Source organism: Salvia splendens, chromosome 16 (genome assembly GCF_004379255.2).
Source record: "Salvia splendens isolate huo1 chromosome 16, SspV2, whole genome shotgun sequence".
Classification (NCBI taxonomy): domain Eukaryota; kingdom Viridiplantae; phylum Streptophyta; class Magnoliopsida; order Lamiales; family Lamiaceae; genus Salvia; species Salvia splendens.
In genome coordinates this window covers 13,552,005-13,622,776 of record NC_056047.1, presented here as the reverse complement: position 1 = coordinate 13,622,776, position 70,772 = coordinate 13,552,005, and the positions used below count along the sequence as shown (strand labels likewise).

The following is a 70,772-nucleotide window of genomic DNA, read 5'->3' as shown; positions in this document are numbered from 1 at the left end:
GCGATTGAATCTCGATTTGGGCTAGGGTTTCCGTCTGTAGGGCTACAGTCGGGCAGTTGAAAATTTTGCAATTCTTGGATGAAGTTTACAGTTGGGAAGATGGAATTATGATTTTAATTTTTGTGCCATGGGCCATGTTTCGACGATATTGCATTTCTGATTTGAAATTTTGTATTGTTGAATTGAATTCAGGGCGTGTTGAAATGTCTTCTTCTTCTACTGAATCCTTCGGTTCCAGCTTCAATTGGGATTGGCCTCGTCCTGAAATAGTGAGTTGTAATCACGATCTTCAGGCAGAGCTTGTGACTTCAAGGACGGCTGCTAACCCCGGTAGACGTTACTATCGCTGCCCAATATGGAAGGTTAAACTCAAGTTTTTTTGGTCGTTTTCCCATTAATTCTATTGGCAAAATTTATGAGAAAGTATTATGCAGGAAGATGATTGTAAGTTTTTTCGATGGTTTGATGCGAGTCTATCCCCAAGTCAAGACAGTTACTTTCAGAGAGTCAAACTTGAGCGTGACTGATTAGAATCTGAACTTCGAGCGAAATCGATACTTGAGGGTGTTCTTCAAGAGAAATTGCACATGAAAACTGTGGAGTTTGAAGGCTTGAAGTTACAACTGGGTAGGAAAACTGAAGAATGTGAAGCATTGAAGCTAACAATTGCTAAAACGGCAACAACTTTCCGAAAGTTAAAAATCACAATCTTGTTTTTAATCATTGTAATCTTGCTACTTTTGTTATAACAAAGCTATGTTATGTCGTGTTCACTCCTCCGTTATATTCGGATGTTGATAGATTACATTACGATTTGTTTTCATTCATTCATCATTTGTTAAGGCAGGAATGAAGACGTTTTTAAATATGCCATAAATCACGAATGAAGTTACTAAACTATGACTGAAACCACAACCGTTGTATTGTACACAAACTATGAGTGAAATCACGAATGAAGTTACTAAACTATGACTGAAATCACGAATTAAGTTACTCATCAGCAACTGGATCAGATGCCACTCATGAGATATAGCCACCACAAATACTAGTCATCTTTTACAAACCAGTTTGTAACAACACTTCGTTAACATACAAATCATATCATGTTTTCCACAAAATATAACCAAAATATTAACCAAACACGGATATTGTAACATACAAAGGGTTCACCCATCAGAAACCAGCACCAATTTTTTAAGAGTATGTAAGGCCAGTCAATCTTGATCACCGCGGCGGGCAAATCTCTGAGGTTGAGTCCTGGTTCGTTTGCTAGGTCCCTGATCCGAAACATTAGGCTGCAACAATTAATGATATAGTAAGTATATACGAGAGAGAAAGCACTGCGTACGAGTAGAAAATATAGTGATAGATGCTTATTGAATACTACCGCAGGCAAAGTACTCTCTTCACGCTGACGCGACTCGTTCTGTTGCGAAGTCTCCTGAACCTGAGAACGAGCATCTGTCCGAGGATCATTGCTGCATGTCCTCCTATTATGATCTTCTTGACCGCACCGGCGACATTTCATCACGAATGTTCGGCGCAATGTCTCACTTCCATCAGCATGAAGATGAATCTGTGGCTCCTCACGCCTCAATTTCTTCAGCCTACCACGCTGTCGCTTTGACCTCGGGGGCGCCAGTTCCAACACACCATCAGAAGTATGCTTGGGCCAATTGTCCACCCCATTGATTGGGTAAAGGACATTCTCGTACAGCATCATCATTGTTGTCTTTAAATAATATAGGGAGACGTGTCGCGTCACATCATCACCCATCTTGTTGATTGTGGCGATAGCATGTGTGCACGGGATTCCGGTTAGCTGCCACTATCTGCATGAGCATGTAAAATCGCACATGTTGACAACATATTGGCCAGTCGGCCCTGATACTTGGTACGAAGACTGTCCGTTCCATGTAGCCCTCCACGACGAAGCCGGCGCGTACCACTTATCCACAAGCTCCTTGATAACCGGAGGGACTGCGTGATCGTAGCTTTTGATCCACTGGCCTCTGATCTGTATCCTTTCCATTTGACTTATTCGAATGTCCTCCAATATGCTGATAATTGACTTTTCTCACGCCAATGCAATCTTCGAATTGAATGTCTCACAAATGTTGTTGATGAGCACATCACAACAAGTATGTGGAGAGAAAAATGCCTTTACCTACTTTTCTTTGGGAGCAACTCCAGAAAGCCACTGATGTGCTTGGGGGGTACTCGGTCTGCAGAGCATCCATCTTATCCATAAAATGTTCGATGGTGGTAGTCGCGGCAATCTCCCATAACCGTTCTTTGAAATTTTCGCCAAAAATTCTCTTCTTGAAATTGTTATATATGTACTGAACACAGAAGCGATGCTCGCTCTGTGGGAATTCCTCAACTATCAACTTTGCAAGGCCCTGTTGTAACACAACAAAACAAAAAGTTTCACAAAATCACAATTCCAGTACGTAATGTATGGATCAAAACACAAATGAAAAGTAATCACATAATAAGTACATTAAGTAATATTGAAATCACGCCAGCCATATACCTTTTGTTGGTCAGACATAAACACGTATCTTGGGCCATTTGCATGCAAGTTAAGGTCATCAGACAAGTACTCCAAGGACCACTTCCACTGGGCATAACTCTCGGCCTCAGTCACAGCCCACACAATCGGCCACCAGCCATTGTTGGGATCAATTCCGATTGCTGACATGAGCTGTCCTTTATACATTCCTCGCAAGAAACAAGAGTCCAAGAAGATAATGGGCTACAGAACTACATCCATCCCTTCTTCAATGGGCCTAGACAGCAGTAGAACCGGAGGAATCTCGGACCCACTGCACCAGAATCCCTCGTATTCTCGTAATGTATATGTATGGAGGAATCAGGGTGCGTCCTCTCCAATTCGGCTTTGTAGCTGAACAAGATCATGTATTGGGTTGCTGCAGAGCCGAATATGCCGTCCAGTGCGTGCTCTCTGGCCCGATATGCCTTCATCCGGCCTATCTTCAGCCCAAAATCTTCATCGACACACTGCCGGATAGTGGTCAGTGGTATGTGAGGGTTGGCTTTGATCTTCTCTATGTAACGCTCACCTAACCACTTTGCCGTCAGCCACTTCGAATCCAACACCTGAGAACATGTGTGCGCGTGATCACGCTGCATATTCATCACCACATAATCATGTCCGTTGTGTACTTCGAACTTCCTTAAGTACACATACCACTCACAACCTTGCCCTTTACAAATCACACAAAGTTTGTCCCGATCATTTCTCCTCACGTGCACCTGCCTCCTGGTCATTATAGCATACTGCCTCAACACGTCATAGAAGAAATCTCTATGCTTAAAACATCACCAGGCTTCCACAACGGTAGCACATTAGGGATGAGCTTAAACGGGGTAAACTTTAACCCACTCTTCTTCAAACCCTCCAAATCTTCAAGGTCATCATTATCGTGTAGCTCGTCCTCAAAATCTTTCTCAAGTAGTGGGTTATCTGTCATGTCCGGCTTTTCCACATAAGGCGAATACCTCCTCCGCCGTTTATCCCCTGACCCCCCTGACCCCGGCTCGGCTTTGCCGTCACCCGGCTCGGCTTCGCCCTCACCCGGCTGGTCTACATTCTCTGGGTCCTGATTCGCAGGTTGTTGCTGGAAAATGGATTCGTAATATGAAGTAAATAACTGCTCATCTCGGCACATGTGCGCCAACGAGATAAAATGGTCCATCGCCACATCTTCATCATCAATCGACGGTCCCTCGTTATGGAGCTGGCAGCCGTCCAGAACGTACTCAACCGACGGAATGTATACCTCCTCTTGAGGCTCCACCTCCGGCCCATCACCAACTTCGGGTCCACCCTGTACTTCCGGTACAGCCTGCACTCCAGGGCCAACTTGTACTTCAGGTCCAGTCTCCTCGATAATGGGAACATCCGACTGCAGTTGACATTGATTGACTTCTGAAAAATCCATGGCCGGGTTGTACACATTGCCTTCAACATGTTGACAGTCTTGGCTATGAATTGATTGCCCCTTCTGATTTCAACATAAAATCACAACTGAACGCCTTACATACAAACATAAATCACAAATGTTGTACAAGGGTGTGCACTAACCTCTGCAACGCTAGCAGGTTCTACAAGTGCCTCTTCTTCATGCTGTAAATCTTGGTCAGAGTGATTTAATTGTCCAATCTGACAAAAAGGATTAATCACATATGCATACCAAACATAAAACTAAAACCCAAACAAAATCCAAAATGATGTACTAACCTCTGCATGGTCGACTAAGGATTCGCATGCATGGACCTCTCCTTGTCCAACAACTCCAAGTGCATCATTCTGTTCAACCTCAACCTCAACCTCTTCATCAACCACAGCAGGTGCAGATTGTGCTCCATCTATACTACAAGATGCAAATGCGTCCAACAGATTCTTACGTGCTGCCTCCTCTTCCCTCTTCCATTCCCTACGTTTGTCTTCTAAACTTTTGGTCAAATACTCTTCAAACTCGACATCCCTAGGGTACCACTCAAGCATCAATAATGGTGGTGCCGATGGGTTCCACTGTTTCTTCGTTTTAGGTTTACGCTTCGGCACAACTGTTTCTCCTTCGTCTATTTCTTCAATGACCACCTTGCTTTTTTACAAGAACTGACAAACTCTAGTAACTCATGTGCTTCTTCCTGTCGCTTCTTCAGTAGGGCAGCCGCTGCCGTTAACTCCACCACATAAATGTGAACTAGCTTTGTGCTAGTAGCCGCGACTTCCAGAAAAGGCTCCGGGTGCTCATCGTCAGTAATGGGCAGCAATGGCCCTCCTATGTCCACGCCGGTACAGTCATGACTGTACTTTGGATGAACGTAATAGAACTCACAAACGGTTTTCCTATGATACCTCAACCGCACCACCATACTGGACAGATTTAAGAGCTCAAATTGGAGAATATTGCAAAAGTCAAAGAATGTCACTTGCCCCCCAACATACTTCTTCTGCCCATTGATTTCGAAGAGTGACCCTCCGTGATGAAAAGCAACAGAAAACATCCCGAATTTGTCCTCTGTTAGGGTTTATTTAGAGTTAAAAATATTCCAAATTTAAACCAACAAACCAATTTCACACAAATCAATTTCACACAATCACACTCGCCATCACACTCAAAAGACACAAGCATTTTTAAATTTCAACTTACTATATTCATCCTCCGGGACAAAGAAATCCAACAGAGGATCGCGGATGTCCCATGTTTCTGGGTCTACATCGACTATCTCCGGTCCGCGACCGTGTCTAGGTGATGCCGGAGGTGATGGTGATGATGCCTTAGCCGGTGGCGCTGGCGTCTTCTTTTTGTTCCGTGAAGACCTACGGGAGGTGGACGCACCGGAGGAGGAAGCTCCAGCGGTGCCTCGCTTCCGTTTTGGCGGCATTGATGAAAAATGGAGCGTGAGATAAGTGATGGGAGGGAAAATGACGAAGTGAATGAAATTGAAATGGAGGGAAATGGGAAGAGAAGACAAAAATTAAAATATCATTGCAGGCCAATTCCTCTAAGGCACAAAAACTAAAATTTCAAACGAAAACAAAAATTTCAAATTAAGGCGTCCCTTGGGAAGAGAAGAGAGAGGACAATTGAAATGATGTTCAAGGTCACATCACACAGAGGCGGCGTCATCCACAGTGCATGCAGCAGTTGTAATACGCAAAAGGTCGCATTTGCCCTTTTAGCCCTTGAGGGTACTATGGTCCGAAAAAACCTCATTCGTGATTATATATTTTGTTAGATACCTGTATTGTGATTTTTAGATGTTATGAGTGTCTGCTGTTACACATCAAAAAGTTAGGGGTATTTTGTGCAGTTTACTCATATATAGTAGTATAGATATTAATCTACAATTTTACATACAACATGAATATAATTGTAAAAATGGGAAGAGAAGGAATATCCATGAGAGCCTAATCAGTCGGTAAAAGAGATTTCAAGTTAGACTTGAAAAGAAATTCCCCAAATCGCTGCAGATTATAACAGATAACAAGATACACAAATTGATCAAACAAAAATAGTTTTAATTTGTTTATTTAAAAATGGTTTTATTTAGCTGTTAAAGAACTTCTGTATTAATGGATGCAATATGTTCCTACTGTGTTGCCTACCTTATCAAACAACTATTTATTGACATCGAATTTCTGTAGTATTATTGATGTTTCTCACCGACTTTATATCCATAGACAACTCATTCCCAACGTTATTATCTCAATGAAACAAAAACTAGGATTATTTTAATTACCTAATTAATTACTGTTAAACTCACCTATTTTTAAATTATGTCAAAACCTACTTCATTTGTGTTCCCTTATTTGATTCGAGGAAATTATGTACACACGACAAAAATCTTAAGGCAATCTACTTTTTTCCTCGAAAAGTCAAGTCATTAGCTGTTTATTACTGATAAAAATATCTATCCACATGTACTATTAAGTAAATTAAATAATGTTAACATTTGCATATATTTAACTATAGGTCCTATATCTAAAATACTGACAGTTAAAATTTTCTGAATGGCTGATATAAAAAAAATATACGTATACTATAGTATGTTAAAATCAAAATTATGTAGATATAGTTGCTATCTTAACAATATAGTCTATTTCAATCATAGATCAATTTAATTTCGTACATCAGTTTTTCATATGGTTTTTGTTTTAAAGTAGTACAGTATATTATATAAATTGGTACGTACGTATACATTTGAACTGTGTATAATACTTAGTTATTGGTAAATTTAGATCAATGTCATTTTGCCTAGAAAAGTTATATCACTATATAGTGTTATTAAATTTAAATTTGCGGATATATCATTGTATTTCTCAAGTTATCTTCAAACTATACATTTTCTAGCTATGTTACTACAAACTCCCTCCCTATATCTAAATGTCCAAGTAAATTTCTTTTTTTGTTTGTGTGCCATTAAATATTCTACTTCACTTATTCTATTTTTGATAAATGTACTACGCATATTCAATTAAATCATTTCACTCATATTTTACTATAAAACTGATACTCCTACTATATATTTCATTATAGAACCCACATACCATTAACTTTTTCTATCCACTTACTTTTATAAAGTCGACAAACAAAACCCGGTCGCATGCTCAGGTGCAAGTGAGTTCATCCTTCTAATACAAACATTATCGGACGGCGACCGATGTGCATTTTACGAGGAGTGGGAATTATGGGAGCATATCATCTCATGTTGCAAGTTCTCTGGTGTCTCTAGTACTATTTCTACCAGTGTTGGAATCTTGACATTTGTCTATCTAAATATCTTGCATCCTCTCTGGGACGGGTGACCCATTCTGAAACCTTGAAAAGAATATTTGGATGTCCCTCTTTTATGTCATGATGTGGTCCATTAGAGATATTAGTAACAAGACTATGTTTTAAGATCTTGAGAGTAATAGGATGGGGAAAAAACTTGTTCTCATGCCTCATATCTTCAATTATAGGTCAGAGTCCAAATTTCCTATTCTCCCTAGACGAGGCACACTATATATGAATTGAGTAACATCAATGTGTGGAAACAATTGATAAAAATACAAAGAGATGTATATGAAGAGGAAGTCAACCTAGATATCTAAGTTTGGTGATACTTATTTTATGTAAATAGGGGAGAACATAATACTGAGAAATTATACCATAATAAGTACTCTATCATATGGAGTAGTATAATTTTTCAAGATTGATTAGTTTATTTTGAGGAAATAATATTTTTATTACATAATAAGTGATGAATTAGCTTGAATTATTTTTCATCAATTAATTTATCCTTCAAAATATACATCTACTTATTATTAACATTATCTTTGAAGTGATGAGTATTGAGAAACGGTTTGATTCTCTTCATCGATTTTTTTTTTTACTTTTTTGAATAATTTAATCACGATGAAACTTTAACTTATTTAAGAGCATCTACATCGGTGCTCTTAGCTAAGAGCAGGCGCCGTGCCACGGCACGGCGAGACCCCTGTTCGTCGCTGTGCTCTTGCCGACGGCACGACCCTGCTCTTAGCTAAGAGCACCGCCGTGCCGAAGAGCACGCCTACGTGGCGCCTCCTGATTGGGCTCGTTTTTATTCCGTTATTTTTTTAAAAAAATTCATAGAAAATCGAAAATAATCCGGAAAAAAGAAAAAAAAATATTTTCGAATACCCAAAAATATATTCGTTTTATACTGTTTTTTTCAATTTTTTTAAAAAAAATTATAAATTTTTTAATCCCAAAATCATCTATAAATACCCACATTCATCATCCATTCTTCACATCAAATTATCTCTCATGCATACTTCAATTTTTTTTATTATGAATTTAATTATGTAATTTTTAATTTTTAGGATTTTAATTATGTATTTTTTATTTTTAGTAATTTGTAATAGTATTTCGGGTATTTTTAATGCATTTTAATATTGTGGAAATGCTTTTAGTAATTGAAGTATTTAAATTGAATAATAGAATGGTTGGACCCTTAAGCATGCTCTTGCGAAAGAGCATGAATGTGGATGTTGTACTCTTACAGAAGAGTAGGAAGTCAAAAATGAATAAAAGTGGGTTCGAGCCCACATCCATGCTCTTGGATGTGGATGCTCTAAGGCATCTTAGATTCCAGAACTTTGTTTCAATTGACGAGTTTAAAGATATTGTTTATTTGTTCCTGATGTTTTGTGTATTAGTAATTTATAGTAAATGGCTTAATTTAAAACTTGCACAAAATTTATACTCCTACAAGTATAATTTTTAAAATTTTAAAATTTAAATTACGAATATGATTTATTAAATTAATAATAAATTTTATTTTTATAACAAATACTAAAATGAATAAATAATTTAGATGTCCAACATGGGAATGAAATTATAATATCAGGACTCTGATGTTCATTCAATTTGCCAGTCCACGTGGAAAATATCTGATTTTATAATTCGTGAAACACAATGCAGGTCTTCTTTTACATTGTACATTTGTACGGATACAGGATCTTCCAATTTTTTTAAAATTTTATAGCTTTTTTTTCTATTAGTTCTTTTACAGATATTATTATGGCTATAAAATTATAGTAGTACTCGTGAGGGACAAATACTGATAGAAAATTAGGTATTTGATGATTTATTCTCTGGTGCAACAGTTCAATCATATCCGTTGGTGGTTGATAGCTTGTGCTAGTACCTTTCTAGCATCACTCGATCTTTAATTTATTCTGAATTTTATGTCTTTTTCTAGAATATTCATATATCACGTGTTTTATTTTGTAGTTTTATAAGTATATTAGGGAAATAGTTATAAACAATCAAATTAATACTACTTGGGCGATTAGTAGCTCAATATTAAATTGTCACGAGATTATCATATATAGTTGAGTTGACTCGAGATTATCCTAAATTTAGATTGGCATAGGGGAAAGTCGAGACTCATAAGTTAATACAAGATGAATTTTATGTGTCAATGTTTCGAAGTTAAGTATCTGAGCATATCTGTAGAACAAAATACTAATATACTTCTATAACTCAATCTTGTGTAAACAATCCATTAAATCGAACACTACTATTTAATATTCCATGTAAAGAGGAAATATTTGGGTATATCCGTTCTAAATTTCTAATTAAATACTCCTATTCATTTTGATTAGTAAATAAATAAATTTTAAATGAGGATGGTGAATAAGCACAAGGATTTTACTAATATGAAAAGGCTTGATTTTACAACATTCGATTATACATATATTTACGTTAAATGAGAAGTTCGATGCACATAAAATTCTGCCATATAGATAAATTTCACTTTATATGTCCCTATATAAATCTTGTGTGACATATTCGGCTACTTATGAATTTAGAGTATATACTACTATCATTCAAGTAGGAGAAAATCAACTTTATTAGCGAGAATAGTACATGCAAAAAAAGGCCCTACCAATTCTCATATTTTTTTGTTGACTTGTAAACAGTAACATTAATTCCTTGTGGCTCAACCGAGCTCCCTTGTCCCTCTCCACCATAGAGATAAAGGGAAAATAATAGGACAAAAAAACTTATTATAAAACATTTTAAATCTAGCCTATATTTACCACTAAAATACATTTTTAATAAAATTTTGATTACAGTCTCTTCAGGTCCAAATCCAATCAAACATGTCATTTCTAGACCTACATAATATGTGCATTGCATTTTCTTGAACATTGAATTACTACAAGAGATGAAAAATCAAATGAAATGATGAAATACATTTTAAGAATATGAGGAGTAGGCTTTTTAGTTCTTTTCTGTCATATTTTTACCACTTTCCCCAGAGACCACTACAAATTCTTTGGGGTACGAAATAATTTGGGCAACATTTCATTAAAATTATCATGAAAGGAGTATAATTATGATATCATATCATCTTCACCAGAAAGAAAACAATATAAATATTGTGGAAATTTTTCCAAAAAAAAAGAACTCCTTGGAATATTATTGTGGAGTACTAGTAAAAAAGCTTTAAATTCTGGGATAAGGAGAAAAAACAAAAAAAAAACGTTAATAGTGTCGTTCATCAGAGGAGATTGAGTGTCTAATTCTTTGTATTGGTATAGGTATTTCACCGTTTCACCTTTAAATTAATTATTTTAATAATAGTATTGTAAAAATAAAGTTATAATGATACAATAGATCGTAATTAGCACTTATATGAGAAAAAAAATTATACTCGTATTTTTTATTTTATCGACCATGTAACTATGTTTTGTTCAATATGAGGCAATAATTTCATAAAAACAATTATATAATCTATTTGGTGCAGTAAACTCTTGATAATAAGTAGTACTATACTACTAAATTCAACTAATTAAAGTGAATCACTTAATTTCATCCACTCTCTCCCACTCTCTAAAAATATAGCCACAATTAGAGGAATAGTGGAATTTTTGACTGGTTTTAATCCAATGATATTGGATATACCATGAATTGAAATTGAGTAAATTGATATGTAGAGTGTGACAACACCAGTGTTCCAAAATGCTGAGCAATCTGGATTTTGTCACTCCCATTATGTTTTCATCCTTAAATCTCAGCCCTCCATTCCTCTCTCCCACCTCTATATATACCCTACCTGTTTCTTGCATCCATATATTCTCAATTCCTTCTTCAACAATATTCATACATACAACTCTCCCCATCAACTTAACTCACACAACTTCACTACACAATCCCTCATCTTCTCCTTCAAATGGGATCCTTAGAATTATCCAAGGTGTTTAATCATTACCTCTCTCATTAAACAATATGCATCACATTCTAAAGCATGCATAATAACTTGATTTATCTTATTTTTAGGCTCACAAATTGAAGGAAGAAGAATACACATGTGATGGAAGTGTTGATTTTCATGGACAACTTGCAATTCGAGACCGAACTGGAAAATGGTCTGCTGGGACCATCATATTATGTAAGTCTACCTCTTCTATCACATATATTTGCATAAGTTTATATATGTAATGTCTCAAAAATAAAGGGTGAATTCAATTTTGGTCTACTTTCACATCAAAGGACTAAAGAGAGTGTCTTTTTGCATATGCACTAAACATTCTATAAGTTCAAATGGATTAAAATTGACATTCTTGAAATTGACAATTTGGGTTGTGGTGGAAATTAATGCTGAAAGAGAGATTGCAATTTGCAAGTGTCCAAGTGTAGTGGCATGCAAAACCTATCACAACCACATCAAAATTATGCATATAAATAGCCAATTCTGGTCCACTAAAATTTTACTCAACGTTTTAAGTTGAGTGACATTCTTGCTAATAAATTTTATTCAAAAGAGATGAGGCAAAAATGTATAAAAGAAACAGACTTAGATGACACGTAATCCAAGACTAATTGTTTGCATGAAGAGGGAAGGTGCCACTTGTTCTTCTCTATTCGATAAGGCTTAAATTGGATTTATGGAGGAGTTCATTTGAATAGGAAGACACTATTTTGGCTCATTCATTAACTTGCTTATGCATCTCTCCCTCTCTCTCAAGGGATAAATCTATATATTGCTTTTCTTGTTTTTTTTTCGCAACCACTAGAAATGGAAAATGATCGACAATAAACAGAACATATATCGCATGTAGAAATTAATTTTTTAATATAATTAGAGGGAGTATAATATATCACTGCTTTTTTGCAAAATATGATATGAGTGCATTGATGACAGCACTAAGCATTATTTGCGAATCACATGAGCTTTGCTATTTTCTCCAAATTAATTAGTCTCCTTTCAAAAGGGTGACTAAATTAGTTTAAATAAATGCGATCTTATCACTTTTACCGAACTCAAGACTTCATCACTCTTGAAAAATTTCATTAATTTTTTTTTATTGATATTACCACAATTGGGTTTTAAAAAGGTTGTATCTTTACAATGCCTCCACTAAAGATAAAATTTTCCCAAACTACATATTTTGAAGTAAAATGTGTTCCTTTTTTATAAAAAGTTGGATCTTTGTCAATTTCATCAATTAGCTATACCGCACTTCCAAATGCATATCTCTGTTTAATTATCTTAATATTTAGATGTCAATTTGGAGAGCCTCTAAATCATAGTCGTTTTTTGTTAGGTTCTTTTCCCCTCCATCATCTCTCTCTCTCTCTCTCCCCTACCATGTTCAATTCTACCATCCTTAATTAATTTCTTGAAAGAAATTGAAACATTATAATATTGGTATTTTCTAGAGTGGGTGATGATCCATGATGGAAAGCCAAGGGATGGAACCTTTCAAGAGTCAGTTGTAATGCTTGTATGTTTTGGGAAAGACTAAGCAAAGGTTTCACGTCTAATTTTTTGCAGGAAGTGGAAATTAAGCAAAGTATTTTCTCTACACGAATCTAGGCAGTATGTTCTATAAAGAACATTGATAAAATTGCACGTGAATATTAAATAATCATTCCACCTTCATTACCTAAATCTGTCTAGCAAATAGAATAACTCTTGACAATGTCCAAATCAACATAAGATATGTTGCTTTGTGAGTATTAGCAAACAATGGATGTGTTCCTGAAATTACTATTACTATAATAATAATGATGAAAGAAAACGGGAGTAAATGAATTAGTTTGACGAAGAATTTGATGTATATATGCAGTGAATCAAGGTCTAGCAACGCTAGCATTTTTCGGGGTGGGAGTGAATCTGGTGTTGTTCCTAACTCGCGTGCTGCAGCAGGACAACGCGGAAGCAGCTAACAGCGTGAGCAAATGGACCGGGACTGTCTACATATTCTCTCTTGTTGGTGCTTTCCTTAGTGACTCTTATTGGGGAAGATACAAAACATGTGCCATATTTCAGTCCATCTTTGTCATTGTAAGCATCTCTCTCTCTCTAGAGACATCACATGATCATAAACTTTGCTTACCATTTTCTCCAAACAGGGTCTAGTGCTCTTGTCACTATCAACTCAGGTGTTCTTGCTCAAACCCGGGGGGTGTGGAGACGAGAACATGAAATGCAACACGCATTCAAGTTGGGAGTTGGGGCTTTTCTACATCTCTATATACATGGTTGCTCTTGGCAATGGCGGCTACCAGCCCAACATAGCTACATTTGGTGCTGATCAATTCGATGTAGAGGATCCGATTGAGGGCTATTCGAAAGTGGCCTTCTTCAGCTACTTCTACCTTGCATTAAACCTTGGCTCGCTCTTCTCCAACACTATATTGGGATACTTTGAGGACGAAGGCCTGTGGGCGCTCGGCTTCTGGGCCTCCACGGCCTCTGCCACCCTCGCGCTCCTCCTCTTCCTCGGAGGCACCAAGCGTTACCGCCATTTCAAGCCCAGTGGCAACCCCCTCTCCCGCATTTCCCAGGTCTTGGTCTCTGCCACCAAGAAGTGCAGCTTGAGGATCCCACTGGGTGAGGATGCCAACTTGTACGAGACCGAGGGGTCCAAGAACGGTGGCCGGAAGATGCTCCACACGCAGGGGATCAAGTAAGCTGTGATACACTTCAACACAAGTGAAATTTACTACATAAAGTTAGGTATCATCTATTGACATGAGTTTTTGTTGCAGATTCTTGGACAGGGCAGCATTTGTGACACCACAAGATCTCGACGATCTGAAGCAGAACGAGTCCAACAACCCGTGGCGCCTCTGTCCCATCTCCCAAGTGGAGGAGGTGAAGTGCATACTGAGGCTGCTCCCCATCTGGCTCTGCACCATAATCTACTCCGTCGTCTTCACGCAGATGGCCTCCCTATTCGTCGAGCAGGGCGACGCCATGAACACGCAGATCTCCAACTTCCGGATCCCCGCTGCAAGCATGTCCAGCTTCGACATCCTCAGCGTGGCCCTCTTCATATTCCTGTACAGGAGGGTGGTCGACCCCATCGTGCGCAGGGTGAGGAAGGACTCCAATGGGCTCACCGAGCTCCAGAGGATGGGGATTGGCCTCGTGATCGCGGTGATGGCAATGGTCTCGGCCGGGATAGTTGAGTGCTACAGACTGAAATACGCGAGAAAGGACTGCAAACACTGCCAAGGGTCGAGCTCCTTGAGCATATTCTGGCAGGTACCACAGTACGCCCTGATAGGGGCATCGGAGGTGTTCATGTACGTCGGGCAGCTGGAGTTCTTCAACGCTCAGGCGCCCGATGGACTGAAGAGCTTCGGGAGCGCGCTGTGCATGACGTCCATCTCACTGGGGAACTACGTGAGCAGCCTGCTGGTGTCGATAGTGATGAAGATATCAACAGTGGACAACATGCCCGGGTGGATACCAGGGAACCTCAACAAGGGGCATCTGGAGAGGTTCTACTTCCTCCTCGCGGGGTTAACGGTCATTGATCTCATTATATACATAGCGTGTGCATCGTGGTACAAGAGCATGAAGTTCACAGGCAAGGGCGAAGGGGAGGATGATGAGGATTATGAGGTGTAATACATCATCTAACTTGTGTTGCAACTCTGCCTCACTCAATGTGGGGATGATTTTATCCAAGTCACGCTTTGTTTGTACTCAAGAATTGGAGGAGAAGAGACGAGATTCGTCGTCTGCGACTCGTGTGCCTACAGCTTGAAATCAAGAGCAACTTGTGACAAGGCTCTTTAATTTGGTTCCACAATTGATGTGCTGCTCTCATGAAAATAATTATGCAACTTCTTTAACAAATGTCCTGTGTATTTTGATGCTAACTCAGCTTCCTTCATCATATTTATCTCATCTTCGCAAAGTGATTCCTAAAGGAGAAAAATGCACCTAACAACATTCACCAATCACCCTTCTATACATACTATTTCTACTTCTCTGTTGATAGATCCTCAATCCCAATCTATCACATTTGGTCCTGAATTTCACTATAGCACCTTAAATTTGAGCACTACTTGCAAGCAATAACACCAATCACCCTTCTATAAATGCTAATATCATAACTTGCAAGCAATAACATTAACGTTGTAAAACAAATTGACAATGTAATTTTATTACTGCAATAGAGTAAATTTTAAACATATTTACCCCGATTTTAGCTCAACTTAAGATTTATTATCCAGCGATATCTCTGCACAGCAGAAGCTTTATTTCCCTCTTATTCGTGCATCAGCTCTGCACTTTGCGTACTTGAATATGATGTGTGGATTCTCGTCGCCAAATTGGTTGTGCTCCACTTTGGACCAGAGTTACATACTGCCCTTTAGCCACAAGACCCTTTTTCTGTAGATAAAATACAAAAAACATGTAACTTGCAATGTACATCCGTAACAAACCAAGAAGCAAGCTAAAGAAGTCATAAAAATATCATTTTGTCACCAATAGAAGCTTCAGAGCTTGAGAGAAGGTCTCCTCAATATCATCTGTAAACTCCATATATATGGGCATTGCACCATGATAAAGGGACAGGCGCTGCTTCACCCTTCCACTGCAAGAAAATCAGGCTCAGTTACCAACAAATAAATATCTATAGACACATTAGCAGAAAATCAGGCCCAGTCATTCTGAATGCATTAATTCATCTATGACTGAGCATAGGCATAAATTGAAAATAGTCCACCTCTACCTATTGTCTACATAATCATGAACACAGCCTGGGTATATTATCAGATATGTATTTTCATGTTTTTTTAATCCACGAGTTTCTCCTCTCAGTTTCCATACTAGTGGATTCTCATACCAAAACAACAGCTATTGCCCCCATAATTAGTAAAGTTATGGTCTGCAGTTTATTGTATCATTACTCAGAAAGGACAAAGGTGGCAGCATAAATACAACTGCACTTTAAATTATGGAACTGGTGTTGGCAATGGTAACATTCGATCAGAGAAGTTTCAAAGTTGGGCGTAAGACAAAATTGTCCTAAAACAAAAGGAAACTAGCAATAACGCATCATAAGGAAGACAATTCAGAGCATGAACCAAGAGATGCTTCTAGAGAGGTAGACACATGGCGTCGAGGATATGGTTGTGTCAAATTATAGCTGTTAAGAATCACAAAAATTAAACTTAATAAAATTCATGCATGTTATTAGGGAATGCTGATACTATAAAAACTTACACATTTGTAAAAGCAAATATTGTCGAAGATGGTCGATAATGACTCAAAGCTATTGCCATAGAACCTGTTCTTGTGAAAACTATGATTGGTGTACCCAGAGAGTTGGCCATTTCGGTGGCATGAAGGGCAAACCTATCACTCATATGGATCTGCCATATCAAACAGAAATAACTCAAACTCAAACAGTAAGAAAAATTAACTCAAGAAAGTCCAAGTCAAAACCTAACCACTTAAACATTGTAAATTATAAGTTAAATTATGTTCACAACAAAAATCGGAGAGGATGTAAATAAAAGTGTGGGAGGAGGAACAAGAAGCTAACAGATGAGGAAAATCAAAGAGAAAGGCAAGAAGAGGGATAGGAATAGGAAGAGGAAAAATAAGTTATCTGGCTATTGGCCAAGGTTGTGACTTTGACCAGCCTTATGGACTGAAAATGATCTCCTTGTAACATCCCGTTAGAAATCAAGGAAACTTAGAGATATGGTCACCAAAAACACGTAAACTATGATCTCATTTACAAATATTTACCATTAATTCTGATATCGATTACTAGGAATGGAAATGATGGTGATTGGATCCAAGTGATTGCTGATTTCTAGAACTATTGCATTATCTTTGATTTAGTTTTAAATTAAGAAAGTTAGGATTTCATGGGATTTGAATAAATTAGGGATTGATTGAATAATTGAATTAATTAGAGCAAATTTAGTGGGATTATTGTCTACTGCACTCCTATATATTCCATAGGGGAGCTTGAAGAATGTATCCAGAGAGATCAAAGCTATTAGGCGGTGAAAACCGAGGCCTCGGTGAGAGGATTATTATCTATTTTATTTCCAAGTTCTGTTGGTTCTTGTTTACAAAAGCTTGAGAGTAATTTTCTGTTCTTTATCTTTGAGTTGTTTATCTATTGGTTCTTACTGCCTTATCACTCCATAACAAATTCTGCTAGAGAAATCCTGACAATAAGAACTACACGCACCTTATAAGCAGCAGCTCCACTTAGTAAGCTGCTGGTAAACGGTAAGCTAGATTCGGTCCTCAGGGCCACAGTATGCATCACCTTAACTGCCTTCAATGGAAATCTAATGTGGAAATACAAAATAGTGTAAGGAAGAATGCATCTAATTTAAAGCATTAGTAAACTAATTTTTTCATCAGTTCAAACAGAAACAAATAGCATAATCATGTATTAAATTACCTTGCTAAGGTGCTAGCTAATTCAAGGTTCATTGATTGAAATAAGAAATTTGAAGTTGTTCTTAAGATTATGGTTTGGTTGTAAGGAAAGTAAAATTTAAGAAAATAGAAGCTAGATCATATTCAAATATCCAGCTAAGAAGTATCAGTTCCAGTAAACACAACCATTTTAAGTTGGAATAAACTGATAACCCAAGCAAGCCTAAACTATCAGTTTCATCTGCAGTTTAGAAAATGGCGACAAAATAACAACTGGAAATCGAACGAAGAACTTGAGCGGCAACTTTCAAGCATGTGTCTCCTGAGATCAAGATAACTCACTTCCCATGAGCTGTTTCTCCTGAAAGCATTATCGCATCAGCACCTTCTCGTACTGCAATCGCAATGTCAGAAACCTCAGCTCTTGTTGGTGTTGGGTGATCAATCATACTCTCTAGCATATTTGTAGCTACTATAACTGGTTTTTGCATGTTTCTACACCTTCTTATGATTTCCTCCTGTATATAAATGGGGAATCATTCACCTGATTAAATGAACTATCACCCCAAATAAGGTCAGCAGAGTTGAAAGCTCTGCAAACAGCCTAAGACGTGGAGATAATCCAGAAAAACATAAGCCTTAGCATTGAAAATGCTTACTAATGCTTTTAACCCTAACCAGACCCATGCAAAACACATAAAGCCTGTAACGTAATCAAAGCAACAATAATAATTTAAGAATTGATCAATAAAAATAACTAAGACTGGTGTGCCTCTTTCACTCAAGCCTCTGCCTTGAATACACCTTCAGTCCTATTGACGCAGTCTTATCAGTTTCTCCAAATAAATTATCAGAAAATGAAGGCAATATTTAGCTCATGCCAAAATTAACTCTACTTATTTTGATATGCATTAAGTATACCTATATTCTTGACAAGCCTGATTACAGTACTGAGACCAGCAAAGAGTACAGTTGTATACTACAGAAGAACAGAAAGATTAAAAATGAACAACAGGAGGAGAGGAAACTACTACATGCAATGAAGAGAAAGAAAGGAGCATAAGTGAACTATAATCATGCAAGATAAACTGCTCTTCTAATTTTTAATTACCATCAATTGCTCTTCTAAAATTTTGATTCTAAATGATATAAAACCATGTCATATTTTGCCTTTCTTACTCCCATCTGAATTTTGGAGATCTATATCCTTTGAGAAAGTTCATTGTAATTCAAAATACAGCAAGCAAGAAATGTATAAAGAGCAATACTGAATTCCATCTTTTAGCATTAAGTACCTGTAACAAGGGAACTTCCTCAATCGGGAGTTCAGCTCCAAGATCACCACGAGCTACCATTGCCTATCACCATCATTATTGAAGAATTAATAAACCCACAGTTAAGACAATATATGAACATTTTATGATGAGGTCACAGATAAACTAAGAGAAAAAATATTAAGAATTTAACTTTTAAAAGAATCCAAGTAATCTCAAGAGTTGTTGGGTGGTGGGCTAGGGTTGCGGATATGGCAATGTACTATAAATTAGGTCAGTGTTATACATTAAGTGATGGGTTAAGCAGCTGTTATAATCTTACAGAGTACTGACTCACACATCTCAGCTCCACAGATTTGTAGTGTTTAGAAAAACTCTGAATGGTTAAGAGCAGGATCTATTATTTTCTGGGTTGACTCCACTGTTTCAAAAGAATTAAGCCAATTTAAATAATACCTTATTCTGACTTTCCAAAAATCTTTTCCAAACTTACATACACTCTCACATTTAACAAATATCTTACAGATGTAATTCTTAACATTAATTCACCTACAAGATACTTTAAGAAATTATTCATACTTTGTGTATTTATTAGATTTAGTTCCTTAATCTACTCAATCAACCCATTTATCGTCAGTAAATAGAATTCTTGTAAAGTAGAGAAAACTCTTCTTAGTCTCCAGTTCTTGTAACGTAACAACTTCCTCTAGCACATGGGCTACACTAACCCCATCAGATGCAGAAATGATAGAATGAAGATTTGGTATGGAATCAGCACTTTCAATCTTTACTATTGCACTAATATCTGCACTGCAACCTGCAGAATGCAGAAAAGGTCTTTTAAGTCCAGTTAAGCATGCAATCAAAACATCAAAGAAGGCCTACTTTTTAGGATAAGATGGTCAGAGGACTCACGTTTGAGATAATCTTTTAGTTCAAGGACAACCTTGGCATCTTTGACAAAAGAAACAGCATAGAAATCAACTTGGTTATCCACACCGAACTTAATGTCTTCCCAGTCCTTTTCTGTGACGATTGCAAATGCCACACAATTGAAGAGTTACCATTCTGGTAAGAATAATTAGAAAAACAGAAAATGATACTTACAAATTAGAGCATTGGAAAAACTCAACCAACCTGTTATTGAAGGGAGTGTCGCACTTTTCCCGCGCACATTCAGATGACGCCTTGACTTCAGTTCTCCACCATCAACTACTTCACATTTTACCAAATTTTCTGTCTTTGATTTCACAGTAAAAGACATCATTCCACCTGTAAGAGATAGTCACCCGTAGTAAGTTTACTTAGTAACAAAGCTAACCAATAAATACTGCAATGGAACTATCTGCAGAATAAGCATCATATTTACCCCATACATCCAGTTGTGATGCAATTAACTTGCATGCACAATCTGTTGCACTTATACATTCAACCAACCTCAACTCCCATGAATACTATACAAAAGTCACACCCATTCTACAAATGCATAAAAAAGCTAAAAGGCAATAAACATTCCTCTTTATATCATTCTCACATTTAAATTGCTCTTGTGACATATAAATATATAATTAGTTAATTGCTAGAAGTGAAGCAAAAGAACATTCCAATTATAAAAGATACCTAATGCATCCTATTGTTGGCATGTAAGGAGGATGATTCACATGGTTCGAGTGCAATTGATAACTGTAACTTTCAGAAGGTAGACAGAAATCAATATAAAAAGCGTAAAAGCTTGTGTCTAACAGTCTGATGGGTCAAGATCCATGAGGCGGTGCCCATAAACTCATATATAAAGACCTATTTGTAGTTATTCGCTCTTTCATTTTTCTTTGTTTTTGATTTTTTGCTAGTGACTGGATCAAGATCTTGACCCGTCAGACAATGTTATACAAAACCCATCCTATAAGAAGTAAAAACACCATCTGTGCTACCTAAGAATAAAACATGGGCAAATGACTGAAAAAAGTACACTTCTGATTTCACTATATAACAGATAGTACTCACCATCAACCAGTATAATATCTCCAACAGCAACATCATTTATGAAGTCATCATAATTAACACTAACTGTGTCAGCTGTACTAACTCCTCTTTTGATTGTAAAATTGAACTCTTGTCCCTCCTTGAGAAGGATCGGCTGTGGAACATCTCCACTTCTAACCTCAGGGCCCTAAATGAAGATCATTAAGGTTTATATAGAGTTCATCATGATGTTTTGTTTTATAGGTGATTTACATTTTGAGTCCAAAAGAACAGTTTTATGTTGTTTATGGTATTATAGGAAAGTACAAAGAAAAAGCAAAAGAGGAAAAAATTAAGTAGACAACTCAAGACGAGATTATGACAATCACATGCATAAAAGAATCATATTATCATGCTTAACAAAGATAAAAAAAATTGGGTCCATTTTTAAGTTGTCTTGTAAAAATATCACGAGAACAGAATTTAGGATTATCCTCTATTATGTGCCAGTAACTATGTAGGATTCTGCATAAGTGGATAGTTCAGATGTAACACGTTGAGACATGCAGACGTTACCTTGGTATCTAACATTATGGCAACAACTCTATCCTCAAATTGTGCATTGTATTCTTTGACCAGATCTATAGTTTTTTGGTGTGATGCATGATCACCATGAGACATATTTAAACGAGCCACATTCATTCCAGCTTCAGCCAGTTTCCAGATCATATCGCGCGAGCTACTTGAAGGGCCAATAGTACAGATGATCTTCGTTTTCCTTTGAGAATTTAAATTAACCCGAGTCAGCCTCCAATTGTTATCAATAGACTGAAACGCAGAACAATTCAAGTTACCTTTTAGGATAAATACATAGTATGTTGGAAAAAAAATTAAAGAGATGCCAGTAATTCAATGGAAACATGCCATCATTCAAACATTTAGCACAGCATGAACTGACTTTCTATGGTATTGAATCAAGGAAGTAAATGAAGGAGCAGGCAACTTAGGCAATCCTGATTTGCAGTAGGTCATAGTCAATAGAGAGTTTATACATTAAGCTATGCATCCATGAACGAGATACAATGTAATGTTATATATGCAATAAGTACCTCTGCATGATGAGTAATCGACATCGACTTAGGTAAATTTGGTTCACAATCAGATAAGACCGTCCAAATTTCATCAATTAAACATGTTTTTCCCCGTTATAGACCTAAATCATCAACAAATAATCAATCACATGCATTAATTCCTCCAATATCGAAAATAAACCGATTTTTCTCTTCAAATCATGCAATATCCCAAATTCCAAATGAATACACAGGTGAGAAATTGAATACGTACGGGGAATGCAAAACCGTTGGGCGGAAAAGCAGTAACGATGGAATCAGAGTCCGTAGCGTTGTCGTCATAGCTGCAGCGGGTACTGGTAGAAGAGAGACGAAGGCGGAGTGGTGGTCTAGGTAATTGGCGGTGGAATAAAATATCGGTGACCGTGCTGCAGGAAGACGTGAGGCAATCAGGTGTTGAAGACATGAAAGCTGAAGAAGGAGGCAGGTTTACGGTTGCCGTCGCCATTGCCGTCGTCGCCATCGAAAAATAGAGCAAATATAAAATGGTTATGAATTTGAGCGAGGTAAAAAAAACGGTTATATATTATGAGCGACGTATAAAAAAGAGTAATAATGGCGGCAATCACACAGGCGCAGAGTCAGGAAGATGAAGATTCTCCGTCGACTCCTCTTTGGTTTACAATTTAGTTGGGACCATCTTCACACACACATTTTGTTTGTACTGAATTTCATTATTTTTTGCAGTGTTTTCAATTTTAATTTTGTTTATTAACTGAATTTTTTCCATTTAATCAAAGTATATAAACACTTTTATTAGTATTTAATTTCATTTTTAATAATAAATGATTTACCATTACAGTTAATAAATTTGAAATTATATCATTTCATGTCTTGAAAAATAAAAGTATGAGTATATTTTATAAGAGGGTTTTAATTTTATAAATCATACCGTAATAAATAAGTACTCCATAATACTAATGAAAACGATGACAAAAAAAACGAGTGGGACACTAATTCTCACAGTTGTCCTATGCATATAAATAAGGTTTATTCTTCATCTTTTTTTTTTGGTGTTTTTTTTTACTAAATGCATTAGCATTGGGCAACGGAGGCCCAAAATAGGGTGGACGACAGCAAATTTTGTAGTGCAATTCGACCCTCGCGAGGAGGGGCGAGGGTGAGCCAGCGGGTCCTAGATTGTGTTTGCTTAGCGATTCGATATGGGGTAGTAGTTGCGTTACAGCACAACAAGATGGCAATAATTATGTTAAATACATGGGTTCGAATTTGGGTATTTTGATGAGTTGCAACACCGAGATGGATAATACTGTCTTATCTTGTAACGGGTCCAACAAGAACCCCTATCATTTGTCGAAGATCAATATCGATGCCTCTGACATGGAACCATTATGACCTTCGGCTAAAGAAAAGGGGGAAGAATTCGGCTTCCACTATAGGTGGCGGCAAGATATACTCTATTGATGAGTCAAAGATGTTTACGCGCATTTTCTTTGATGTATTGAAAGACCTGATCCTTAAAAACTACCAAAGGATTTTTTTAAAGATAAAGTTGTCTTAAGGCCATCCGCAATGGCGCCTAGCGCACCGCCTAGCCGAGCGTCGGCGCTAGGCGGTCCATTGCAACCGCCCAGCCATTTTCAGAATTAAAAACCGCCTAGCGCTTGGCGATTTCGTGGCGCTAGGCGATGCACTGGGCGATCCTCTCGGCGCTATTGCAGCGTCCGGATCGCCTAGACGATTTTTTTTTTCGAAACACTATATATACGCGCTTTGCACGTCATTTTCATTCGCACCACTTGTTTTAACGAGTACTCTCTCTATCTTAATTTCTGTACAAGATCAACACCGAGAAATGGAGAACACCAACGAAGGTACTTCAGTGGCAAGCGGGTCTCAAACTCCCCCGGTACCCGTGGGAGGTGGATGGGGTCCGATGCCAGGGTACTATAACATGTACCCGTGGCAGGGGATGATGCCCGGGATAGCACCTGGGGGGAGTACGCCGGCGTGGCAGGGGGTACCGGGGATGCAGCCTGGTGTGCAGATGATGTCAGGGTGGGCACTTGGGATGCAGATGATGCCTAGGGGGGATGCCGATGCAGCCCCCCGACAGGGGGTACCGACGACGCAGGGGACGCCGGGGAAGGAAAACGTCTATCGCCCCAGTTTTGATTTTTCGACTGCTTCTTCGCACACATCGACCCCAGCGGATTCGCAGTTTACGCAATTTGAGTCTTTCTCCTTAGAGGAGTTGGGGTTCGATATGCTCGGGGTTCCGGAAACTCCCGATCAAATGGGGGGAGCAGTGCGGGGTCGGGGAGACCCAAAGAAGAAGGGCAATGCGAAGAAGAAGGGCGAGTCGTCGCAGTCGGGTGTGGATAGCCAGGTCCGGAGGAGGTGGACGGACGCGGAGAACATCGCGTTGTCCAAGGCGTGGGTGAGTGTTTGCGACGATCCTCTTGTTTCGAACAACCAGAGAATCGTCGACTTGTGGGGCAAGATAGCAGCAGCCTACTAGACATTTTGCCCGGAGGGGAGGCCACGCAACATGGAGGATTGCAGGAAGGGGTGAGACCGAATCAGGGTTGTCGTCTCCCGATTTTCAGGTTTGTACGCCAACGCCCTCCGCATGCAGAGCAGTGGCCAAACGGAGGAAGACTGTAGGAGGATAGCGGAGAAAGCCTTCCCCCAGCCCGGGTTATATAAGGAGTTCACCTACTGGAACTGCTATCTTGTGCTGAACGACTCTGAGAAGTTCCGAGTAGGTGTCGACGCTGGCTGGCCGAAGAAGCAATGACTGAACTATACCGGTGATTTCAGCGGCAGCGGTGGTGGTTCCCACGACCTCCCCGAGACGGCCCAGGAGGTCTCGACCCCTCGTTCGTTCTCTCGCCGAACTCGCCCGATTGGGCACAAGCGGGCTCAACGGGAGGCTAGGGGGGGTCGTTGGGGGTTCCCAGGAGGTCCAGTCGGCATCCCCCATTGGCTAATCCACAACGGATCTCAAATTCTTCGTGCGTCAACAAACGCGCGCTCAGATGGTCAATACGCTGGCTGAATGGCGGGCGGCGGTGGACCTCGTGGAGAAGAGACCGGCGGTCAAACATTGCTCATGAGCATGCAGGACGAGTTGGAGGCGGCACGGAGGGAGACCGGCGAGAGTGGAGGCGGCGGCGACGATGGTGGCGACGGAGGCGGAGGCGAGGGTGGCGACAGCGGCGGAGAAGAAGACGACGGAGACGAGAAGTGAATTATTGTACTTTTTTTAATTATTGTAATTTTTTAAAATTATTGTACTTTTTAAAATTTTAATAGTATTATTAATGTTTCTCATATATGTCTCGTAAATTAAATTCCGTATATTATGTGATTGTTAATTATTTCATTTTTATATAATTGTTATTAGTGATGTGGCTAGGCTATGGCTGGGCTATGACTGAGCTATTTGCTTGTTTTGATGATGTGACAGGAGTATTTTTAGTGCTGATGATGTGGCAGAAGGAGTTTGTGGCTAGGCTATGGCTAGGCTATTGCTGGGCTATTCCTATTGTGGATGGCATAATGTACAACAAGATTTAAGCCAGCATGGACACAAAGATATGATCGTGATTAAATGTCAAAAGATGTGGCTTAGCAGCATAGTTGGGACGATATTCATCTAAAATCGAAGGATACTGTTTTCGGCGACGAAGGAAAGGTGTTCAAGTACAGGGATGTTTGGGCAATTCTTCGGGTCAAACACAAAGTTTGCACAAGAAAGGGATCTGAGCACTGGAGTCGATGAAGACTCTAAGGCCATCCACAACACTGTCTCTTATCCGTTTCTTAACCGTCTCATCTCTTCATTATTCATGGCCCCACTATACTTTTCATCCCATCTCTTAACTAAGAGACATCATCCACAACCCTCCAACTCTTAACCATCACATCCCTTAACTATCATTCAATTTCATTTTTTATTTTTATTTCCAACCAATTCAATTAATAAAAACACACTTCATTAAATAAAATAAAATTACAACTTAAAATTCAAAAAAATAAAAAACCACATAATTAAAATCCTAAAAAAATAAAAATTACCTAATTTAAAATACAATTTTATAGAAATTGAGTAGATCTACTCTGCAAGAGAATCATCCCCCGAAGGAGGTGGCGGTGCACTCAAGCTACCTGGAGGCGGAATACCGATTTGTCTTGTCATATACTCAATTCCAGCAAGATGGGCTTGATATTGGGGAGGCGTCATGTGGGAAGTGTCTCCATCGTGGCGGTCAAGTACATGGACAATAGGGTGTTTGAGCCCGAGACCGAGCCCGCCTGGCTTGATTCGCCTCGGCCCCTCCTCCCTCTAGCCGCCTTCGCCGCCTTGGTCCCTTGCGGCCGACGGCGCCCACGGGAGGACCCCCTGCATCGGTGGCCATGCCCTCAACCTCCTATGAGACAAACTCTTGTGCGGCGCTGCCTGAACCGCCCTTACTAGAAGAGTATTGGCCACCCGTCGTGTGCTTCGTGCATTTCGAGGTCGAGCCTGTGCTAGACTGGACACCGCCAGCCCACCTTTCCTCGTCTCTGACCACCTCCCAACCATCAACATGTTTGAATTCTTTGCTGTTGTCGTCAAAAAAGACTCGCAAAGCCACTCTCAGAATGTCGGCTCCACTGGCCCCGCTTTGATAATTCGCCGCTTCATTCTTGTAGATCCCGAAAAAAAAAATCACTTCTTTGTCGACTCGGTCAAAATGACTGCGGGGCATCTTCAATGTGCGGCGGCGGGACCCCTTTGGCTTAATCTCGTTGTAGGCGTCAGGACCTTTTCCCAAAAATACTTCCGGGTTTGTTGATTCCCGACGATGGGATCGTACGAGACGCTGACCCAGGCATTGTACAGAGCCATCGTGTCCTTGCGGCTTTATGGATGACGGCCTACATCCTCCTCCTTCTCTTCCTCCATGGCGTCGAATGTGCGAGCCCTGGAGCTTCCACCGCCTCGTCCTCCTTTCGGATTAGGTTCATCCGGATAATCCTCCATAATTTGGCATAATCCCTGCGAATACCTCGGGGTGGAGGGACGAGCGTATGCATCCACATCAAAATGGGGTGGTTGGTACGCCGCCGGCGTCGACGAGCCTTGGGTGCCCGGCGTCGACGAACTGGAACCGGAACCACCCAAGACATTGTACATGCCCCAGTCGCCAAACGTGTTTATGTCAAAGCCGCCGGAGCCACAGAGTTTCCGTCGCCGGACATTTTTTGATGAAAATTGGAGAGAAAATGGAGATGATTTGAGAAGAATATATGTGTGTTTGTGTGTATAATGAGATGAAAGAAGAGTATTTATAGAATAAGAAAAAGAAAAAATAAATAAAAAATAACCGTTGAACGGTCATATGACCTTTTTTAATTATTAATTAATTTATTTTTTATTAAAATCAAATTTTAAAAAAATGATTTATTGCGTCAGCGTGACGACGCCCACTCGCGGGCCGTCGAGTGGGCGTCACGCCTAGCGCCAGCGCGCACCAACCGTCTCACTGGGATGAGACGCTCGCCGAGACCGGGACGAGACGCGGGGCTGCAACGCCGTCTCGATACCGTCTCGTCTCGCCGAGACGAGATAGAGATGGCAACGAGATGCGTTGCGGATGGCCTAAAATCGTGAAGTAATCCGATAGATTGGACAACATTGAGGAGTACTCCACTATGCTTACAAGATAAAATTATGCATCAATAGTTGTTTGTTTTACTTAGAAACAAAATAATTAGAAAGAATTTGTTGTTTTGAATTTTAATTTAGTAGTTTAAATTATGTAATTTTGGAAATTTTTATTAAGTTGTTTTTTATGGAGTACTCTACATTTCTTAATAAGAGTTATTTCCATTGGAAATCAGATAATTTAGCTGCTTTTCCCAAAAAATAATAGCCTCACAAAATCAAAACCCAAGAGAGAAAAAAGCAAGAAAAAGCAGACTAGAAAGTTAGTTGTCATCCAAGAAAAGATGAAGATTTCACTCAAGCTTGATGAAAACCACCACGACCGCCACCACAAGCCGCCATCGCCGACGCTCCTCCTCCGTGCCAAAATTCCCTTAACAATCTTCAACCTCCCATTCATTTCCCACTTCTCCACCACCACCACCCACCCCTCCGACCTCTCCCTTTCTCTATCCACCAATTTCCCCTCTTTCCCCTCTCTCAAACTCTCCCACGCCACCACCACCGCCGCCGCCCCACCCCTCACTCTCACCCTCAAATCCGGCACGGGCCTCTTCGGCTCCCCCAAAAACTCCCCTTTCGTCATCTCCGCTCACTTCTCCTTCGACCCTTCCAACTCCGCCCACCCTAACCCTACATTCTCTCTCTTCCTCAAACCCCAGCTCGGATCTTTCTCTCTCCGGAAATCCACCGTCTCCCACCCTCCACCCACCATCGCCGCTGAATCGATCAATTCGGACGCGGTGTGCGATTCCAGCTCCTTCGCGTTCGTGCCGCTGGAGACGCCCGCGCCAGTGAAGGAGGAGCTCCCGCCGCAGAAAATTTCTAGGGCTTCGATTTTGAAGGGGACACAGCTGGCGGCGGCGACGCAGATGCCGCTGGCGAAGAGGCTGGCGCTGAGCTTCAGATGGCGGGTGAATTTCGCGGAGGATCAATTGCCGATTTTGAGAATCAACAAGATCGGAATTAAACGAATTGACGATGCGGTCAGGGCTGATGAGAAGAGTGAGAAGAATGAGGCGAAATCGGGCGAATTGGAGGTGATGAAGAGCATGCTATTCTGGATGAAGAGGGAGGTGGATGATCTAACAAGAGCTAATCAACAAATGAAGAGTGAGTTTGAGGAATTGAGACGGCGGAGCAGGGGCGGCGATGTTATCAGAGAGGGGGTTAGGCGAAGCAGCAGCGGCGGCGGCGTTGGTAGTGGAAATGGGAGTGTTAAGGAGGGCGTGAGGAAGAAGGCGGTGGCGCCGATGAAGCAGTGGAAAGTGGAAGAGAGTGGCAATGGCGGTGAGAAACGGGAAGAAAAGAAGAATGGGAATGTGGGCATTGATGTGGAGAGTGAGTTGCAGAGAGCTATAATGGCTGCTTCTGCTGCTTCTACGTGAGGCTTTTTTCTTTTCTTTTCTTCTGAGTTTGTATATAAGATGTAGAATGTGCTTTTGTTTCTCATTTGGATTGGAATTGTATGAGACGATCGAGCTTTATGAGCAAATTTACAAATGATAATGTGCTTTTGGAGAGCTTAGTTAATCTTCAAGTGTGATGCTTGTCTCATTTATTTTCAATTAATATTACAAAGATGTATTGTAGTACTAGTATTATTCATTGCAATTAAGCAATCTTTTTGGTGAAACTAGGTATACAAAGATATAGAACTTGCCACAACCTAAAAATAATGAAAAACAATGCACAGAGAGAGCTGTTATAGTTTGTGAATGCTTCTCGTGGTGTGTTGCTATGTAATGCATTGAATTGAATGTCTACCGTCTGCCTATTTTTAGGCTAAGCTCGGATTTAGGGAGCGGCTGAAGTCAACAATATTCTAATTTGTCATAATTGCATGAGTGTAATCTCCGGGGTTACTAGTGATTACAGAAGCTGGATGAACGAGCAGGTTTCGGTCAGGTGTCGTTAAAGCGAAGGTATATCCTACTGATCAGTATGGAATCTCTGGCTAAGCCTGAACCTGGTATCAATAAATCCCCAACCCTCTTCTACTGGGTAGTATAGTGAATGTAGGGGTCGAATCCCACAGAGATGGTGACGATTTGGAGTGATTGTGGTGATATTCTGGAAGGGTTGGTTAGCTACCACGCTTGGGTTGAGTTCCTACCTAGACAGGAAATTAAGATGGTACTCTACTGACTAGGAAGGGTGAAGGGTGGTCGACATGTGGTTGTGTACGTGGAAATTGGTTTATGGGGTGTAACAGAAAAATATGCGGAAAGTACTGGGTTTCTATAAAAGACTAAACGGAAAATCAGAGAATAAATGGTAGTTGTGGTGACTGGGCTGACAGGTCTGTAAGGTACAAGCTAAAAAGCATAAAGTGACCCAAAAAGTAAAAGTGGTCCCAAAACTAGGATGTGGACATCATTTTCTCTAAACAACATGATCGAAAATCAAACAACAATCCAGACTGTATGAACAACTTCAGATTCAACAAATCACAACTCAGATCCACCGATTTAAACATCAAATCCAAAGATTACACTAGTGAAACAGTAAATCATGCTTACTGGTTGACATGCAAGGTGGCGAAACTCTCGTAAACTAGATTTCCACACTTAACCATTTCAGAACCAAAATCTAAAAGTTATCTAGACTTATAAACTCAGATCTACCAATCGGGAATGAAAACATGCTTGTAACACTTGAAAATTACTAATGCAGCTGAATCTAAGTTATCTAGGCAGGAGGAAAGGAAATCAAATGCAAGAAAACATCAAAAGCAAATTCATAGCAATTAAACGTTTGGATTACAACCAAAATACTTCAAGTCAGAAAATAGAGAAAATTTCACAGATCCAACGTAAGAAAAGCAAGTGAAAATAAACTACGAAAGCGATTAAAGATTGTTTGCCACTCCAGGCGATGAAACAGCTAAACTACGATCACACTGGCTGAAATGAGAACAATTGGAACTCCGGCGAACTTCTGGAACTCAGGTAATCATGGCTGTGGTGAGGAATGAGAATCTGGACTGGGCTGAAGAACCGAACTACCGAGAGATTTCTACCTAAGAGTGATGATGGTGTCTAGATCCCCCTTTATCTCTCCAAGTGGCTTCCTTTTATAGGGAGACTTGCCCTTGATTTTAGGGTAAAACCTCATTGCGAAATGACTTCTCTGCCCTTAATTGCGGTTGACCAGTCCCAGCTATCCTTCTTCTCCATCTCGAACCTTTATTTGCATGCATCCTGACCAGTATTGCACCCTCCTAGCGCCCTTTTCGCCTGAAGTATCCGAAGCTTTGCCTACTGGCTAGAACACTCAACATGCACACTTAAGCAACTGTTTTGCAGATATAATTTAATTATGCACATCATACTGATCAGTAATCAAGGCCTATGATACGACTTATCACTGGAGAATATGAATCAATAAATTTGAAACAAAGAAATTATATTTAGGAATAATTTGATGGGATAGATAACACATCCATTTTATAATTGGAATTATATGACCAAATATGACCTAAAATATAGTACTCCTATGTTTTACTATTTATTAGTCACTGTGTACACAGAATACTTGACCTACCTTAATTAATGATAAAATAAACTCATTTTGATTGAATAAAAATGAAATCTAACTGACAAAATTATTACATAAATGAAGAAAAATGTCAAATTCATGCTTTTAAGTTTTAGCAAAGGAAATGAACTTCTCAAATATTATAGCCGGTTGAAAACATAATTTTAAGAAATGTGATTGAAAAAATTAATAAAATAAATTGATTTAGTGTAAATGCTACTCAGCATCATTCGGCGATAGAAGTCCATTTCTTAAAAGAAGTGTAACTCATTGGCGAATGAAATCTAATCTAAATGGTAGTAGTAAAATCGACTATAAACAAATGGAGTATAATTATCGTTACAAACAAAAGTGATGTTGTTTCGTGAACAAGTATCAAACCAAAGTAAACTGGCAATGCACCTAAAATATGAAGAAAGCAAAATGTTAAAACATGATAGGAGTAATTTGTTTTGGGTAGATCAAATTAGTACCCCAGAAAGGGGAGAAAATAAAAGGGTAAATTGCTTCAAAAGTCAATAACTTTGCCAAAAGTGTGGTTTTTCTCATCAACTTTAAAAGTTGCATGAAAAGTCATGAACTTTATCGGGTGTTGCAAATTTCCCATCCAACCCGACCCGGTAAATTTCCGGCGTAAACTAATCCTACATGGCTTGCCGGAGGCGTGATATGGCATATTTTCCGTTGGCGACGTCACAGATCGGGAATTGCAAACGGGAATGGGAATCGCGAGCCCTAAATCGTGTGGTTGTTTAATTCAATCGAGCCCTAAATCTCGAAATTTGGTTTAATTTAATTAAATCGGTATAAAATGACGTCGTTTTTAACAGTGCAAAACAACGCTGTTTTATGTACCGCCGGAAAAATATGCCATGCCACACCTCCGGCAAGCCATGTAGGATTAGTTTGCGCCGGAAATTTACCGGGTCCGGTCAGACGGGAAATTTGCAACACCCTATAAATTTCATGACTTTTCATGCTACTTTTAAAGTTTATGGGAAAAACCACACTTTTAGCAAAGTTAATGACTTTTGAAGCAATTTACCCAAAATAAAAAGATAGGAAAGGGAGTGTGTTGTTAATGGTCAGGAAATCCACAAAAATAAATATAGAGACGACATTGAAACCCCCCAATACACACACAGACATGGCGTCTATGCTCTTGCCACCGCCAACCTCTTCTTCCGCCGCTTCTTCTCTTTTCTCGCGCTCCTCTTTTCCTACTCCCACCGCACGTTTCTCTCCCGCCGTAACTCTCTCTCTCTCTCTCTGTTTCATGATAACTGATTGTTTGAGCTCCTTTAGATTGGACTGAAAAGGCATCCTGCTTTTATTTGAGACTTTGGCTGCCGCTTTTGATTTTACTGTGAATTGTTGTGTTTTTTGTCTGATTACGTTTCGGTTTGTGTTGATAGAGATGTGAGTTGACAGGGCCGCTGAACGGGAAGCCTTATGTTCCTGTTCTCAACGATCAGATGTTGCCCAAGTACTTGCAGTCGAGACGATTGGATACTGCGTTGAACACAAATACTACTAATAACAGGATCAAAATATTCTCCGGTACCGGCAATTTCGCTCTATCTCAGGTGAATCCCCGCTCTCTTTTCTCATCAGTCATGGAATTTGTCGCTTTTTTTTGAAATATGGAACATAATACATTCTTCTGGTACCGTGCCAACTTACTTTTAGAAACACTTAAGTTTCATTTAAACTCGAATGTAGGGACTTGACATGTAGGAAATTGAAATCCAATGAGTGAGCATCACATGGACGGCCTTTTATATAAATTGCAGCTTTATCATTCTATTTTTGCCTCTGTTAGGTAGTATCACACATCATTTGGTAGAGCTTGATTAATTTATGACGCCACTGTTGTAGTTTCTCTTTTGTTATCCTCCGCCTTCCTCTACTTCACTAAATTTGATGAATTGGTTCTCACTTAGGAAATTGCTAGGTATATGGGCCTCAACCTTGGAAATATCCACATTAAGCGATTTGCAGATGGAGAGATTTACGTTCAGTTGCAAGAGAGTGTCCGTGGCTGTGATGTATACCTGGTCCAGCCAACCTGTCCTCCAGCTAATGAAAATCTTATGGAACTTCTGATAATGATAGATGCTTGCCGAAGAGCTTCAGCCAAAAATATCACTGCAGTCATCCCATACTTTGGATATGCTCGAGCGGATAGAAAGGTGGATTTTCAGTGATATAAAGTATTTTTACACTTTGATGGGTGATAAATACTTTATAGTTGACAAGTTCACTGAATAAATTCTAGTGGAAATGTTACTAAAATTTGGCACTGCTAATTTACAATGTTCTGATGTCAATAGACCCAAGGACGTGAATCTATTGCTGCCAAACTAGTAGCCAATCTTATCACAGAAGCAGGTGCAGATCGTGTTCTTGCCTGTGATATCCACTCTGGCCAGTCCATGGGTTACTTTGATATTCCTGTGGACCACGTACACTGCCAGGTATTTTATTAAAGATTTCACCTTTATTACTTGTTTTCTATTCGTACTCACATTGTTTCGCTTTTCTCTTTTTATGCAAAAGCCTGTCATCCTTGATTATCTTGCCAGCAAGAAAATATCCTCTGGTGACTTGGTAGTAGTCTCACCGGATGTTGGAGGAGTTGCACGAGCAAGAGCTTTTGCCAAGAAATTATCTGATGCACCTTTGGCCATTGTGGACAAAAGGCGTCAGGGGCATAATGTTGCCGAGGTATTAAGCTTTTCTAGCTTAGATGTCTTTTAACAATTTCTCAAGTTTGTATGCCTGTACAAGATAGAAAACACAATGGGTTTTATTTTGGCTATTTGACAAAAAGTTTTCTTTCAACTACTCATTTCCTTTATGTAATTTTTCTTTTGTTTCTTGGTTACATTACATTTTATTTACAGGTAATGAATCTGATAGGTGATGTTAAAGGAAAAGTTGCAGTGATGGTAGATGACATGATAGATACAGCAGGTAACAGAGTAAAACTCCATAAATACTCTCTTTATTCAGTAATATTGTTTGCTGAAGCAGCTGAATGCAGCATCTCTCTCTCTCCTTTTTTACCCTCTCTTTGGTACAAAACTAATTTTTTATTCTGTATGTTCTATGGCTCTTAAGGAACTATTGCCAAAGGTGCAGAGTTGCTGCATGAGATAGGTGCTCGGGAAGTCTATGCATGCAGCACTCATGCTGTTTTCAGGTATCAACATTTGTTGTCTGTGGCTCTTTTCACCATTTTATGTAATATCGTGGATCCTTTGATGACACTAGTTAAACTTTCTTGTGCTGCTCTATCATGTTATTTAATACTCTTAAAATAGAGCAACTTGTGTCAATAATACTAATAGTGGTGATAATCAATCATTTTAATTTCGAGTTGCTGTATAGATTTGCTCACTCAAGCATGAAATCCCACTTTTAATGCATACTGCATACATATAATGACTAGCAAACTACAACCAGAAAACTATAAACTACATGAAGCTTTTGCATACTTTCACATTAAAAAAGGTTTTTTTTTTGTCATTATTGGTGGTAAATAGACCCCATTTTGCAAATCTGCATAATCTTGTATTCATTTAACTGTCACAACAATTAAAATTTTGTATTCATTGAACTATTACAAGACACTTTTATGTAGTTGTGGGCTTTGAATCCCACTTTTGAAGCTAAAAAAGATTTCTAAAATGTATCCTCCTCCATTTCATTGGGAAGGAAAAGTACATGAAAGGATAATTTCTCGCAGTTGAACAGACTAGACAGTTTCAGAAAATTTATGAGGTTTCTTTTCCTTATCTTAGTACCCCTTCTGAGCTGAAAACTTTCTGAATCAGAAACACCAAAACAAATTTTAGTTGTTTGAACAAAAGTGATCTGTATCCAGAGTTCATAAACTGGCTACTGGAAGAAATTGCCTCTTTTTGGCTTGCAGTTTGTACTCTAAACCTGTAATTCATGACATGTTTAGTATACCCTGCCAATCTACAATCTACTTAAACCACACCTTGTTCTGGAACTTTTAATTCGTTGCAACTTGGAAGTGAGAAATAATGCTTCACAATACTTCATTTTTGTATATTGCCTTACAAAATTACTTGTGGTAGTCCACCCTTGACAATTTGGTGTCTGTTATAAGTTTGTCTTATTGTGAAAATCCAATACTTGGTTTGTAATAGAAAAATAAAAAGATTCATAATGTGAGTCATGTGATGCTGTGTCCTAAAGAAGAGAAAATTTCTTAAAAGCATGTATCTTGATTTTGGAATTCAGAGTGTCTTCCTAGGACTAAGTTTTGTTAGAGTAACGTATAAGGGAATGCTGTCTCTATGACGATATGCAGGTTTTCAGAATTTAATTTTAGTAAGGAGGCATTTTCAATTAATGCTTAATTTGCTGGCTTCTAACCATATATCTATTGATGTGAATGCTCTGTGACATTTTCAGAATTTAATTACAGATATGATTCGACTTCTAACCATATATCTATTGATGTTGCTCTGTGACAGCCCCCCTGCAATCGAGAGGTTGTCGAGTGGCCTGTTCCAAGAGGTTATTATCACAAATACCCTTCCAGTGTCGGAGAAAAACTATTTCCCTCAGTTGACAGTTCTTTCAGTTGCTAACCTCTTGGGTGAAACAATATGGCGAGTTCATGACGATTGTTCCGTGAGTAGCATTTTCCAGTGATAAAACATCTGATCGATGGTGACGAAACCTTTCCGTTGAAGAAAGATATTATACCAGTTTACCGCCTGCTACTCGTGCCTGCAATGCCATCTTCTACCTCACCTCAACCCCACAAGACATTCGTAGAAGTTGAAGCAATAATTCCCAGTCTTTGAAATGATCTTTTCGCGAATCTCAGGTCTTTGCATTTCTTTATTTAATTTTCTGGTTCAAAATCAGCAAGGAGTTGTTAGTAGCAGGCAGGTTAATTTATTTTCATATTTTGAGCTCTCTACAGGTTTAGGAACATCATTATTTGATTCTCATCTAATCATTGATGATTCTCTAATTATGAGTAATTTATTTCTGATGAAGTTGCTCTTTCAATGTAAACTGCAATAGCATACCTAACACCAGATCAAATAAGCAATGGATATATTATCATCAAGATGACATTTCAAATTTATAAAGGGGACTAGGTGTGAGAGGATCTTTGGAGTTAAATTACTCCTAATTACTACGCTTTTGTGGAAGTTTTTAATGATAATAAGTTATGTGTTGTTTGTTCAGTTAACTATTAAAGTTGCTGAATTTGAGATGCTTTATTGGTTGAGAGGCAAAATGAGATAATAAAATGACTTATAATATTCATGGCTTCAAGGATAAAATAGTCCGTTTATGCATTTAAAACTTGATTTCTTCGTATTCAAGGTCCTTGAAACGTAATTTTTTCTACTTGATTTCCGGAACTAATTTAAAATTCACATAATATAATATGATTAAAATAATGATTTGTATAATTAGATTAGAGTCGTCATATATAATTGGCTCCACTTTCATCCTAAAATTGCCGTGATTATTTAATCCTTCTATTTATAATACTACTATAACCATATAAAATTCCCGATATACTATTGTTAATTTTATTTATTTTTAATATAATATTTTCCAATTTATTTATTCATATTCCTAATACTCCTATAACTCTGATGCATTTTATTTTTTAGGGTTGAAGGAGCGAGGAAATCGCGTTTATAGGGCACTTTGCCTTTAAAATAACGCAAATGTACCCATTTTGATAACAATTCCATTTATGGGAAAAACGCCGATGAAATTGGCGTGTTTATAAGTAAAAACGCCAGTGACATTGGCGTGTCTATACTCAAACACGCCAACATAGTTGGCGTTTTATACTTGTGCCGTATTTTGGGCGTATTCTTTCCAATGATCATTACGTTAAAACACACCATTGGTGTTGGCGTGTAGTATATAAAACACGCCAATGACATCGACGTGTTTAAAAGGAGAGACGCCAATAACATCGGCGTGTTTAATCAAAAAACGCCAATTTGAGTGGCCTGTTTTAACATGCTGATATAGCAGCCTCCACCCCCAAATCGCGAAAACATCACAGCACACCACACTTTGCGATTTTTCTCCGAGCAGCGCCAATCTCCGCGAATTCGCCCTCCTCTCCGTCATTTCGCACTCCATTCATCAATCGGTGCTATTCTTCTCCAGATTCATATATTTTCTTCGGTTAGTATGCTTATCTTTTACAATATTAGTTGAAATATTGTAATGGGTTGTGAATTGAGTTGAAATATTATGCATTTTGGATCGGTTGAATGACATTATTGTTGATTATTATGTTGGATTGTTTGGGTTTAAGTGAATTTGTGTATAAAATTGATTATAAACCTAAACCCTAGGGTTGTTATAGCTAAAAAATGGGCAAATTGTTTTGGTTTATGTGGGTTTTGGTTGATGTATGTTGATTAGTTTGAATTGTTAAATTTGTTTATATTGTTAGGTTTGTCAAATTGAAATTGGACAAATTGAAATTGTTAGGTTGGACAAATTTGTAATTGAAATTGTCAATTTTGTGTAGATGAATTGTGTTATGATTTTGGGTGTGAAATGTTGTGTAGGTGAATTTGTGTATTGTGAATTATTTGATTTTGGTGTTCCATTTTGTGAAATTGGATTAAATTGTATGTAATTATTGAATGCTGTGTAGGTAAATTATGGCATCATCTTCGACTTCTGCTCGTCGGCTTGCGTGTGGTCCTGCGGATCCTTCTGTACTGTATCTTCAGAGACAACACGTCTCTAATAACATATGGGCAGGAGTTCCATCCGAATACGTACGCTGCCGACGATATGAAGGAATAATTTGGAATGTTCCCATACATCACCGTGTTTTGGCACTAGTGGACCAGATGGGGTTCGGCGGTTTATTGAGGTGTGGTCAGCCAAAGGAAATTGACCACCATCTGATCACCGCTTTGATTGAACGTTGGAGGCCAGAGACTCACACGTTTCACTTCCCAGTCGGTGAAGCGACTGTAACATTGGAAGACGTGGAGGTTTTATGGGGCCTGAAAGTTGATGGAGAGGCTGTGACGGGTTACATCCCCCCGACACAACCGGGATATTGGCAGGATAGGTGTTTGGATTTTCTAGGATTCATACCGGACGCATCCGAGTTGAAGGAAATGTCTTTTAAGCAGACTAGCTTATCGCGTCAATTGAGGATTGAGCTGAATGATGAGCACGAACACAACATATATGCTCAGCGGGCTCGTATCTACTGTCTGCTATTACTTGGTGGTCTGATGATCCCGAATGCCACCGGAAATAAAATTCCGTTCTTCTACTTGCAATTTTTCATGGATATAGAACGGTGTTCTACCTATAGCTGGGGTGGTGCGACGCTTGCTTGCTTGTACCACAATTTGTGTGAAGCTGCCGTTGCTAAGAGGACGGATGTCGGGGGAGCCTTAACTCTATTACAGCTGTGGGCTTGGGAGAGAATCCCAAATATTAGACCGAGGATGCTAGATCCCGTGCATACAGACTATCTACCATGTGCAAGCGCGTAAGTTGTTCACTAATTCATTTTTTAAGCTTTATGTTCATCAGTCTTCGTGTTATTCGCTCATAATTTACATTTTGTAGATGGAATGGTCCGACGTCATATGTAAAAGCACCCGGACATTGTATTGAAAATTTCCGAGATCAGTTCTCCATGATGCATGCCAACCAGGTACTTCATATACTTATAAATTATTTTTTGTTTGTTGTTTTTTATTGAAATTAATTTGAATAAATTTGTGTTACATGTAGTTTATTTGGATGCCTTATCTCCAACGGCAGTTGCCGGAAAGTTGTGATGCCGGTCGTCCTGTATGGATATCGATAACAACGCTTATTTGTTGGAATCTAGCTGAGCCACACCGAGTGTTGCGCCAATTTGGGATTGTCCAACCGTATATCCCGCAACTCCCCCGGTTCCACGGTACTGATTTTGCGAAACAGGATCGCCGTGGAAAAGCTGGTCGAAATTGGGTTGATTGGCACGCCAATTATATACAGGAGTGGGACAACAGACACTTTTTGGTGTGGACTGATCTGGAGTACAGTGATGAGCCCGTTGCAACCGAAGAATATATGGATTGGTTTCGGCAGATAACTGTTGTGTATTTAACCAAACCCGGCGTGCATGCTGAACAGGGCTTCCACGAAACGGCATCTTCTCATAGATTCGCGGTAAATTATTCATACTTAACCAAACCCTAGTTAATTATTAAAATTCATATTATGATATGTATTTAACTTTGATAATTGTAGGTGGAGACACTTCACAACGTGCGCCACTTTCTAAGTGGCCAAGATACGACAGAACATCCGGCTTTGGGAACCATTTCGAGGATGATTGAAGAAGGACTGCGGATATCCGGAGAGGCTGAGCGGATGGACTACCGTCCTTCGCAGCGCTCTGCAATGGACGTGGACGTACCCGTACGGCAAAAGGCAAAACGATGAACCAAAAAGAAAACCGCCTGCGGAGAGTCGTCATCTTAGCCCGTACACCGCTCCGATGACGATTTTGTGGAACCACCTCCACCTACATCTGCAGTTCGAGGCCGTCATTCTATCAGCCACACCGGTGGTACCGGCGACGACATTGGCCTCAGTGATGTCCCCACTTCTCCACCGCGGTCGTCTGTGCAAGATGACATTTTTGGGGTGGATCTAGAGAACGTTGTTGTTCAAGATACTCCTCCCTCAAGGATCCCTAGATCTACATCCAAAATTGGGAAGGGGATACGGGGTTTGTTTATGCGGAAACGGCGAGATGATTAAACTAATTTCATACTTTGTATTGATATTGGTTGTTTTTCATTGATTTGAACTCGTTATATTAGACGATTTGATCCTCTTTTTACACGTATTCATATTTATATTTTGAACTCTTTATATTACTTATTGGTCGACGATAGGAACAAACACGCCATTCCCAGTTGGCCTTTTAGTTGTACTAAGATCTTGTATAAAACGCCAATATTATTGGCGTTTTTACCTTGCTAAAAATTTTGCCAAATTTCCCAACGTCGTGCCCATTCTGCATAAATACGCCACTGACAGTGGCGTGTTTTAAACGACGCCAATAAGATTGGCGTTTTTAGTAGAAAACGCCAACGAAGATGGCGTTTTTACCTTGGGAAAAATTTTGCCAATTTTTCCTTAGTTGAAGCGGGCATTCTGCATAAACACGCCACTGTCGTTGGCGTGTTTAAAAAGACGCCAATATTATTGGCGTTTTAAGTGGAAAACGCCACTGTCGATGGCGTTTTTACCTTGCTCAAAATTTTGCCCATTTTTCCTACGTATGAGCGGACATTCTGAAATAACACGCCACTGTAGTTGGCGTTTTTAGTGGAAAACGCCATTTTTACCTTGGGAAAAATTTGGTTTCGGAAAATTTTGAAGAGTAACACGTTACAATGCTCAATTCAATAAATAGCCACAATTATAAAGAATAAACAGAACAATGTTCAATTCAACTAAATAGTTGTTACACATTCAATTGTCTCGCCTTCTCCGGGTAAAGAAGCTACGAATACCCTTCCCGATTCTGGCGGTGGAGAGTCTAGACGGAGGAGTATCTTGCACAACGACATTCTCTAAATCAACCCCGAAATAATCGTCTCGCACAGAAGACCTAGGTGGCTGACAGAATGCCGACCTTGAACTGCAGATCTTGGTGGAGGTGGAGGCATAAAATCGTGATCGGCATCATCAGTGTGGCTGATAGAATGACAACCTCGAACTGCAGATCTTGATGGAGGTGGAGGCATAAAATCGTCAGCGGCATCATCTACCAACTGAGTATCCATCCTTGAAGAAGCATTCGGGCAGTTGCGTCTGTCGTGCCCTGGTTGACGGCAATGTTTACATCGGCGTCGGGCGCGTGGCTGGTCAGCTTCACGGACATCCATCTGATTAGGAATCCTAGTAGTACGATATCGACCTCGACTTTTAGGCATTAACTGGGCTCGTGAACATTGCAAAGTCCATTCAGGCACAACCTAATAATCTTGGTGTCTGATTGGATTGAACACCGTAGAATACTGGTGTACCCAAACACTTGTGCGGTATACGTTATCAACAAGCGACAGCATGGGCTCGTTTCTAAACCGCGCAACTGCCGCTGCATGTGAACATGGAAGCCTCCACATCTGCCACTTTTGACATTTGCAGTTCGACTCCAAGTACTTTACCTTCCATTTATTACCGCCCTTTCCACCAATTCGACGCTTTGTTCGAACCACGTAAAGCCCTGCAATTGTGTTTGGGACTCTCACATTATGTAATTGACCTTTTACATCATTTTTGCACACCTTTTCATGGGCCCACGGGGTAAGTGGTGTGGCACACTGTGTTGATGCAATTGACCGCTCATTAAACCATTCTATTGTCCTCCAAAATATCAGATCAATGCAAGCTTTAATTGGGAGTTGTCTAGCGCCTCTCAACACATTGTTGTAAGATTCCACCATATTAGTGGTCATCTCACCCCATCTTTTGTGTTTGTCATACGCCAAACTCCATTTTTCTAACTCCACGGCATCAAGGTACTGCACAGCCTCGTTGTTGATGGTTCGAAGTAAACGACGTCTGATCTTAAACTTGCGTTTCTTTGTAGCAATACCAATTTTCCAAACAAGTTTTTTTACCATGATGCCTTTGTGATTCTGCAAAACATTTTTTCTAACATGTACCAAGCAAAATCTGTGATGCCCCACATTGGGTTTTTCTTTCCATATGGGAGAATTCATTGCATCTATGATTCCCACATGCCTATCAGATATTACACATATTTCATGCTTGGCTACGTGAATTCTAATACGTTCCATAAACCAATTCAAACTTTGTATGGTTTCCTCATCAACAATGGCATATGCAATAGGCAAACATTTCTTATTAGCATCAAATCCAACGGCAATAAGAATTTTACCTCGATATCGTCCACGTAGATGAGTTCCATCAACGGTTAAAACTGGTTTGCATAGTTGAAAAGCCTCCACAGCTGGACCAAAAGCCCAAAATACGTACTTGAAAACCTTGTTTATACCGTTGCTTAATCTTTCATCATGTAACCATTCGACAATTGTGCCAGGATTTTGTCTTTGCAACTCATTCAAATAACCTGGTAAAACTTTGAAATTCCACGCCCACGAACCATACACAAGCTCAATAGCTGTCCTACGAGCATACCATGCTTTCTTGTAACTAACTTTCACATGAAATCTATTTTCAATATCCGCCACAATTGCTTTTACCTTGTAGCAAGGATCGTTTTCTATCTGATGTCGAACACTCAACGCTATCATACCCGACGAAAGATTAGCGTGCCCATTATAATTACGATCCCCCATGCAAGTATGAGCAGTGCTAAACACTCTAATTTGCCAGTGTTCATCATGCTTCCTCAATGTTGCTCGGCACTCCCACAAACATGGCGGTAAGGACTTATCTTTCGGATTTCCTTGTGGCCACTTACAAACTGCATGCCATCTCTTTCCTTTACTTTCAACAACTGTATATTATCGGATTTTTTCCAAATGCCAAAAAGTCACAGCTGACTTCAATTCCAATTTGGTTTTAAATTTAGTATGCAAACCGACATTGCTCGGATCTTTTTCACTCCAATAATGCACATTGAGATCATCAGACTCAAAGTTTTTTGGATCAAAACTATCATATGAACCTGGTAAGGTGCGAAAATAGTTCATACCAGGCTGTGGGAACTGTGGAACTACTCTTTCTCGTACTGCTCTTCCTCCAATTGATGTTTCTCCAACCACTGTTTCTCCAACCGGAATGGATGTTCTTGGAGCAACAAATTGTTCCTCATCCGACGAAGCACCATTTGAATCTGTACTATCCGGATCGACATCTTCAGAATCATAAGGTGATTGTGGATCAAGAAAGTCGGCTTTATCAGGACCAATTATGTCCTCAACCACATTACAGTTGTCACTGTCCCCTAAATGCACGCCTCCAATATCAAAATCTTGTGTTGTATCGAAGCATGGTTCTTGGCCTCTCGTTGACGTACCAACATCAAAATCTTGTGTTGCAGCGACATATGGTTCTCGGCCTCTCGTAGACGTACCAACATCATTACTCATGAGATGATGACTATGTTGTTGAGTAATTGACGAATACTCAACATACAATTCAATTTGACCTCCTGTAGTCATACTCTCACTAAACATTAGTGGCATGTATACTTCTTCTAGTAAAATACCTATATACGTGATTGAAGATCCATAGAATATATGACGTTTCCATACTATTTGAAGTTTGTTTTCAAATATGTTTATCCCCATTCTTTCACAAATTGTTTCCACAAGCTTTTCGTAGGAAATACTTTCATCCAACATAATCAATCCTTTTGCAAAAGGAGGATCATATGAAATAACTGTTCCGGGAATTATATTTCCACCCCAATATAAATGGACACACCACGTCATACTATCTGCATTAATGTCAAACACAAATATTGGTCAAAAATATTTCTTTACAGTACACTAAAATATATACTATCATAACAACCTATCAAATATGGGTAAAAAATTAGATATACTACAACATATAATACCATAACAATTGGTCAAAATATTTCTATTAATTACAATACAATTTATAATACTATAACAATCCATCAAATAATTATATAAATTACACTACAATATATACTATCATAATAATCCATCAAATATTGGTAGACTAATGTTTGGAAGAATGAGTTAAAAATTAGCTATACTAACCGATTGCGAGTACTAATATTTGGAAGAAATGAGCCAAAATATAAATCTACACGCTTCAATCCACCACCGGGTTGACCCGACCAAGGCAAGCGTTTTTGCGTTTTTCAGCTTTGGGAAGGTTTTTCGCGTTTTGGGGAGGGAGGAAATGTGATTAGGGTCTGCGATTTTGGGGGAGATCTGAGAAATATAGTTCAACCCAAAAACGCCAATCAGATTGGCGTTTTTTACGTTAAACACGCCAATGACCTTGGCGTTTTATATCGTAAAGACGCCATCAAGATTGGCGTGTTCAAATTTAAGTAGTTTGGTAAAAATACGAGCAAGATACGGTCCCTATGTAACACGCCAACTATGTTGGCGTGTTTGCGTATAGACACGCCAATTTCACTGGCGTTTTTACTTATAAACACGCCAATTTCATCGACGTTTTTCCCATAAATGAAATTGTTAACAAAATGGGTACATTTGCGTTATTTTAAAGGCCAAGTCGCCTATAAACGCGATTTTCTCTTGAAGGAGCTCGCAGCATTTTAAGCGCCTCCACGGTTTGTCGCCCGCTCCACCAAAAACACTAAAAATTCTACCTTCCCCCATTCCTTCTCCACTCCACTTGTATTCAGCTCCACGACTTCTCTCTTTCTATTTCGTGCTTTTACATTCCATCTGTTTGGTTTGAGCAACGGCGATGAATTCAAATAAATTGTCCCAAAGATAGCTGTCTTCATTGTTAATGCACGACTCTCTAATTATCTCCTTTTATAATTTTCGTTTTTATGATGTTATTAAGTTAGTAATCTTGCTCTTGTTCATTCGAGTTGATTTTGGCGAGGTGACGATGAAATTCACGTCTGTCAATCCACTGAATTACTGTGATGTTAACAGTGAATCTCGACAGGTTCTGATCGCTTCTGAAATTCAAATTCTTCTGTTTCATTTCAAATTTAGGTATTTTAGAATTTTTTGGGGGCAGAGGATGAATCTAAAGTTAAATGGGTAATTTGTGACTGATATTTCGTTGATGCTAAACTCTTCTTTGAGAACTGATGCCCCACAAATTTGATAATCCTATTTCTATAGGATTACATTTGATTTTTTTTTTGGTTTTGTGCATTTGAATTAAGCAGTCAGTGACGGTACACAACCCTCTAAGAAGTTCTGAGCGCTTTATTTTGTTTGAAATCTTATGCTTTTGGCGAAGTGACGATGAAATTCATGCTCAAATCACTGACTTATTGTGATGTTAAAATTGAATCTCGACAGGTTCTGATCGCTTGTTAAACTTCAAATATTTGTTGGAAAATTTAAATTTTGTTTGATTTGTTGCGCGGCAGATGATGAATCTAATGTGAAATGGGTAATTTGCGACTGATTTGTTGTGATGCTAAACTCACCTTGGAGAACTGATGCTCACAAAATTCGAATTTGTTCACAAGAATTCCTTTTTCTTTTTTCTGCTCCATTCCTTTCATTTTCTCCTGTTCGTTGTTCTCTACTAAACGATTTCAAGAAATGGAATGTAAAGCAGAGGTTGTGTGTATCGACATTGTGCGAATTTGATTCAAATTGCACTCTGATTGAAAGTATTCTCTGCAAAATCAAAATCACTAGGCGAAGATGGGCAGTTGTCTTTCAATTTTTTAGTTGATCTGTCAACAATCATCTTCCCCACACTTTCATTTCCCACACTGTTTGCATATGTCACCAATTCATCACTCTTTTCTTTTATATAATATCTTTACACCTATGTTTCAATGTATTTACACCTATGATTTAGTAAAATCATGTTTTAATGTATTTATATATGTGAATTTCATATCTCTAGTATTATATTTTGTGATTGAAATATTATCAGCAGTGATGAATATCCAACTGTGACAAAGATGCTTGTCGTCTGTGATGGTACACAACCCTCGTAGAAGTTCTGATCTCCATTTTGTTAACTTTACCTTTTATTTTGTTAGAAATGTTATGCTCAAAATGTCGAATTGATTTTGGCGAAGTGACGATGAAATTCATGCTCAATCACTGATTTAGTGTGATGTGAAAATTGAAATCTCGAAAGGTTCTGATCGCTTGGTAAAATTGTGTATAAGCTTCATTGTATGTATCTTAAGTTTGGAAATTTTTAAATTTTGCGGCAGAGGATGAATCTAATTTTCGACTGATTTGTTATGATGCAAAACTCACCTTGGAGAACTGATGCCCACAAAATTGGAATTTATTCGCTAATTTACACTCCCTTTCATTTTCTGCTGTTTATTGTTCTTGATTATCAATCTCTTCTTTTGGATTCTTGATGAATGGAAAAGTGCCAAAATGAAAAAAAAATGGAATTCTTGATTCAAATTGCACTCTGATCGAAATTTGACATTTATTTTTCATAAGAGTATCTGCAGTAGGGGTACGTATGTGCCTACGGACATCTCAAAATGACTCTTGCCATGTCATAAAACCATCCACTACGCGTCCCGCGCCGGGCTCGCGTCTCGTCCCGGAGGGATGGGTCCTCCGCGGGACGCGTTGCAGCGACCATCCCGTCCCTAGCCCGCGCCCGTCTTGTCCCGTAGCCCATCTCGTCGAGACACGGGACGCGCTGTCCCGCCACGCGCCAGCGACACGTGTCTCGTCCCCATGGGTGCGTGACGCCCACTCGCTGGCCCGCGAGTGGGCGTCGTCACTGATGACGCAATAATTCGTTTTTTTTTAAAAAATTCGACTTTTAATAAAAAAAAATTCAAACGGTAATATTACCGTTAAATTTTTATTTTCGTTTTTTAATTTTTTTTTATATATTTTACTCTATAAATAATCATATTTCATACTCTTTTCAAACACAAACACACATCTATTCCTCTCAAATCCTCTCTATCACTCCAATTTCCATCTTCAATCAACTCAAACAAATGGATCCTTTTGAGCAAATGCGTCAATTAATGGAACAATCACTCGAAGAAGATTGATGACGAGAGGCGGAGGAAGGACCCGACGACGAGAGGCGGAGGAAGAACATCATCAAAGCCCCGGCTCGTTCGTGGTTCATGGAGAGCATGGTCGACATCATGTATACGTGCATAATCTTGCACAACATGATTGTCCGAGACGAAGGACCCGATGCGGGAAATTGGTTCGACCCCGAATCCCCCGGAAGCTCAACCGCAAGTAGTCCGCCGCGAAGTGGAGCGCATCCGTCTATACAAGAACGGTTGGCTATTCGGGTAAGGACACGCGACTCTAGCGCCCACACCCAACTCCAAGAGGATCTAATTGAGCACATTTGGGAAAACTTTGGCGGAGCAGATTAAATTATGTCATTTTTATTTTTTTAGAATTTTAATTATGTCTTCGTTTTTTTTAATTTTAAGTTGTAATGTTGTTTTAATTTTAATAAAGTTTGTTTGTTTAAATTGAATTGGGTTGAAAAAAAAGTATAAATGAAATTGAATGAATAGTAATTAAGGGACGGTATAGAGACGGTTAAGGGACGGAGCGTTGCAGGTTCCGTCCCTTAGTTAAGGGATGGATGAAAAAAGGACAGTGAGGCCCTCAATTAGTGCTCAAATAGTAGTTAAGAGACGGTATAGAGACAGCGTAGTGGATGGCCTAAGAACATCCATAGTACTGTCACGTCATAAGGATATTCCACTTCACAATAGCGGACATCTCGGTGGACATCCCAATAATCAAAATTCACAAATTCACAAATATGCAATTTTACGGAATTAAAATTTCGAAATGAATACGGATAAATTGCAATCATTTTATTTTTAAAAAATACACAATTAAATAAAAAATGTACATAATTAAATACATTGTTTAACGTACCCCTACGCATCCACAACTCTTCAATTATATCATTATGGAGTCGAATATGGACTTCTTGTTGGCGCATGTCAGCAAATGCACGGATCCGATCGGCGTACATTGGCGGTGGCCACGCCGTGGCTTGGACCGACAGCATTAATATCATCATTGGTCCAATCAGTCAGCGCTGGACCTCCATTTTTTACAATCATGTTGTGCATGATAATACATGCGTACATGACATCAGCGATGGACTCCGGATACCACATCCGTGTTGGACCTTTCACTGCCGTCCATCGAGCCTGTAGCACACCAAATGCTCGCTCTACATCCTTGCGTGACGCTTCCTGTCAGCCCGCAAAGTAGACCTTCTTTTCATTGATTGGACATCTGATCGTCTTCACAAAGACGGGCTAACTAGGGTATATCCCATCAGCCAAATAGTAGCTCATATTGTGCTGGTTGCCCTTGGCGACGAAACTGATAGCGCGACCAACGCCCATGCACTGCTCGTTGAAAATGGGCTACGAATTTAGGACGTTGAGGTCGTTGTTCAACCCGGCTACCCCAAAATACGCACTGCTAAATCCATAGCCGGTAGTCAGCTACGGCTTCGATGATCATCGTGAGATTCTTGCCTTTGAAGCCGGTCGTGTACAACCCTTTCCAAGCGGCGGGGCAGTTCTTCCACTACCAATGCATACAATCTATGCTACCCAACATTCACGGAAACCAGTGCTGATTCCCGTGCATATCCATCAGAGTCTGGCAGTCTTCGGGGGTAGGCTTCCGAAGATACCTTTCCCCGTATATCTCAATAACACCCTGACAAAAGTGCATCAGACACTCGCGGGCAGTTGACTCGCCAATGTGGAGGTACTCGTCGAACATGTCGGCTGCGCCTCCGTATGCCAGCTGCGCCTCCGTATGCCAGCTGCCTGATTGCGGCAGTGCACTTTTGTATAGGAGTGTGACTGGGTCTACCACTCGCATCATCTCTGAACCTGAAATACTTGTACCGACGCTCTAAAGCATTCACGATACTCATGAATAGCGGCCAGTGCATTCTAAAACGTCGCCAAAAAAAGTTATCCCCAAACCGCGGCTCCTCCGCGAAGTAGTCATCAAACAACCGACGATGTGTGATGTATAAGCCCGCAACCGTTCATTAATTTATCGCATTCTGTCAGCAGCATCCCCACCACTACCACTAGCCATTTTGGATCTATCGATAGAAACGTAGAAAGAAAGAAGAGAAACTCGTCAATACAAGTGGTGCAAACGAAATGAAGTGCAACGAGCCGTATATATAGAGTTTAAAAAAAATCAAAAAATGGGATGTCCGCTGAAACCGACGGACGACCTCTCGTCCGTCGGGGACATCCACGTCCGTCCGTTATTGCGGATGCTCTAAGCAGGGAGTGGTTTCAGTTAATTTATCAATAATATCTTCCCTACACTTTAACTAATTTAACATTCACTTTTCTTTCTCTTCATTTATTTTGTAACTTTGGTGCCATTGCATTTTCATTGCTTTAGGGTTGATTTATCGAAAGCAAAATCAAGTTTTATTGTTTTAATTTCCTTCAAATTAAAACATTCCCATCGGTTTGTGAGAATACTATATTGATTCCATTTAAAACGATTAGGTCAATTTGTCATAAAATGTCGCAAATGTTTAGCCGAATAATTTGTATATATGCCTTCTGTAATTACATGGAGTAATTCTATTTGGACTTGATGTTATCAAGTTTGAGGCTTGTTGCGATAACATATCAATCGTGAATGGATAAAGAATAATTACATTAAGATATTTCTTTTTATTATTGCTCGTAAACTGAGTTTGGAAAGGATGTTCGAAACGAAATGAAATGAAATGAATTATCACCATCTCTAACGATCGAGAAATTTCGGAATATGGGTTTAAATTCGCTGACCTTTCGAGATAAGGGATTCAATTCGCTTACCTTTCGAAATATGGGTCCGAGACATGCGAATTTTTCGAAACAAGGGTTTTACACTTTTTTATATGTATTCTCTTCATTTTTCTTATTATTTCCCTTCCAATAATTATAGATTTACTAAACTATCCTTTAATCTGGTAGACTTAAAAAGAGCTAAGGTCAGAAGGAAATTCGAGCAATAGAAAATTTTGTTCCCTAAGTCTGGTAGTAGGCTTAAAAAAGAACTACAAAAGTGTGCGCATACAATTTGTACATTGCGCACAGCGGCCATGAGGAGCACACTGGGCATCTCCACTGAAACAAAATCAACGACATCAATGAATAAACAATAATCGGGCAGCCACTATAAGACAGATGACAATATTATCGCATCACGTACAAACAATAATCGGGAGAAGAAGACCAGTTCCGTCTTCCATCTTCAAGACGATTGCAGGATGCGGAGCATAGTCAGGCAGATGGCCACCTTGAGGGTTATTGTGAGCACGTTTCAAATACCCTCCGTCCCTCACGTTGATCACGAAACCGTCTGCGCCACTTCTCACCTCAACTGTAATAAAATGATTAGTTAAAGGATAGTTTAGTAAATCTATAATTATTGGAAGGGAAATAATAAGAAAAATGAAGAGAATAAATATAAAAATGTGTAAAACCCTTGTTCCGAAAAATTCGCATGTCTCGGACCCATATTTCGAAAGGTAAGCGAATTGAATCCCTTATCTCGAAAGGTTAGCGAATTTAAACCCATATTCGGAAATTTCTCCGATCTATTTGGGTAACTCGTAAAATAAAATGGCAAAACTGTTGAAGAATATTTGTATTTGATATGTTGTCTTTTACAACAAAATATTGACTGAAACTCATCACAAAAACTAAAAACTCTAGCTATGAATCTCAAGACTATAAATAATCTTGAGGTTAAAAAATGTTTGGTTTGACGAATGCAGGACTTACCATGCTGGGGATCTCTTCTTTTGTCCTTTAGGGTTTTGACCAACATATCTATCAGAATTGGTAAGTTGGGGCAAAGTTGATCATCCCCTCTTTCCATCCATCAAACACATGTCCATTTCTGAGTTCATTGTGATTAATTTACATTTATTGTTTCATTCTTTTCCACTTGAAACATCAAGCTCTAATACTAGTGATAGTGGAACCAGATTCGATGACTCATACCTGATCGTGGTTGAGAAGCACAGCCCACTGCTTCTTCTCGACTAACTTTCTCACTTCTGAATCCGACATATTGATCCGATAATTCAAATCTCCAAACCAGAATGATGGAGTACGTACTAAACAAGCCCAACAGCAGTAAAAGCCTATCAGCCTAAAGCCCAAGAAAGAGTATCAGTTCGGCATGACTAAAGAGTATCAGTCCGGCATGACTAAAGAGTTCGGCCCCAGCCTACAGCTCGGTAAAAGCCAACCGATCAAACTCTGCTCTCAGGTCGGCATCAAGCTCTACTCTCAGATCGGCAAAAGCTGCTCGGCAATAATTCAGCAGTTCGGTCTCAGTATTCGACCGAACTAGGAGATAGTGGACTCATGCAGGATTTCCACCTCCACTACACCCACGATCTATTTAGTGGTGTCAAGCAGTCATTAACTCATGCAGGATAGTGGACCCATGCAAGATCGCCACGATCTCCACGACATCCACTACCTAGTAAATGGCTGCATGCCACGATCTTGGTTCAAAGTATAAATAGAACCTAGATCAGATAGATAGGGTTAAGTTCTAAATAGACTCTCTCGCTTTCTAGAGATCAAATACAAAATAGCAAGTCTGTATTGTAAGCTGTAAGAAAACAGATCAAGCAATACAACTCTGCCCTCATTTCTTCCCGTGGACGTAGATTTACCCCAGTAAATCGAACCACGTAAAATCTCTGTGTCGTGATCTGCATCTTCCTGCATTCATCACCATCAGAAATTCGCGGATTCATCACAGAATATCTTGATGTTCATATAGAAATTGGGTATTTAGTCACTAATTCATAAACATGAGCACCAAAAAACAGAAGAAATGACCATTTACAGAAAGAAAAAGTGTGAGATTTTTTTTATCTTAGCAATATATAGCACTCTTACTCATGAGATGGGATTGTCTGTGGCTGATCAATGTCGAAGAGCGTTGAGAAATGAGTCCGCCTTATGATTTCAAGAACATCAGAGTTACGCCTATGCTCGGCTCCATACTTCTCACCAGAGGTTAGATGAGAGCAGACAAAGCATAGACGACTATGGAACAGTGACATACTTATGGAAGAGAGGCAAAAAGAAAAACATTAAAGTCATAACTCTCCATATACCAATAACTGAGGTATATCTTCAAAATTTAGGCCATGGAGTTGTTGTTCAACAATAAAGATGAAGGTGCATCATGCTAGTTTTGTGATAATAAACTAAAAAGACCGGTGGAATGAGCAAACCTTGTTGCCCATGTAGCCCAACTCCTACTGGGGAGACCTTCAAGTGGTTTATGTGTGGCCTTAGCCTTCTCCTCACCCACACTGACACATATATTCCGACCATCTGTTTACTCACAATCCTTACAAATGTTGACTGCGATTTTTTTGGAGTGCTTGAAATTGCATCTTCATTTCTGAAATCTGACATTTCCATAAAACAATCTTCTTCTTCTTCTCCAGGAATTTCATCCAACTCTTCCGACAGATAATCCACAACTTCATTGAGCTCATCTTGTGGATCCATGTGGACTGTCCGTAGATTTCCGAAGCTTTGGTGCATTCTCTTTAACTGTGGGAAGTTTTGAGGGCTGGTGGTGAGACCATTACTCATCCAGCCTATTCTTGCTGAACTGCTCAGCACTCTTCGTAAGGACCTTGCCGATAAAGTTTGATGAGATGTAGCATCAAGTGATTGCTCGGGCCAGTCCAATCTGCTGTTCCAGATAATATCAGAGACTCTCTTTGCCTGGATGTCCTTCCCGCCAACCTTCAAGTCACTGTCCATAGTGGTGCCTCCAGAATTATCGGGGAATAAGTCAAGTGCAGGAATAACTGCCTCATCAGCCAACGTATCCGAAGCAGAGGAAGTCATGAAAACAGGAGAGGGCGGTGCGCTGTAGCTTTTATGTTTGGTTTCCGGTTCTGCAGATGATAGCCTCCCATTTTGAGATCGGAATTCTACTTTCCGAAACAAGCACATTGCCTGCACTCAAGGGAACCACTTCCTGGAAGCTGTGATGCTTCATAATTAGGAATTATCATAACAAAATCTTATCCTATATTTAGATATTGACACATGTAATGATGCAAACACAAATTCTTGATGATCCATAAAAGAAGACGAGGATTATTGAGTGATTTAAAAAATAACTACACAAAAACACTCCCTTATGGAAAAGAAGAAAAGCTTCATAATTTCGGCTATGTATGTGTATACCTAATTTCTCTTAACTACAAAGTCAAGCTGCATCTTTATCGATTTCAGGATAGAAACATAGGAGAAACCGAGAAAGTCACGGTGTCCATTATATATATTACTGGATATCTCAAGGATTTTTGGTATCACAGAGTGAAATTAGAGTGAGATCAAGATAGAAATTCAGAGAAGATATTCTACAGATGAAGGAATCTTGCATGCTAGAAAGTCTGGAAATGGAGAGCAATAACAAAAATGGAAGGCTACGTGATTTGAAATAGTTAGGAAACGAATCTAAATTTGATGCACTAGAGTCACAAGTTGAATTGTATTTGTTGGAATATTTTTGTAATGATTAATTCAACCTTGGCACCAATTTTCCTTTCTGAAACAGAGTATAGTTCAAAATTGATGCACTAAGTTAACTGGTTTCCTTATACGAAGATGATGCACGACGAGCTATCAATCTTCCAAATTTTGCTGCAAAGCTTACCCGAAAATGTACATATCAGCTGGGTCTTGCATACAGAGCCATTCATCTATATCAAGGTCATCATCTGGAAACCTTCCAACAACATTCCAAGTACCTATATTTACTCTGCACACACGAAACCATCGTCTTACCATAGAGAGCGAACAAATATAACAAATCCCAAGAACAACTGAGAAGTAGATGGAAAAGTGAAATAGCCACATGCAACGCTAGTTATTTATGATTTCTCATATGTACTGAAGTCGCAGAGTTTCTGATTTTCTTCTCCTGTGTTTCACCGAAAATGCTGTTGAAGGTTTACCTGGATCATTAGAATCATTTAGCATCAAGAGAAGGCAGGAGGATATTCTTTGAGATAATCACATTCCATAAATTGAAAAGCTTTGCTACAGAAACAATAGTATTTGATCAATCAAAAGCTAACTTTCCCTGCATTTTCAAGATCTAACACAATGAATTGCTAATCCCAAACTTCAAAACAACACACTGTATTGCCAAATAAACTACCTCCTGTGGTTTTGGTTGTGCAAGTAGATTGAAATCCCTTCGTCCTATCGATGTGATCATCAAGCATAATACCTTCATCTTTACAAGAGCAAACTGCCCAAAACAGAATTCATGTCAGAAACCAAAAACAAAGCTCACAAATGAGGAAGCAATAACCATGATTGATGAGCCATACCATCATCTTCACTGCGTTCACTCTCTGTGTCCACTTCATCTTCACTGAAATCATATAAAAATTTCATTAACTAAAAAAAAAAAAGTACATTACACCAAAATAAAAAAAATACATTTCAACAATTAAAAACTCCATCAACGACGATCCCTCCGCTGCCATACTTCTTCAATTATATCGTTCTGAAGTCGAACATGGACTTGTTTTTTTGCGCATGTCGGCGAATGCACGGACTCGATCGACATCATCATGGGGTATACCCATGCGTACATTGCCAATGGCCACGCCGTGGCTTGGACCAGCAGCATCAGCATCATCATTGGCCCAATCAGTCAGCGCTGGACCTTCATCTTCGACAATCATGTTGTGCATGATAATACTTGAGTACATGATGTCGGCGATGCTATCAACATACCACAGCCGTGATGGACCCTTCACTGCCGCCCATCGAGATTGGAGCACACCAAATGCCCGTTCCACATCCTTGCGCACTGTCTCCTGACGTTGCGCAAAGTATATCTTCTTTTCATCCGTTGGGCATCTGATTGTCTTCACAAAGACGGGTCACATCGGGTATATCCCATCCGCCAAATAATAGCCTATACTGTGCTGGTTGCCGTTGGCAACGAAATTGACTGCTGGACTGACGCCCATGCACTGGTCGTTGAAAAGGGGCGATGACTGGAGGACGTTGATGTCGTTGTTAAATCCATAGCCGGTAGTCAGCTACCGCTTCCAGGATCATCGTGGGATTCTTGGCCTTGAAACCAGTAGTGTACATCCCTTTCCAGGCAGCGGGGCAGTTCTTCCATTCCCAGTGCATACAATCTATGCTGCCTAACATTCCCGGAAACCCATGCTAATTCTCGTGCATATCCAGCAGAGCCTGACAATCTTCGGAAGTAGGCTTCCGAAGATACCTATCCCCGAATATCTCCCTAACGCCCTGACAAAAATACTTCAGGCACTCGCGAGCAGTCGTCTCGCGATGTGGAGGTACTCGTCTAACATGTCGGTCGCGCCTCCGTATGCCAACTGCCTGATTGCGGCAGTGCAATTCTGAATCGGCTGGGTTTACCAGCCGCATCCTCCCGCACCCTGAAATACCCGTATCGACGCTCTAAAGCGCCCACAATACGTAGAAAGAGCGGACGATGCATCCTAAAACGTCGCCGGAACATGTTCTCCCCATATCGTGGCTCCGGAGCGAAGTAATCCTCGTACAACCGAAGGTGTGCAGCGAGGTGGTCCCGAGGTAGTATAGATCGACGATGGATGGGTCGAGATACCGCCAGCTCCAAGGCCGCTTGTTCCTCCCTATCAGCTGCCTCCCGCACACGTGCATAAATCAGCTGCATCATGCAGTGGCGGATCCAATGTATAACAAGGGGTACAACTGTACCCCCAAATATTTCCTATTTAATTATATATGTAGACATTTTTCATACTAACACCGAATTGGTGCAGTGGTATCCGACCTCTAATGTTAGGTGAGCCATCTGGGATCGAATCCCAAAAGCTGTGGTTCTATATTAATATTTTTTTATACACTTATTTTACTCTTTTTAATTATTTTTAGATCTTTCCCTATTTATTGTATAATTGTTACTGTATAGCAAAATATTAAACTAATTCATACATAACAAATAATTTATGGTAGTTATTATATTTCTCTCTGCTCAAATATTTTGTGTTCTTTCAAAGAAATTCATTTATTTTATGTAATTTTTACATTTATATTTATATACGACATTCACAACTAATAAATATATAAGACATTTACAACTCACAAACTATTGGTATAAAATATTTAAAATTAGTAGTAGAAGAAAACTTATCGATTTTAAACTTTAAAGCCCTATGTCTCTATTGTTAAATATCGTACCCCCGAATCAAAATTTCTGGATCCGCCACTGGCATCATGTGTTCATAATGCCCACCACTACCACTACCACTACCAGCCATTACGGATATATAAAAGAAATTTAGAGAGAGAAACTTGTTAAAACAAGTGGTGCGAATGAAATGAATTTCAACGAGCCGTATATATAGACTTTTAAACAAAAAAAATTAAAAAATTAAAAAATCAGGACGTCCGTCGTGTCTCTGCAATGGCGGACGTCCGCGGAACGTCGCGGAACTCCGGTGTCCGCAGCGGACGTCCGTATCCGTCGCGACCTTGCACAATGGCGGACATCCCGCGCGGATGGGCGCCATTGCTGATGCTCTAAGCATGTAGTTGAAATGGATGTGAATGAGTGAAGGTAATAGATAGGGGTGAGTAAAAAAACCGGAAACCGAATATCCGAACCGAACCAAACCGAAATTTTGAAATTCGGTTTGGTTATTTCGGTTTTTCGGTTCGGTTCGGTTTTGAAAATACAAAAATTTCGGTTTTCCGGTTCGGTTCGGTTCGGGCGAAGAAAAAAACCGAAAAACCGAATAACCGAATTATATATATATTCTATTAATTTAATATATTATATTATATATAATATATAGTATATTCTTTTAATAAATTCTACTATATTATATGTATTATTAATTTTATATTATATATAAATATTCTATTATTATATATAAAATAAAATAAATTACACATATATATATTAATATTATATTTATTTTTTTGAGTTTTTCAATTTTTTCGGTTTTGTTCGGGTTTTTCGGTTTTTTAAGTTCGGTTTTCGGTTTCGGTTTTTCGGGTTTGGTTCGGTTTGGATTTTGAACTAAATTCGGTTTTTTCGGTTTTGGTTCGATTTTGATAAAAAACCGAACCGAAACCCGAATGCACACCTCTAGTAATAGATTAAGCATTTAGATGCAGCAAGAATAAAAAATGTCATAACTATTTCATTGTACCAGTAGAATAATATCTAATTAAACTAATTTATTATTATTATTTTGAAAATTGAATAGACGTCACTAACAATTTGAAACATAATTCAACTCAGTAATGAAGTTATCGACAAAACGATGGATCATATTTTAGCATATTAATTAACCATATTATTGCACATTAATGAATCATATGATATTTCAGTTCAGTGACATGAATGAATCATAGTTAAGTACAATAATGGATGGTCGATATTCGATACATTAACATCGCGTGTGGTTGATATCAAAACACTAGTGTCTATTTATTAGAAGTATGAAAAAACATTGTGGCGTGTGAGGTGGAATATCTTGAAGATGGTAACCGAGAGGGATAAGGGATAAAAGGCTAGGCATGGTGAATTGCAGAGAACAAAGTTTATGATTCTCTTATTTCTGTATTTATGTGTGTTTTACATTGTATACAATGATCTCTTTTTATAGGAGAGAAATACAAATATATTTGGAAACATATCAATCTATTCTAGGTATAATCACTAATTGGTATTCTCCTAAAATAGATTTATTTATTTCCTTGATTCTTTCCTTGAATTGTGTATTCTAGGGTTTGACACTCCCCCTCAAGTTGAGCCGCGGCATCTCCAATGCTCAACTTGCCAAGAACTTCTTTGAACACTTTAGGATTCACAGCTTTGGTTAAGATGTCTGCCAGCTGATCCTCTGACCTCACAAATGGAAATTCTATGACTCATTTTTCTAGGTTCTCCTTAATGAAATGTCGATCTACTTCCACATGCTTAGTCCTGTCATGTTGCACTGGATTTTCTGAAATACTGATCGCCGCCTTGTTGTCGCAGAATAACTGACTCTTCTGTGTTGGAGGAAATCCTATCTCCGTAAGTAACCTCCGCAACCACATAATCTCCGTTAAACCACTCTTGATTCCTCGGAACTCTGCTTCCGCACTAGATAAGGCAACGACCTTTTGTTTCTTGCTTCTCCAAGTGACCAGGTTTCCCCCTACGAACGTGAAGTATCCTCCCGTAGATTTCCTGTCAACTGGATTGCTTGCCCAATCAACGTCAGTGTATCCATGAACCTCCAGATCTTCTCCTTTTTCTAGGAGTACTCCGTATCCTACAGTCCCCTTCAGATATCTTACAATCTTCAAGGCAACCTCCATATGGTCTTCTTGCGGTTTGTGCATAAACTGACTGACTATACCAACTGCATAGGTAATATCTGGTCGAGTATGTGAGAAATAGATCAACTTTCCCACCAATCGTTGATACTTCTCCTGGTCTGCTAGCTTTGCTCCTTCTTCTATCTTCAATCCATAGTTGGGTACCATAGGAATATCTGATGGCTTGCAATCTAGTAAACCGGTCTCTGCTAGTAAATCCAGTACGTACTTCTTCTGTCTCAGGAAGATTCCCTTCTTCGATCTCAAGACTTCGATTCCAAGGAAATATTTCAGTGCCCCCAACTCTTTCATCTCGAACTCCTTAGATAGATTCTCCTTCAAATTCTTGATTTCCTCTTCATCGTCTCCTGTGATAATCATGTCGTCCACATAGATGATCAGACATGTCACCTTGCCGTCCTTCTTCTTAATGAACAATGTGTGGTCAGAGTGGCTTTGTTCATACTCATGCTTGAACATTGCCTGGCAGAATCTCCCAAACCATATCCGGGGAGACTGTTTTAGTCCATACAAGGTTTTCCTCAATTTGCACACCTGTCCGTCTCCGAATTCTCCAAGAAAACCTGGAGGGGGTTCCATGTAGATTTCCTTATTTTCTTCCAACTCTCCATGTAAAAAGGCATTAGTGACATCCAGCTGATGTAAAGGCCAAAATCTGGATGCAGCTATAGACAACCGTGTTCTAACTGTATTTAGCTTGGCTACCGGAGAGAACGCCTCAGCATAATCCACTCCATAGACCTGAGTGTATCCCTTAGCCACCAGTCGTGCTTTATATCTCTCGATTGAACCATCTGCTCGTCTTTTGATTGTGAAGACCCATCGACATCCTACTGGCTTCTTTCCCTTTGGTAGAGTACACTTCTCCCATGTTCCATTCTTTATTAAGGCATCTATCTCTTTCTTCATTGCCTCCCTCCAATGTTTGTGTTTCATCGCCTCCTCAAAGGATTGAGGAATCTCATCCTCATAGAGGGCAGCTTCAAAAGCTCTATCCATTTCTGTGAGATGTCCCTGCACAAGATTAGTTACAGAATATTGGGACTTTCGTCCTTTCCAGTCTGGAGAGTATCGCCGAGGAGGAACGCCTCTCGTACTCCTTAGCTGAACTCATAACCCATGTCTGTTTGTTCCTCAATTTCCTCATTCTCCCTGTCACTATTAGTTTCGTCCACAGGGGTAATATTTCCAGAGTTATGACTATTTACCTCAGGATCCCTGACCGGGGTAGATAGCGAGGTGTCGCTGAACTCCTCGTCCTGCACATTGGAACTTGACGGCCCGGCGTTACCGCCAACTGTCTCTGGTGGACCGACGTTTAGAACAGGTTGACTTGGACTCGTCAAGTTTCCCTCCCCCTGACTGTTGTGATTCTCTTCCTGGTTTGGTGTAGGCTCGGGTATTGGTGTAGCTGTAGGTTCAGGTACGGGTGTAGGTGTAGGTTCGGGTATTGGTGTCGGTAGCCAGCCTAGTGAGTCATTTTCCGGAATTTCTGGTCGACTCTCCCCCTGACCGCTAGGTTGGCTATAGAAGTATTCTCCCTCAACAAAGTCGCAGTTCATGGTGGTATACATGGTTCTTGTTTTAGGATCATAGCATCTGTAGCCCTTTTGATTCCGGCCATACCCTAGGAAAACACATTTAACAGCACAAGGGGAAAATTTAGACTTGATAAGGCTAATTTCATGCATCGGTCTAGGGGTTTTATTTCGTGAAATTACTGGGTCTAACGCACGATTTAAGCCAGGTGTGTGAAGATTTTCGCTAGATCCAGGAAAAGAAGAGGACGCTTGCATGGTCCTAGGAAACTGACGAAAAAGTGGACATTATGAAGGAAATTGCTTGACGGAGGAAGCCTCGGAGTTGAAGGGTAGAATAGGGATTTCTACGAAGACTCTAGAAGGCTATGTCCGCATCTATAAAAGGAAGAAGCATGCAAGCTGGAGGGATCTTCTCGGTGGAGACCTTGCTAACAGCCTGTAGCTTAGTCCATTATCTTCACACTCTTGGGTTCTTTCGGTGGGAAATTCAGGGCACACTAGGGGGTTCACCTCTAGCTTTCATACATTTTCGATCTGGTTGTAACACCGTCCTTCTTTAGGGCGAAGAAACAATTTATTTTCCACTTTCGTTTCTGCTGAATTCGCCGAGCTTCGCTGTTCGAAGCTCGGACCTCTTTTGTTTCTGGATATTTCTTACTTTTATGCAAGTTTCGTTTTCGTTTACGTCGATCGTGATGGTTCCTATTGTTTGATTGTGTTTACTTAAATTCTGGAGTTGGATTGTTGGAGTTGGTTGATTTCTGGATTATTGCAGGTTAATGGTTGAATCTGGGAGAATGGAGCTGGTTTGTGAATGAATCGGGGTTTTGTCTGGTTAATGTTGTGGAGTTGATTGTTGAAATTTGGCGGTGATCGGAGCAGATCTGTTAGAATCGGAGTTATGGAGTTGATTTTGTTGATTGTTGAGTTTGGATTGCTTGGATCCGGAGTGGATTAAGCGTCCGACGTGATTCTGAGCAGGAGTGTTTAATTTTATGCCGCGCTTACGTGTTTTCATTTCATTTCGCCTAGTTTACGTAGATCTGGTGTATTTCCGATTCGTAGCAAGTTTCCGGCGTCCAAATTTCTAAATTCTTTTCGAATCCAGGAGTATGCTCTGTTTTCTGCATTTACGCGTCTGAGTTGGTTAGGAAATTGCATGGGTTGGTTGTCTGCAGCTTTTACCGTACTTGCTATTTCTGGAAACATGGTCCCCACTGTTAGTTGCTTTCTGTTTAGCTAGATTAGGTAATTGTTTACTTAGTCTAGGGAGTAATTGTGTCTTTCGGATTTGATGTCTGATTCCAGTAAGTTTTCTGTGTCCTAGGTCTAGCGTTTACATTTCTTGCCTAGATCTAGTGATAGTTAAAATCTCAACCCCTTTGCGTGGCAGCAGCCGTTTGTTTCCATAGTCTCTTAGCACTACTTTGCGAATCCATCTCTGTGGGATCGACCCCACTTCCCTATACTAATTCATAGTATTCGGGTTGAGGGATTTATTTTTGAAGGGGAGTCGAGTGTGTCCAACGACAAAAACACTGTAGTTCTCTTGAGTTCCTGGACCCAGTGATCCAGTGGATTTAAGGAGCGTTGTGTCTGGACCGAGCTTTGCATTAATTCTCATATGTGCACACTTGCTTACTCCTGAGTCTAGTCATTCGACATTAGAGTCGAGTGAGAGGATTACCACTTCAAATGGCGCCGTTGCCGGGGATGGATGGCGTGCTTAGTGTTAGTGTTCAGAGTCTGTGGTGTAAATAGTTTTGATTTGTTTTCCTTCTCTTTTGTTTGCAGTTTATGAGCAGAGGCTCAAGATCTACCTACTGGAGCAACTCATCTGGGTGGAAACACGGCCAGTTTGATTGGCGGGTTAAGGATACAGTCTCTACTGTGACCACCAGATCAGGGTTCACCATGGGAGATCCGTTTCCGAGTGAATTTACTAGCGACGAATCTTGGACGTCATCAGGACGCGAAGATCCAGAATCACCACCCGAATCAGAAACAGAGTCAGAAACAGGGGAAGCAGAGGAAGTAGTCATGGCGCAGGTGGTAGACCCAGATCCAGAAATCGGCTCTCTCACTGCCCATTTAGATGGAGAACCAGCTCAAGCTATAGTGATGAATCCACGCCAGAGAACTATCGAGATCAAGACAAACGTACTCGGCATCTTGCCGACGTTCTCTGGGCGTAGAAATGAGTGTCCGTATGAGTTCTTAAATGAATTCAGTAAGTTATGTGGTATTCAGAAGAGGCCGAATGATGCAACAGAGGAGGATTATCGCCTACGAGCGATTCCGTTTACCTTGAAGGGGGAAGCTAATACGTGGCTATTGAGGTTGCCTCCGGATTCTATCCGCACGTGGAGGGACTTCAAGTTAGAATTCTTAGATTATTTCTTCCCATCCAACAAGACGAATGCACTTAAGAAAGAAATACTAGAGTGTAAGCAAGATTACGATGAATCGTTGAGTCAGTATTGGTCGAGATTTAAGGGGTTGTTGGATGCATGCCCGAATCACCGAATGATAGAGGCAGAGACCTACTCTCTGTTTTACGAAGGAGCAACTCCCGAGTCAAAGGACTTAATGAACTCCTCGAGTGGGGGAAATTTCACAAGAAAAAGGGGAAGTGAGGCAAGAGAGATCCTAGGGAAGTTGATTGACGCTAAGAAGGCGTACGATAACCCTAGGAATGCAGTGAAAAGAGGATCGGTGCATGCTGTGAGAGAACAAGAAGATGACAAAGTCGAAGCAAGGATTGATAGGCTCGAGAAGGCTCTTTTGAACGCGATTGAAAAGACGATTCCACTGGCTTCACAAGGGAAGGAGAAATCTCCTGGTCCAGGAGATAATCAAATGCAACAATATTACGGGACCCAGGAAGGAGATTATCAGGCCCAGGTCAATGCAATGGGAAGTTGGAATCCCGATGGGAGCTGGAATCCAGGGAGACAGAGAGATGCGCCTTGGAGAAACCATCCAAATTTCAGATGGACTGACAATGAACAGAATCAGCCGGCACCACAACAAAGTCAGCAGTTTGCACCTCAGACCGAAAGACAAGGTAACTGGTCAGGAAGGAATCAAGAGGGGCAGGGTAACTGGATTAATCGGAACCAAGGAGACCACTCGAGCTGGGGAAACAGGAATCAGAGCAATCAGGGGAACTCTTATGTACCCCCACACCAAAGGAATTTTCAGAACAATTACCAGGGCCAAGGAAATCAATACAATAACTCTTCAGGCGGTCAAGGAAACGCTCGTCAGAATCAAGCAAGTGGACCAACTCTGAGTATAGGGCCAGGGCCCAGTCAACCCCCGAAACCACCAAAGAGTATCGATGATATGGTGCACGACCTCGTCAGTTCTCAGCAACATATGCAAAACAACCTGCAATTGAACAATGACGTAGTGCACAAGCTTCAAGATGCTCAACAGGAACAGAAGGCAGCGATGGATATGCTGGCAAAGCAACTGTCACAAATAGCTACTTCCTTAAGTGATATGCGGGGAAACGAGGGCAAAATTCCTGCCTCAGTAAGGCCACCTGATAGAGCTAATATAACTCAGATTACCTTGAGATCCGGGAAAAGGGTATGATGGGCCAGTGGTAAGAACAAAGGAGGTGACAGATCCCAAAGAAGACAGGGAAGAAGAGGATACAATTCCTAGGCCAAGACATTTGGGGGGGAGTATTCCCTTGGTCAAGGATGACCTTAAGACAGGAGATTTAGAGAAACCTTTGCCTAGATCAACTGAATCATTCTTCCTCGATCCAGAGCCGGAGTTGGAAGATGAGGCAGTGGGAAAAGAAACTGGAGAGTTATCAGCTGAAAGTTCTACCGGAGCAGGAAAGCGACCGAAACCCTTTCCAAGCCGAGGGGAAGCCAAGAAGCAAAGGGAAGAGCCGGTGGACTTCATGGACATTTTTGGGAAGTTGGAGATCAATCTGCCATTCTTACAGGCCCTGAAGATGCCAGTCTTTAGCAAGTTCATCAAGGAATTTATAGCTGGGAAGGCTAGACCCAGTGGGAAAATTCTGATAGGCGAGAACGTCTCCGCAGTGATTCAGAAAAGGAAGATGCCTTCAAAATGCAATGACCCAGGTATGTTCACCTTACCCATCTCTATTGGTGACGTGAAAATCGAGCATGCTATGTGTGATTTGGGTGCGTCGATAAATGTGTTACCACTTTCCATATACAAGAAATTAGTGGGGGTAGGCATGGTAGACACGAAGGTAGTGATTCAACTGGCGGACAGGTCATGCATCTGTCCTGAAGGGGTGCTTGAGAATGTGATAGTCAAGGTACATGACTTCTTGTACCCTACTAATTTCCATGTGATTAAGATGAGTGATAATGAGTCTGCAGAGTCGGGCGGAGTACTTTTAGGGAGACCCTTCCTACGTACCGCTAAGACTATCATTGATGTTTTTGATGGAACAATTTGCCTTGATTATAATGGGGAGAAATACACATTCAGCATTGATGAGACAATGAAGAAACCTCTTGACGTTGAAAATTTGCATGCTATAGATGTTATTAACCCTTTGGTCCAAGAATACCTTGAGACGGAATTAATGCAGGAACAGATTGAGAACTCCGAGATGAGTCATGCCATTGATAGAGAAGTGGCCAGTTGGTGTCAAGCAATGAACACAAGTGAGTTATCTGATGAGGAGTTAGCTGAAGCAATTCTGGAATTCTGTGCAAATCCGGAGCTAGCTAGGTCAAGGAATACACCTTATGTGGCGAGTGTGGAAGGTTCTGCTGGGTCGAGGAAGGGAATGACAACCGAAACAACAGAGAAAAATCCCTTGCCCCAGGAAAAAGACGTTCCCAAGAAAGAGTTGAAAACACTTCCACCAGGCCTAAAGTATGCTTATTTAGAGGAAAATGAAACTTTCCATGTGATTATCAACAGCAGCTTGACCAAGGGACAGGAAGAGGAACTGCTGAAGGTAATCCGAAGAAACAAGAAGGCTATTGGGTGGACACTCTCTGACCTGGTAGGAATTAGTCCAGATTTGTGCATGCATCACATCCGCTTGGAGGAAGGAGCAAAAGCCTGCAGAGATCCTCAACGCAAATTGAATCCTAACATGAGGGAGGAAGTGCTGAAGGAAGTATTGAAACTACTCTCCCTAGGAATCATTTATTCCATACCAGACAGTGAATGGGTGAGTCCAGTCCATATGGTACCCAAGAAGTCAGGAATACAAGTGGTCAAGAACGACAAGAATGAATTGGTGCCCACCAGACTAGTCACTGGGTGGAGGATGTGCATCGATTATAGGAAGTTAAATGAAGCGACCAAGAAAGACCATTTCCCTCTACCTTTCATTGACCAGATGCTGGAGAGGCTAGCGGGCAAGCAATACTTCTGTTTCCTAGACGGGTATAGTGGGTATTTTCAAATCTATGTGGATCCCGAGGACCAGGAGAAGACAACTTTCACTTGTCCTTTCGGCACGTATGCTTACAGGAGGATGCCGTTTGGCCTGTGCAATGCGCCAGACACTTTTCAGCGGTGTATGATGAGTATCTTCTCGGATCTCTTGGAGGACTGCATCGAGATTTTTATGGACGACTTCACTGTGTACGGGAATTCATTTGACTCATGTTTGGCTAGTTTGGATATAGTATTGAGAAGGTGCCAGGAAAAACATTTGGTTTTAAACTTCGAGAAATGCCACTTTATGGTCCCTGAGGGAATTGTCCTAGGGCACGTAGTCTCGGAAAGAGGTATACAGGTAGACCAGGCAAAGATTGAGGTGATCTCAAAACTGCCTTACCCGACGAATCAGAAGGAGGTGAGAGGATTCCTAGGGCATGCCGGATTCTATAGGAGGTTCATAAAAGATTTCGCAAAAATTGCTCAGCCACTCACCCACTTGTTGCAAGCGATTATGCGGTGGGAGTGGTGCTAGGTCAAAGAGTTGATGGGAAAAGCTATGTGATCTTTTATGCTTCAAAAACGCTGAATCAAGCTCAGAGAAATTATGACACTACTGAAAAAGAAATGCTGGCGGTAGTATACTCATTTGAGAAATTTCGCCCGTACTTGCTTGGGTCGAGGGTGATAGTCTTCACCGACCACGCGGCTATAAAGTACCTGTTGGCAAAGAAAGAATCCAAGCCGAGATTAATCCGATGGGTGTTGCTTTTGCAGGAATTCGATTGGGAAGTCAGAGACAAAAAGGGAACAAAAAATAAAGTAGCCGATCATCTGAGCAGGATATTTCAAGGGGAGACCGAGGAAGCAATACCGGATGCATTCCCAGAGGAACATTTGTACTACGTGAAAAAATTTCCTCGACCTATCAGCTGGGAAGAGATTATGGTGTTAACAGGTCCAGGGGATGCCGAAAAAGGGAAATGTCATCAAAACGCTGAGCCATGGTTCGCTGACCTGGCAAATTACTTAGTCACTGGAGAGGTGCCCAGTTCGCAAGTAATTTCCCGGGCCCAGAAGATGAAATTGAAGAGCGAGGCCAAGTACTATTTCTGGGATGACCCGTATTTGTGGCGAATGGGAGCCGACCAAGTAATCCGGAGGTGTATTCCGGAGTGGGAACAGAGGGATGTGCTGAATCATTGCCATGCTCTAGCATGTGGAGGTCACTTTGGACCTAGGAAGACCGCAAGGAAGGTGTTAGATAGTGGTTTTTACTGGCCTACATTGCATAAGGATGCGTTCGAGTTTTGTCAGAATTGTGAGAGGTGTCAACAGACTAGGGGAATCTCCAGAAGAGATGAAATGCCGCAAGTCCCGGTGATCGTTTGTGAAATTTTCGATGTTTGGGGAATGGACTTCATGGGTCCATTTCCATCTTCATACGGGAATACATACATACTAGTGGCAGTGGATTATGTTTCGAAATGGATAGAAGCCAAGGCGACCACATCTTGCGAAGCTAAGGAGGTATCGAAGTTTCTTAGAGCTAATGTCTTCAATCGGTACGGAGTGCCCAGAGCTATAATATCTGACAATGGGACGCATTTCCGCAACCGGACTATTGAAGCTTTGATGAGAAAGTATGGCGTCCACCACAGATTGTCTACACCTTATCATCCTCAATCTAACGGCCAGGCAGAAATATCAAACAGAGAAATCAAAGCGATCCTGGAAAAAACGGTGAATCCGTCGAGGAAAGACTGGAGCAAGAGAATTGATGATGCATTATGGGCATACAGAACAGCGTATAAAACGCCCATTGGAATGTCTCCTTACAGGTTAGTATTCGGTAAGATGTGTCACTTGCCGGTGGGAATTGAGCACAAGGCGTACTGGGCGGTCAAGGAGATTAATATGAATCCTCAAGCTTGTGAGGAAGAGAGGAAACTGCAACTCCAGGAGTTGGAATAATTGCGACTTGAATCCTATGAGTCAGCAATGTGGTACAAGGAAAAGACCAAGTTGTGGCATGATAAGAATCTCCGGACCAAGGAACTGCAAGTGGGGCAGAAGGTTCTCCTGTTCCAGTCCCGACTCAAGTTAATGCCCGGTAAGCTGAAGTCCAAATGGACTGGACCATACACTGTTGTGAGTCTGCGTGCGAACGGAGCGGTAGAAATCCAGGGAAGTTTTTCAAACTCTACTCCATTTCTTGTCAATGGCCATAGGGTAAAGGTATTTAGGGATAACTCGGAGATGTGTGTAGTGGACGAAGTTCCACTACGCATACTCCCTAATATCGCCTGATCATTCTGGGAAGTGAGTGTTCTTGGAGATTTCCTAGGTCCAGTATCGAAGAAGTTTTATCATGGCCTGGTCTAGGGAATCTTGAGAACACTGGAACATAAATTGTAAATATTTAGTCGCTTTTAGTAAATCAAGAAAACCCAATCAAATCAGAAAACAAACAATCTTCCAAAAATATTTTTGAAATACCAGGCTCCTTTAGGAATGTTTTTGATACTGTCATACCCTAGACCCGGGGAGTCTGGCGTTTCAATTTTTAGTTTAATGTTTTTCTCTAAGTGTGATTTTGCTGAAGGAAGTTACTTGGGCAGGGAATTGAGGAGTAAAATTTTGGAGGGAGTAGGCACCGGCTTGGATTTCAAAAGACACCTTTATGGGGAGGCGTACGGTCGCTAGCGTCATGCCTGCAAACCACCTGCAACAAAAACCGTCCTCGCCCATACCTATCGGATAATAACCGTGTTCTCCTTTTATTTTACTTATTCACTCTCTCTCTCTACATCCGAAATTCCCCAAATTCTTTCTAGGCTTTCTCTTTTCTAACCCTAATCAAAGTAATTTCCGTCCAAGTCTGTGTAAAAAATTTTGCAGAGTTCTCCATGGATAACAAGCAAAGTGCCGGGAACACCTCAGGATCCGCCGATTCAAGTGCGGCAACGTTTATGGCCGAGCTATTCCAGAAATTCGGGGGTGCGGAGAAGGCGATGGAGGCATTCGCCATGTTTGCAACCGCAGTGGGTAAATCCGTACAGGCAGCTCCGACTTCTAGTGTACCACAACCGGAGGCCGTTTCAGAACCCATCGCCGAACCTGAAATCGTTCAAGAAGTCATCGCCATTCCAGAACCCACTCCCGTACTAGAGGAGACAGTTGTTCCAGAGACCACCACACAACCGGAGGACGTTCCAGAATCCACGACCACCAGTCCGGAACCACCCACAACAGGGGATCGTGAAGACGACTCAGATCTGGTCACAGGGTTGGAATTGTTGGCTGTGAACGAACCAAGGTTAGACTCTGCAACTGAGGGGGAAACCCTTATTTCGATTAGTGTTTCCGAGGGGGTGAATCCCGTACTCGCCAGTGAGGAATGTGTTGAGAGAGATGTTCTGAAACCGTCTGGGGAAGTCAACGATTTTGTTGTTGATGTTAGTATTTCTGAGGGGGAAACCCCTGTTTTGAAAGAATCTGTGGGGGGGAGGCCCCTATAGTTGGTAAAGATGAGGGCGACGAGGCCCTAAATTCTGAACAAAATGTGGAGGGGGATACCCCCGAGAAACCGGTGGGTACTGAGGCCCACGTCGGAGAAGGATTTGAGGGGGTAGAGACCCCTGTTTATATTTCAGGGGCAACCCCATTGTTGTCCACGGAGGGAGAAGCCCTCGATTCTGAAGTTGGCCAGAAACCCGCAGACGCTGGGGTGGATTTGATTGTGGATCTGACCGAGATCCCAGAGGAGACCGACTCACCGGTAAATCCCAGAGATGCTAGGAGGCGGGCTCGCCGGAGCCTCCTTGATGAGATTGATGAAACAGTGAAGCCGACGGAGGAAGAATTGCTAGGTCTAGAGACCGCAGCATCTGAACAAGAGAACTCTCCCAGACCTGGCAGGGGGGAGAGTGATGAGGAGAAACGCCGCCAAGCGGCTGAGAAGAAAAGGAAGGGGAAACAAATTGCTCCTTCCTCGACCAAGAAGGCAAGAGGGAAGTCTACTGAATCCACACTTCCGCCGGCAGCTAAGGTGCCATATGCCGCAGAAACCGAGAGCCCCTCTGAGTCCAGCGACTCAGAAGAAGAACAAGAAGAGGAACTCAACTTTGAGCCAGCCGAAGTGTGGATAACAAACAGCTTGCTAGATGAAATGAGGAAGTTTGACGACCCAAAACGCAAGGCCATTTATAAAGAGAAGAGTACTGAGGGGAAAGTCGCTAAGTCTGGAAAGATGTATAGCTCATCGGAGCTCAAGAAGATTGCTTGCAACGGTGAATTCAGGACTTATATCGACGCCATAGGCTTCGATTGGTTGCTCAAGCACAGTACTGTCGAGGTTCCGATTGACCTGGCCCGAGAATTCTTTTCCACCTTCCGATTTAAGTCCACTACCGATTTGGATGCTGACTCAATTAATTTCAGACTTCTCAATGAGGAACATACGATGAGCATCCGGGAATGGACCTTGCGGATGGGTTTGCTGACACGAACGGAGGACGATGAGGGCCTGTGGAATGCAAGAATGGTGGGTCCGCCGAAAATGACGTCGGGATTCAAAGCGCAAAGCGCATGGGAGTTTTTGACTCACCCGAGGGTGGGTCAGTTTAAAACAAGCTGTTCGAAGGCACACCATATTGAGGACAGGGTCCTGCGATTTGCCCAGACTTTTATTAGTTACAATTTAATGGGCACAGCCAACAACGCTCTGACTACCGCCGATCTGTACTTCACATGGTACATGGCTACGGGGGTAAGAGTTCACTTGGGCTACTGGTTAGCCCAAGCCTGCCATCAAGTGACTGCAAATCCTTCTCGGCACCTATACACATGCCACCTACTCGGGGCTTATCTACAGAGGAATGTGATCATGAAGTTCCATAAGACATGCCGAGAGGTAAAGACATGCTCGCCCCCTGAGGTTTTTAACATGGATTATTTTTTCAATAAAGGGTTGCTGATCGCACGCGGAAGGGAAGTATGCTTTTACGAGGTTAGGCAGTCAGAGACTCAGGTGAAACAGGAACCCGATGTGGTGGAAGTGAAGGATACTGCTGACATGGAAGCAGGAGCCAGGATAGAAGTAGAGGAAGTGCGAAAGGAGGTTGGTTGGATGAGGTCAGAAATGAAAATGGTTTTGGAGGGGATTGTGGCCCTGCGGGGAGAAGGGAAGAATAGTGCTGAGGCTGAGAGTGTCAGGAAAGAAGTCGCTGGAGCACGAACGGAACTGGAAGAAATAAGGACGGAAGTTGGGAAGGTTCGGGAGGAAATGGTGGCCCTCAAGGGGCGCATTTCTGATCTAGTGGTATCATCGTCCAGATGTACTGAGCGGATGACGGA

The 70,772-nt window shown here is 40.5% G+C and overlaps 5 protein-coding genes, 6 non-coding genes and 1 pseudogene across 12 annotated transcripts; 10 read left to right on the top strand and 2 right to left on the bottom strand.

The window, feature by feature from the left end:
• The first annotated feature begins 11,161 nt into the window (after positions 1-11,161).
• LOC121772149 (protein NRT1/ PTR FAMILY 7.3-like) lies at positions 11,162-15,171 on the top strand. The gene is made up of 5 exons (XM_042169144.1): positions 11,162-11,271; positions 11,355-11,466; positions 13,148-13,365; positions 13,434-13,990; positions 14,073-15,171. Exons 1-5 carry the CDS (start codon positions 11,248-11,250, stop codon positions 14,938-14,940), a joined length of 1,779 nt encoding a protein of 592 aa, XP_042025078.1. The 5' UTR covers positions 11,162-11,247; the 3' UTR covers positions 14,941-15,171.
• A 237-nt stretch (positions 15,172-15,408) lies between these two features.
• LOC121772150 (pyruvate kinase isozyme G, chloroplastic-like) lies at positions 15,409-22,744 on the bottom strand. 2 transcript variants are annotated; one of them, XM_042169146.1, is made up of 13 exons: positions 22,311-22,744; positions 22,076-22,179; positions 21,543-21,794; positions 21,009-21,174; positions 20,142-20,276; positions 19,920-20,030; positions 19,733-19,821; positions 19,026-19,088; positions 18,073-18,248; positions 17,534-17,636; positions 16,549-16,697; positions 15,808-15,916; positions 15,409-15,711 (listed from the first exon to the last, which is right to left on the bottom strand). In XM_042169146.1, exons 2-13 carry the CDS (start codon positions 22,097-22,099, stop codon positions 15,598-15,600), a joined length of 1,491 nt encoding a protein of 496 aa, XP_042025080.1. In that variant the 5' UTR covers positions 22,100-22,179; positions 22,311-22,744; the 3' UTR covers positions 15,409-15,597. The 2 variants fall into 2 exon arrangements, with proteins under 2 accessions (XP_042025080.1, XP_042025079.1); XM_042169145.1 differs by lacking the exon at positions 22,076-22,179 and having other exon boundaries at positions 22,311-22,743.
• A 5,313-nt stretch (positions 22,745-28,057) lies between these two features.
• LOC121770209 lies at positions 28,058-29,161 on the top strand. Its single transcript, XM_042166982.1, has one exon. The coding sequence runs from the start codon at positions 28,058-28,060 to the stop codon at positions 29,159-29,161; it is 1,104 nt and encodes a 367-aa protein (XP_042022916.1).
• A 3,255-nt stretch (positions 29,162-32,416) lies between these two features.
• Positions 32,417-36,333, top strand: LOC121772151 (ribose-phosphate pyrophosphokinase 1-like). The gene is made up of 8 exons (XM_042169147.1): positions 32,417-32,562; positions 32,729-32,899; positions 33,257-33,505; positions 33,647-33,790; positions 33,873-34,040; positions 34,220-34,289; positions 34,437-34,518; positions 35,825-36,333. Exons 1-8 carry the CDS (start codon positions 32,461-32,463, stop codon positions 36,003-36,005), a joined length of 1,167 nt encoding a protein of 388 aa, XP_042025081.1. The 5' UTR covers positions 32,417-32,460; the 3' UTR covers positions 36,006-36,333.
• Positions 36,334-38,896: 2,563 nt separating this feature from the next.
• LOC121771287 lies at positions 38,897-39,827 on the top strand. The gene is made up of 3 exons (XM_042168071.1): positions 38,897-39,033; positions 39,114-39,536; positions 39,618-39,827. The coding sequence occupies exons 1-3, from the start codon at positions 39,016-39,018 to the stop codon at positions 39,810-39,812; spliced, it is 636 nt and encodes a 211-aa protein (XP_042024005.1). The 5' UTR covers positions 38,897-39,015; the 3' UTR covers positions 39,813-39,827.
• Positions 39,828-44,931: 5,104 nt separating this feature from the next.
• On the top strand, positions 44,932-45,013 carry LOC121773133. Its single transcript, XR_006044704.1, has one exon. It is a non-coding gene; the product is annotated as a small nucleolar RNA snoR14 (small nucleolar RNA).
• Positions 45,014-45,068: 55 nt separating this feature from the next.
• Positions 45,069-45,159, top strand: LOC121773124. The gene has a single exon (XR_006044696.1). It is a non-coding gene; the product is annotated as a small nucleolar RNA Z101 (small nucleolar RNA).
• Positions 45,160-45,299: 140 nt separating this feature from the next.
• LOC121773134 lies at positions 45,300-45,378 on the top strand. The gene has a single exon (XR_006044705.1). It is a non-coding gene; the product is annotated as a small nucleolar RNA snoR14 (small nucleolar RNA).
• Positions 45,379-45,429: 51 nt separating this feature from the next.
• Positions 45,430-45,519, top strand: LOC121773125. Its single transcript, XR_006044697.1, has one exon. It is a non-coding gene; the product is annotated as a small nucleolar RNA Z101 (small nucleolar RNA).
• A 106-nt stretch (positions 45,520-45,625) lies between these two features.
• On the top strand, positions 45,626-45,780 carry LOC121773138. Its single transcript, XR_006044709.1, has one exon. It is a non-coding gene; the product is annotated as a small nucleolar RNA snoR135 (small nucleolar RNA).
• Positions 45,781-46,101: 321 nt separating this feature from the next.
• On the top strand, positions 46,102-46,180 carry LOC121773135. Its single transcript, XR_006044706.1, has one exon. It is a non-coding gene; the product is annotated as a small nucleolar RNA snoR14 (small nucleolar RNA).
• Positions 46,181-50,072: 3,892 nt separating this feature from the next.
• LOC121770208 lies at positions 50,073-54,473 on the bottom strand (annotated as a pseudogene).
• Positions 54,474-70,772: the final 16,299 nt, after the last annotated feature.

What these genes read in the sequence shown, in the direction of transcription:
- LOC121772149 (XM_042169144.1), top strand. Translation starts at nt 11,248, where the DNA reads ATGGGATCCTTAGAATTATCCAAG. An exon ending in GATCCTTAGAATTATCCAAG is followed by an intron (nt 11,272 to 11,354) that starts GTGTTTAATCAT and finishes TCTTATTTTTAG; the next exon opens with GCTCACAAATTGAAGGAAGA. An exon ending in TGCTGGGACCATCATATTAT is followed by an intron (nt 11,467 to 13,147) that starts GTAAGTCTACCT and finishes GTATATATGCAG; the next exon opens with TGAATCAAGGTCTAGCAACG.
- LOC121772150 (XM_042169145.1), bottom strand. Translation starts at nt 22,559, where the DNA reads ATGGCGACGACGGCAATGGCGACGGCAACCGTAAACCTGCCTCCTTCT. An exon ending in CCAACGGTTTTGCATTCCCC is followed by an intron (nt 21,795 to 22,310) that starts GTACGTATTCAA and finishes TCTGCGTTTCAG; the next exon opens with TCTATTGATAACAATTGGAG. An exon ending in AAGCTCTGAAGCTTCTATTG is followed by an intron (nt 15,712 to 15,807) that starts GTGACAAAATGA and finishes TTTTATCTACAG; the next exon opens with AAAAAGGGTCTTGTGGCTAA.
- LOC121770209 (XM_042166982.1), top strand. Translation starts at nt 28,058, where the DNA reads ATGAAGATTTCACTCAAGCTTGATGAAAACCACCACGACCGCCACCAC.
- LOC121772151 (XM_042169147.1), top strand. Translation starts at nt 32,461, where the DNA reads ATGGCGTCTATGCTCTTGCCACCGCCAACCTCTTCTTCCGCCGCTTCT. An exon ending in CCGCACGTTTCTCTCCCGCC is followed by an intron (nt 32,563 to 32,728) that starts GTAACTCTCTCT and finishes TTGTGTTGATAG; the next exon opens with AGATGTGAGTTGACAGGGCC. An exon ending in ATGCTCGAGCGGATAGAAAG is followed by an intron (nt 33,506 to 33,646) that starts GTGGATTTTCAG and finishes TGATGTCAATAG; the next exon opens with ACCCAAGGACGTGAATCTAT.
- LOC121771287 (XM_042168071.1), top strand. An exon ending in CATCTTCTCATAGATTCGCG is followed by an intron (nt 39,537 to 39,617) that starts GTAAATTATTCA and finishes TGATAATTGTAG; the next exon opens with GTGGAGACACTTCACAACGT.